Here is a 72,089-nt window from a genome sequence, read left to right as displayed (position 1 = left end):
CTAACCTGTTGGTTTTCTCCTGTCTCAAGCGAGCAGCAAAAAGGTCTTTTTCAGCCATCTCGATTTCCTTATCTCACTAAGGATCCCCACCAACAGCCCTTACACTAGTCACAGTATTGCTCTAAAACCTTTATTTTTAAGATACAATTCTTAACTCCTTATTGCACAGTTCTACGGGTATTCTAAGCACAATTCTTAACAGAAGGTTACCAAATATTCTAGTAGAGAAGGACCTTGCTAAAGAAACTTGGTCTGAAAAGTGAAAGAAAGAAAGCTTGCTCAGGTCTCTGCCTCAGTTTCCCTACTCCACAGCAATTACTCAACAATTACCAAGTGCTGTGGGTCATGTGTTGCCTATGTTTCTTCACCAATTTACCAGACTTGCCTGTTACTTTGGGGTATGCTCATTTATTAGGGTTACTTTTCTGGGAGGAGGGGTTCTGTAATTCTATCACTGTACTGCTTATGTCACTTCTGTGTTCATATGGAACTCTTCTTCTCCCTTCTGCAAGTCCCCTCCCAATGGAGCTATCCTGCAGGACCTAGGTTCCCCAGGGCTGGGTTCCTCCACCCTTAGAACCAGATGAACATGCACACACACATTAATAGAGCAGGTCTGAGCGGACTGGGTCAATTAACACTTTCAAGCTGACCGCTTATATATCCCTGGGCTCAATAGGTTAGGCCTGCAGCACTTTCAAGCAGCAACCCTTATATGCCACAAGTACTGCACCGAAATAGAGTAAGACTGAGCAGGCTGGGTCGAGCAGCACTTCCAGGCTGCCTCCCTTATATGCCCCTGTACTCAGCAGACTGGATCAAGCAGCACTTTCAAGCTGCCACCCTCTTATGTCACAGGTTTAGCTCATCCCTATCCCCACTTTCACATCACGATTGTACTGATAGTAACCCACTGGATGAGCAAACCCCACAGGAATTTGGGTGCTGCAGGGATCTTTAGCTTAGGTAAAAAGCATTTCTGCAGAGTAAATGGGGAAGCTAAAGACCCAAAAGAGTAAAGTTCAGAGAGAGAAGCAACCTGCTTAACCATAAAAGTTATTTATTGAATAATAGTGATAACTATACAAGGATAGCCTTGTAACAGTTACATTATTAAAGCTTAATACCTGAGGTAGAGAAGAAAACAGAGGCAGGGAGGTGGAGGGAATCTTACCCACTCCATGGAGCTTGAACTGGTCAAGATTCCCTGGTGATGGTGGTAGGTTCAGGGTCCTGAGTGCTGGAGACAGGCAGAGGCCCCAGCACGATCAGTCAGGAGAAGATGGAATCCCAGTGGAACCGATGCAGAATTTGGATCCAGGAATCAGATCACTTACTTGGGCATAGGTAGAGGTTTTTGTAGAGAAAATACGGTGGTTCAAGGGAGAACACTAGATTGGTTTACAGGTAAAGTGATGACTCAAGGGTTTTCTGTAGACAATAGGAGCTGATCACTCTTGGCTATGGATGATGTTCCATCCAGGGAGCTCACAATGCAATTAGGCTGCTTCAGTAGTTTGGATATCAATAAAGGATTTATCACTAGAATTGGTCTAATAACTGCTGAGCTGGATGTGTGCAGGCGTAGGTTCATTACCATCTGGAGCAGAGATCCCTCAGGATGCAGTGCTTCCTTGCTTTTCTGGTCCAAGAGTTCAGTGCAGTTCTTGCCTTGGAATCTCTGTTCTCCATTCTGTATGCTAATAGAAATGTCTTAGGGCTGGTCTACACTACGGGGGAAAATCGATCTTAGATACGCAACTTCAGCTACGTGAATAACGTAGCTGAAGTCGAAGTATCTAAGATCGAATTATTCACTGTCCTCACGGCACAGGATCGATGTCCGCGGCTCCCCCTGTCGATTCCGCAACTCCGTTCAGGTTGGTGGAGTTACAGAATCGATATAAGCGTGTTCAGGGATCGATATATCGCATCTAGATGAGACACGATATATCGATCCCCGAGCAATTGATTGCTACCTGCCGATACAGCGGGTAGTGAAGATGTACCCTTAATCTTGTCACACTTGTCAGGAGGGGTCTTCTAACGCCCTTCACTGCTCTCTGCAAGTCTTTTCTCTAATCGGTTTTGGTTCAAGCAGAGACTGGTGGGATGCGGTGTCTTGAGTCAGACAGGCTGGATACTGCGCCCTGGTTTCCCAAGAACAAAGAGCTGACTGATATCACTTGCACAGGGAGGAATCCAGCAAGCCAGTCTACTTAATGCCTAGCACCACTGTGTTGCTTTCTCTCCAGGGGCTACGAACAGGTATCGCTAACACTTATGAGTTACCACACAGCTCTTTTATTTTCAGGGTGAAAGCATTACCAAGGAACAGATCATTAAAAGACAACAAACAGATTTAAAACAAACATCCAACAAACCAGGAGTCACCTAGCAGCCTTATGGGGCTTGAGGGGGGCAAAGTCTTCTTTGCTCCCCTCTCCCCCCCCCCCCCCCGTCATGGACAGATATACTGTTCATTTCTGTGTTTACTAGGGCTGGTCTATACTTAAAACTTGGATCAACTTAGATACATTGCTCAGTGCTGAGGACAGTTTTATCCCTTCTGCGACGTAGTCAAGCTGACCTCCCCGCCACATACACACACAATAGGCACTACTAGGTTGAGGATACAATTCTTCTGTTGACTGAGTGTCACCGTGCCTCCGTAGGTCACAACGGAGAATACCAAATGCAGGACAAACTGCTGAGAAATAGGGCAGACACATCCCAAAACTGGTAGTTATTCTCTCACAAGATATACCAAACCAGCAACAAAATAAACTTCTGTCTCACCACACTGGCTAAGAAGAAGTCAGAAAAGCAGTCTCCTTAGGCTTTCCTGTCCTTCTACCACCACCAAAACACTAGACTTAATGAGAAGGGGTTATTTAAATCAATTGCATCAAACAAAAGAGTTCTTCTGACCCCAAAGGACCAGCCACACACCCAGGTCAAATATAACTCAGATCTTACCCAATAACTATGCTTTTGCCAATCCTTTAGTATCTAAAATTGAAAGGTTTATTTATAAAAAGGAAGGAAGAAAGGTGAGAGTTAAAATTGGTTAAAGGAATCAAATACATACAATAAAGGCAATGTTCTTGGATCAGGCTTGTAGAAGTGATGGAATAAACTGCTGTCTTGTTAAGTCTCTGGCTGCTTCCAAATCATTGGAAGATCCTCAGTCTCTTGGTTAGAATGCTCCCATTAGTACAAGTTCATCATAGTCCAGAGGCTGGAGCAGGAAAGAGGCCAATACTCATAACATCAGATACAAAAATGAGACACATACAAATAACATAATCATATTCAGTAAATCATCACTTTCATATTGACACCTTACTTGACACACTTTGTATAAGATTTGTTGCAATTGTATAACAGAGGCAGTAACAATGATCTACATGGTCATATTTTAATTAGATAACATCACACCGCCAATGAAAATTAATACTGAATGCATCACAGGAACTTCCCATTCTTGGTTCTGTATTACTACAGCTTCAAAACCAATATTAGAAGTATCAGTGTATAACAGAAATAGTTTATCAAAATCATGTTTGAACAAAAGAGACTTTTATCTTTGTAAGCTTCATTATGGAAGTAATAATATTATTTAATCCCTTTATAAACCCAAGGTCAAACTTGGTTAGACCAATTGTGGATTGGATTTGCTATTGCCGCATAATTCCTGTACATCTCATGTAATCTTGCCATAAGCTAATGAAAGTAGCTATTTTATCCGTCCAAGCTCTGGCAAGTGTTTGGAACCCAATTAACATCAAGTCAATGTAGATATTAATGTTCTTCATAGTGTAGGAATTTTGGCATTTAGCCATGAAAGCAATATAGTAGTGTGCCTCAGTTTCCCTTTTCCTAGAGCACATTAGGTGTGTAATATCTTTTCTACAGAGTACAGTTTCAAGACTAGTTACAGGCATTAACTGTGTAACATCAGTCTCACAAGGACTTTTAATGTGAAGTGTGTGGTCATGACATGAAACAGTATAATCCTAAAAGTAGCAAAGAGTCCTGTGGCACTTTATAGATTAACAGACGTATTGGAGCATGAGCTTTCGTGGATGAATACCCACTTCGTCGGATGCATGTAGTGGAAATTTCCTAAAGGCTAAAGGCTTCTAGCACACAGTGAGTTCTTATTTCTCATTCCCAACATGTTCAATGGCTTTTCCAAAAGCTCATGCATATTGTACATTTTTACAGATTTTGGTATTAGCAGCAAACTAGTCACAAGAGTTAACATTAGCATTAATATTACCATCAAATCAATCACAATTGTATATTTACAAGCATTTGGTCATGCCAAGCCTTTTGTTTTGATAGCCCATATTTATTTAGCTTCTTCAATATCCCTTTCGACCCTTTGTAGCTTTTTGTTTATCTCAAGGTTTCCCTTAACATAGGCTTTTGGTTTAAACACATCCTTGAAGCTTTAGTATTTTAGAGATGAGTGAGGAAAGTCTATAAGGGAATTTGGCTTTTCGTGGGTTAACTTGCCTTCCTTCTTTTCCCTTTTTAGAGGGTTGAAATTTGAGATTTCTAGTATGTCATAATCTATGGTCTGTCTGGCTATGGTCTTATTGCTGGCAGCTATGGGCAGTTTTATTCCTCCCTTGTCAGCTAGGTAGTTTGCATGGACACCATGCCTTAAGGAGACACATCCATTTTCTGTCATCATCTCTGAACTACAGCTCTGCTTTTCAACTACCAATTTTGGCATCCACAAGGCATTAGAGCTTACTAAGAAAACATAGTCAAAGCATCTATGGGTTTATCCACAAAGCTGCTTTGTTCTGTATAGCCAGGAATTCAGCCTTCCTTTGAACCTGAGACACTAACTGTTCACTTAAAGAGTCAACATGGAGACATTCATGTCTCAACAATGTTGTCTTCCCAACAAGCTGGTCAAGCATAGCCACTTGTTTACAGGGTTTATAGGCTCCTTGTTACAAGTTTCCACACTGTCAGTAGGTAACAGATTTAAATCACCTTCATATTCTCCTTGTGCTCTGGTCATGCTATCAACCTAATTAAACAGAGTTGTCATAACCTTACTCAGCAACACACTAACAACAGGCAAAATAGAAGCACCAGAATCGCCTGGTCCCTGGGATTTTGTTATGAAAGTAACTGATTGCAACCTAGTTACAATGCCAGTCTCCCTAGCAGACACAAACTTTGGAACATTTCCGTTCTGGGCTTTTGTTAAATCCAGAACCAACTCTGGTACAACTGATAAACTTTCAAGTAGCATAAACTGAGATGCACTTTATGTCTGCCTCACAGACAAAGAGCTAGACACACCCATACACTTTTGCAGCAGACACACTGCTATTCTTAACAGACAAACAATTGGAAGTAACCTTTCCTTTGTCCCAGGATCCATGGCTGATTTCAGATATATACTTAGAAAATGGGTGACAGCTTACTTAACAGGCAAGTTGTCACTCTCAAGAGATAGTGTATCATCTGATTTAGCTGCTTTAAGCAAATCACTTCTACCTTGTTCAGGCTCACTTTCACAAGCTTCACTTGCCAATAATCCATTACCTATCAAAAATCGACCCTTTTCTTCCTCAATTAGAACTTTAACCTGACCATCAATTTTAATCTGCTCTAGAGAAACATGCTCCTGATTAAGAGTTCTCTCTGAGTTTTAGCTAATTCCTGTTTCACATCTTAGATATTAGACAGACATTCAGAAACTTCATTCTCATACAAAGCACTTTTTTGTGCAGACAAACAGCTATTTTCCTCAACACTATCAGTCACAACACTATATTAACAATTATGGGGAGTATTATAAGACTCATTTCTTGATGGAGATTATTATTTATTAATATTTCAGTGGTCCTAGGAGACCTACTTATGGACCAAGACTCATTGCGCTCGGAGCTGTACAAAAACAGAATTTAGTGTGGTAACGTATTGGTAATGTTACTCAGTATTGAAGATGGAAAGTCCTCAGCAATGTTTTTATTCTTATCACTGAGAGTTTTCCATCACCAAAATGCTATACAACATGAACCTCTTATTTCTGTACATTGTCCAGGGAAAAAACTTGGCATCATCTAAAAGGAAATGTGCAGGTGATGGATATGGTGACATTTTCTTCAGTGTCCTCAATGATCTACTTTTAACAAAGATGAGATGAGAGGTTTGTTTACCTTCAAGTTGGCATAGAAGAAGCTGGAATATGTAACTTGACCTCTTCACTTGGTGTTTCAGAAAGCAGGCTACTGGTTCTGCCATCCCCTTCGCCTATTTTAGTTGTCTCAAGGTACCCTGCACACTACTGGAGGAGGCAAGTAACGTCTGTGTAGCTACACACTGCAGAGCAGAGACCTGCATGTTCCTGGCTGGACACCGTAGTTGTGCTGAGACCCTTTGTTTGCTTTGACATGTATCTCTCACCAGAAAATAAATGTGTCTCCTGAGTCTTTGTTTACCCCGCAAACACCGCAGGTGAATTTTCCCTTGAGACTTTGCTAATGGGCACTGGGAAGGAAGAGTGAATAGCATGCTTTGTTTAGATTTTTGAGGTTGACAGTATGTTAATAGACTCAAATGTCTTCCGGCCACTCAGGGAATTGTACAGAGAAGGAAAAGCTTCAGAACTAAAAAGCCTTTATTATTTGAAGCTAGAGACAAGGACTAGGGCCCCTCTGTGCTCGGTGCTGTACAAACAGAGAACAAGGAGATGGTCTCTGCCCCAGGCCTCTTTCACTTCGTCCTGTTGAAGGTGTGTGTGAAATATTTAGATATTCATTGGGCCAAAGAGACAAACTGAGAATTTTGCTGCAGCCCCACTGGTTGGGGCACTTGCATAGGAGCTGGGAGACCATGCTCCAGTTCCCTTGCTGCAATGAATAGTTAGATATTTCATATGCCTCCTTCATGTCCCGTCTGTGCCTTAGAGCTGTTCTTTGTCCTGGCGCCTGAGTGTGCTGCCAAGGCTCAGTAAGCATGTGGGTTATGGCAGGTCAGGTCATTGCTCAAGGAGTGCAGAGTTATGGTAGAATTGGCATGTACCTCCTCATTAGAAAGAAAGTCCAGAGTGCCAGGAGATGGTGGGAGTCCTCATTGGTGAAGTTTACATCTTCCCCTTCTTTTGTCCTTTGGTCAGCCAGCATGGCGATGGCCAACTCTCCTCCCAAAAAGCGACAAAGAGTCCTGTGGCACCTTATAGACTAACAAAAATATTGCAGCATAAGCTTTTGTGGGTTAATACCCACTTCGTCAGACCCATGTGGTCTGACGAAGTGGGGTATTCACCCACAAAAGCTTATGCTCCAATATGTCTGTTAGTCTATAAGGTGCCACAGGACTCTTTGTTGCTTTTTACAGATCAGACTAACATGGCTACCCCTCTGATACTTTCCTCCTAAAGTCTCTTGCTCAGAGAACACCAAAGGGAGTGATGGGGCAATAGCCAGTCCCCTCGCTATCTTTTCATCAATTAGCTCTAATTTCCCCACACATCAGTTTTGGTTCATCGACTTGCGCTCTCATATTGTTCTCATTTACCAGGCATGACCGTAACACCGTCCTTGAGGTCTAGCAAAAAGGGCTTTGTGTTTGGACTAATTCAGTCTCCTGTCTCTTCTTTGCATCTTTTTTCCATCCCCATTTGTTGTTCTTGGTCACAGTGATGCTCTATGAACTTTCATTCAGTGCTCCCAGTTGAGCTCGCACCAAGGGTACTTTTGTAAGTCAATTATCACAGACCCTTTGTGAATCCAGCCCTGGATAGGATTTTTAAAAACATTGAAGTTGCGAACACTCTTTGAAATCAGTGAGTTTGAGGAGCCTCAGTGTTTTGGAAAAACCCACTAGGCACCTAAATACCTTTAAAAATCTGCCTGTAAGTGCCCTTGAGATAACTTAAAAAGCCATCACAAGTAACCGGCATAACTAAAGTGCAGTTCAGCATAACTCGTCACCAGGGACCCTGAAAGCTCCAATCTCTCCCCTCTTCCATCAATTTTAGAAACACGAATCTCTTGGTTAGTCCTCTAGATTCAATATCCTGGCAGTAATGGGCATAATGAACAGATCTCACCAGATGCCAGTCCAACAAACCACTCACATAGCTTGAACTGTAGTGACCTCAGTGGGAATACCGTGGCATTTACAATTAAGCATATTCTTAAATGCTTTGCTGCCAGGGGGCTGGAGATCCATTCTGCTCACATTGATCAAGTGCAGGATTCCCCATTAGGTACAGGTCCCTGACACCAAGACTTTGGACCAATTTGTGCCAGAAGTAGGCCCCAGAACTGAGCTTGATGGGCAGGTGCTTTTGAGTACAGCAGAAGTGATGCCTAAAATAATTTTTTTCCAGTTTCCTCCGGACGCTCATGGAATATCCACACAGAAATGGATATGGAACTACATACACACTTTTGTCCTTCTCTTTAACTGGGTTTCCTTATTCCACAGTAGGGCTCACTATATACAGAGACCCAGCTAGGGGAGCATCTTATGCCAAAATTAACAAAGTTTGAAAATTCCTGTAGATAGCTCCCAAAGGTAAAAACTATATTACTGGTCACAGAATTATCCCATTTTCGTTAAAAATACAAACCAAAAAAGCTGCAAATATTATTTTAGTTGGAAATTTACCCTATTAGGCACAAATAAATTCTGCATGAAATTTGTGAGAAATGTGGTGGTGATTTTCTCATTATTAGAGCTATTCAGGACCAGAATTTTCATTTCATACTGCAGTCAGGGATGAAATCCTATTGCTTAACTCTTCGAAGGATGCATGTCTCATCTGAAACTGGCTAGAATACAGGGACAGACCAGAAACTTCTTGGATTTTGGCTTCAATTTTTTATTCCAAGTTGATTGACTCCATAATTTAAGGAATGTTTTTTAATGGAAATCAGGGGTTTAATAATTATTATTGGCTATTTACCATTCACAATGTACCCCATGGCCACGCATTTACCAAACTTCATCCTCCGCTCTCCCTAGTTAGTGATGCAAATGTGTAATGGAAATTCTTATACCGCTACACCCTCTAGTGCTGACTCAATTTACCAATAGATCGCTTATTCCGCTTCCCACATGGGAATGAACTATCCCGCCAGAAGCACCGTCATATCAGTATCATTGCATCTACCCGGTATAAGAACATAAGAACGGCCATACCAGGTCAGACCAAAGGTCCATCTAGCCCAGTATCTGTCTACCAACAGTGGCGAATGCCAGGTGCCCCAGAGGGAGTGAAGCTAACAGGCAATGATCAAGTGATCTCTCTCCTGCCATCCATCTCCATCCTCTGATGAACAGAGGCTAGGGACACCATTTTAACCCTTCCTGGCTAATATCATGAGTGATGTGGAGAAAGTGGTTTGGCCCTCGGCTCTCCAGTCCAAGGCCTATTAGGGATAGGCAGATATAGGTAACGTGGTGCATCTTCTATGTGAAGAAAAGACTTGAAGCATTTACTCTTCACTCTGGACACGAAGGGGTTGGATAACAGGAGGGCTGACAACAGAGATGACAGAAAGAGAAGACTCAGTTTAGTTCTTTTATTGCATGATGTTCTTGGTGACAGACACACAGCTATTAGGGTCTCATGGAACAAGGTAAAACCTGAGAAGGAATTGGTGTAAAACATCTCCTGGGAAAGGAAGGAATTCTTACGCTAGTGGTTTGGCTGTAAATGTACAGGCTGGGTTTTCCCATAAGAGGCCGATGTTAGGCACTCAAAACCCATGGGTAATGAATGGGAGTTGAGCACCTCACACCCTTCCTCCCATTGTCAATTAGAACTGGATTAGACTGGGACTCTGGAGAGTTGGTTTCCTGCCACTAGCCAGCTCAGTGACTCTGGGCAGGTAATGTCGCCTCGTTCTGCCTGAGATTCCCCAGCTATAACATGAGGTTAATGGTGAGAAGCTAGGACTAGAATGACAAAGCTCCCACTTTGGGCACCCAAATCGCAGAGTCCAGCTCCCGGGATTCACACACCCAGCTCAGCTCCTGGCAAACCCTGCAGGCATCCAAGTGTTTGCCATAAATGGGCTGTAAGTGCCACTGGACATGCCCTCTGCAGCCCCACACCAGCCATCCGGATGCCAAGGCCCCAGAATGATGCACAAACCTGCGGAAGGTGGGCATTCCCCTGCCTGACTCTCTTCCAGGGCTGCATCCCACAGGCCAGGTGCCCACAGGCTTTGGAAAATCACACTGGGCCCCCAAGTATCTGGAAACAACTGGCCCTAAATCATTGCTGAAAAGTAGGCAAAGTTCTGTGCTGGCGTCCTGTGGCCAAGGCCAGAGGGTTTCCTTTGGCTTTTCTCTTCCTTTGAAAAGGAGCCTGGAGATGAAATACACACTAGGAAACAAAATTAATGGTACAATCGCCTAACACTGGCATTCCAGGCGGATGTTGCAAGCCTATGTTTTTATAATGAAGATATCATATATTTTAGTGTATGTGTGTGCATATATGTGTGTGGGTATGTCTGTGTGCTTATGTGTGCATATGGATGAGTGTGGATTTGTGTGCATACATGTGCCTGTGCATATATGTGCATGTGTATGTATGTGTGTTTGCCTGTATGTGTGTATGCATGTGCATATGAGTGTGGTTTTGTATGTGTGCATGTGTGTGGGCATCCATGTGTGAGTGTGTTTGTGCATTTACATATGCATGTGTGTGTATGCATGCACATAGGAGTGTGTGTGTGTGTATGCACGTACATATGTGAGCATCTGCATGTGTGTGCGTATGTGTGTGAATGCATGTGCATATGTGTACGTGTGCATATATGTGTGTATGTATGCCTATGTGTTGGGGGCATATGTGCACATGTGTGTTGTGTATATGTGCTTGCATTTTTGCATGTTGCATGTGTGCCTGTGCATGAGTGCATGTGTGTTTCCATGTGTATGTATGTGTGTATGCACATGCGTATGTGTGTCTGGGTTAGTGTGCATGTGTGCAAGTGTGCATCTCCATATGCATGTGTGCATGTATGAGTACATGTATATGTGTGTACATGTGTATGTGTGTAAGCGTTTGTGTGTGTATGCATATATGTGTGTGTATCAATAATCTCTCACCCCGCAATGAATGCATGTTCAGCATTCCTGCTGAGTCCATTTCACCTGCACCCTCTCACTGAGCACAATCACCCCCATTGTCTGAGCTTTAAGCAGTCACGAGTTCAAGTTTCTCACCAGCCCAGTAGTACTCATCTGTGGAATTGGATACCGGCCCTAACAAGACTGGGGTCCCAGGTTTTCAGAGGTCTCTCCATTTCCACTTTCTCCTAGGGTTGTAAGAGCAGTGATTCTCAGTCTGGGGTATGCGTAGCCTGGGGGTACACAGAGATCCTCCAGGGGGTACATCAACTCATCTAGAGATTTGCCTAGATTTACAACAGGCTACAGAAAAAGCACAAGCAATGTCTATACAAACTAAAATTTCATACAGACATTGACTTGTGTATACTGTGCCATAGACTATACAAGGAAATGTAAGTACAATATTTACATTCTATTTGGTTTATTTCATAATTATATGGTAAACATGAGAAAATCAGCAGTTTTTCAGTAGTTGTGCGCTGTGATAGCTTTGTATTTTTATGTCTGATTTTGTAAGCACAGCATTTTTAAGTGAAGTGAGGGTACACAAGACAAATCAGACTCTGGAAAGGGATACGGTAGTCTGGAAAGGTTGAGAGATGCTGTGTAAGAACAGGAAATGACGTCCAGAGGAGCTCATGGAAACATGACCTGGAACTACACCAAGATTCATTTCAGGCCCTGCCCCAGCCCACGTTACAGCTATTTTAAAACAAGGAAATTAACCAATTAGCATGGTCCAAACTTGAATTTCCAGCAAGCTTTTCTCAGGGCCCCCTGGACCTCTTTGTTTCTCAGGCTGTAGATGAAGGAATTGACCAAGGGAGTCAGGACTGCGTAGACAATAGAGAGAATTTTCTTGAAGTCGCTCAGGATGTCGGTGGTAGGGAACATATAGACAATCAGCAGAGTTGAATAATAAATGCTCATCAAAATGAGGTGGGAGAAGCAGGTGGAAAAGGCCTTTTGCCTCCCGGTGGTGGACGGGATTCTCAGGATGGTGGTGATTATGAAGACATAGGATATCAAGATAAGTAGGAATGGGACCAGTGAGAAAAGCAACATGAGTATGACAGCCAATGTTTCCATCAGGTGTAGGTCATTGAAGGAGAGTTTTACAAGTGGGATAAAATCGCAAAAGAAATGATCAATAACGTTGAGGCCACAGAATGTTAACTGAGATATTGACAATGTTGTTATGCCACAACATAGGAAGCCACCTATTCAAGAGCCACCTGCAAGCTAGAGGCAGGCCCAACCACTCATATGGGCTGCATAGTTCAGCGGACTGCATATAGCTAAATAAAGATCATAAGATATCACCGACAGGACCCTGGGCAGAATCGTGGAGGAGCAGCAGGTCTCCAAGAGGACAAGTTCCCCAGGAAGAAGTACATGGGGGTGTGAAGGTGCTGATCAGCCACAACTAGCGCAAAGATCAGGATGTTCCCGGCCATGGTTGCAATGTAGATGACAAGAAATAGCAGAAAGAGAAGAGTCTGTAGCTCAGGGAGATTTCCAAATCCTCACAGGATGAATTCCGTGAAAACCATTTGATTCACTTGCTCTGGGTTCACTAGGAACTCCAACTAGGGGAAAGAAACCCAAATTTACAATAGAATCTGAAGAAGATATATTTACATCATGCTTTAGCATCATAAATGTTAAATAAAGTTTAGCATCATAAATCATAAATAAAGTTCCATAAATATTGCATAAAGCTCCTCATCCTGTGGGGTCAGTGAAGAACCAAGACTCTGGAGGCAAATTTCCTGTTTAGATCTTTGAAATTCCAGTATCACCCCCCTCTGTTCAGTGAAGAGATCGATGAAGGCAGAAAACCACACAAACTGCCGTGCATATTTATGTCAAAATTGGCAAAGCCATTTTGAATTAGTCGTTTTTAATTTCGACAAGTGGTCCCCATGGCTCACCAGGGTGGACTGTGACTTCTTGCACTGCAAGCATATTATCAGTTCAGCTAACAGCTAGGAGGCTATAGTGGACTCAGCCAAGAGCAGGAACAGAGATCAGCATGCTGTCAAAGCAGCTTACATTAGTCTCCATGAGACAAAGTCCAGCCCTTTCCCGCTTTTATTCTTTTTCCATTTTTTCACAGTCATCCTAGACCTCTCCAGAGAGAGAGAGAGAGAGAGAGAGAGACATCACTGAGCTGTTGCATTTCAAACTGATGCCAAATCTACGCTTCAGTCTCCTTAAAGTATCCTTTGAAGCATCACAACCACAGCGGTGTTTTGGTCACTTTTCCTCAGAAACACTCACCAATTGAATCTCATTTTGTTTCTGTCTGCAATTGAATAGTTCCTCAGTCCTGCTGTGAGTTTGCTTCCACTCCCAGCTGGTGTTGTCTGCCAATGGGATTAACTTCACGTTCTTGGTGAAGGGGGATTATGAACTCACACAGGTCCCACAATCCAATGAGCTCGCTCCCCAACCTGGCTGCCTCCCACTCTCTGATTGCTCTGTTTTCATGCTATTTTATCCAACATGCCGGTCCCCAGCTCTTAACTTCGCTCTCTGTTATAGAATCCCACTGGTTTTGGAAACGGAGCCACTCAGCCAGCCACATGGCAGTGCCAGTAGCCAGGGCCGGCGCTTCCATTTACGAGGCCTAGGTAATCGCCTAGGGCACCAGGATTATTGAGGGGCAGCATTTTGCCAGCGGGGGGCAGCAGGCGGCTCGATGGACCTGCCGCAGTCGTGCCTGCGGAGGGTCCCCTCGTCCCGCGGCTCTGGTGGAGCTGCCGCAGGCATGGCTGCGGCATCTCCACCGGAGCTGCAGACCCTCTCCGCAGGAATGCCTGCTGCAGCTTGACCGGAGCCGCAGACCAGCGTGCGGGGAGGCAAAATGGCCGTGCGCCTAGGGCGCTAAAAACACTAGCGCCGGTCCTGTCAGTAGCAAAGGCAGTTGGATATTTTCAAACAGTGTCCTTGTAACACCCAAACATATCACATCAGTGGAACCCTATCAGCCACTGTATAATTCCACTGATAATAATGGCACGTGTGTGAAAAGATTTATTTTTGCAGCTGCTCATTCCTCTTTGTGGTTCATTTTCCCCAGGCCTTCTAGGCAGTTATCAATTTCTCTCATAATAATCAAACAGTAATAATAAAATAGGCATTGTTAGAAAAACAATGGAATGTGTAGAATTATTATCCTGATTTCAGGGTAACAGGACCTGTTTTCTCCCTCCATGGTCCACACTAGGAGTTCCCAGTCATGTCTCCAGCCATTACCTTTCTCTTGGCAGGGTCCTTTCTCCCAGTCCCATCTGTCAGGGGATTTTAAGACTGCACAGCTCCCTGCCTTGCATAGGGAGGCTTCCAGCAAGCCAGTCTGTCTAAGGCCTAGAGGCACTGTGTTGCTTTCTCTCCAAGGGCTAGGAACATGTATTGCTAACACTTACATGTTACCACACGGAACATTTTTTTTCAAGGTGAAAGCATTAAAAGACAACAAACAAATTAAAAATAATCACTCAACACAGCAAGAGGGAGGCATAGCTTAGTGGTATGAGCATTAGCCTGCTAAACTCAGGGTTGTGAGTTCAATCCTTATGGGGGCCATTTAGGGATTGGGGCAAAAATTTGTCAGGGGGTTGGACTAGGTGACTTACTGAGGTCCCTCCCAACCCTGGTATTCTAGGAGTCACCTAGTAGCCTGAGTGGGGAAAAGTCTTCTTTACCCTCCTGTCATGGACAGAGATCCTGTTCATTTCTGTTTCCTTAGGCTGGTCTATGCTTAAATTTTAGATCAACTTGGCTACATCCAGGGCCGGCTCCAGGCCCCAGCACGCCAAGCACCTGCTTGGGGTGGCATGCCACAGCGGGTGCTCTGCCAGTTGCTGGGAGGGCAACAGGCGGCTCTGGTGGAGTATCTGCAGGCACGCCTGTGGGAGGTCCACCGGAGCCATGGGACTGGCGGACCCTCCACAGGGATGACTGTGGGAGCTCCACTGGAGCCGCGGGACCGGCGAGCGGCAGAGCACCCCCGCGGCGAGCCACCATGCTTGGGGCGGTGAAATGGCTAGAGCTGGCCCTGACTACATCACTCAAGGCTGAGGACAATTTTACACCTTCTTTGACGCAGTTAAGTTGACCTCCCCAACCCAACAGTATACACCAGTAGGTTGAGTGCCACCGTGCCTGTGTGGGTCACAACTGAGAATACCAAATGCAGGATAAACTGCTGAGAATAAGGGCAGACACATCCCAAAATTAGTTATTCTCCCATAAGGTATATCAAACCAAGATAAACTTCTGTCTCACCACACTGGCTAATAAGAAGTCAGAAGAGAAGTCTTCTTAGTCATTCCAGTCCTTGTATCACAACCAAAACACTAGACTTAATGAGGAGGGGTATTTAAAACCAATTTTAAATAATTGCATAAAACCTCCACACCCTGGTCAATATGTAACTCAGATCTTACCAATAATCATGCTGTTGCCAATACTTTAGTATATTAAATCTAAAGGTTTGTTTATAAAAAGAAAGGAGGAAAGGTGAAAGTTAAAATTGGTTAAAGGAATCAGATACATACAATAAATGCAAAGTTCTTGGATCAGACTTCTAGCAGTGATGGAATAAGATGCCGGCTTGTTAAGTCTCTGGTTGCTTCCAAATCATTGGAAGGTCCTCAGTTTCTAGGTTAGAATGCTCGCATTAGTACAAGTTCATCATAGTCCAGAGGTTGGAGTAGGAAAGAGGCCAATACTCATGATTTCAGTTACAAAAATGAGACGCATACAAATAAAGCAATCATATTCAGCAAATCATCACTTTCATGTTGACAACTTACTTGACACACATTGTATATGATTCATTCCAACTGTACAACAGTGGTAGCAACAATGATCTACATGGTTATATTTTAATCAGATAATGTCACACTGAGCTATCGCCTCTTGGGAAGGAGGATTTACTACAGAGATAGGAAAACCCGTTTAGTCGCTGGGGTAAGTGTCTACACGACAGTGGCATTACTGCAGTTGTGCCCCAGATCTCTTTGTAGTTGTAGAAGTAGAGAAAGAACTGACAGGGATTTGTAGGGGATCTTAATGCAAGACGTTCTCTGTTAGCAAGAGTCAGGCTAGCTGTAACCCTAATAACGCGAGATTTGTAGAAGCGAGGATTGTGTGAGGCGAGTGGAAAAGAACTGTGTGAGAAGTTGGTTTGACCTTGTATAGATAATGTGTAGATAATATGAAATGTAGACTGGCGTCTAAATAGAAGTGAGAAAAATAAGATATCAGGATGGCCTATGTATAAACAAAATGCAGCTGTTGCTTATTATTGTATGTAACAAAAAGTATAAATGCTTGCTATAATTATTTACCTGTGGACAGACCTGGCTAGGACTGGGGCAACCCTGTGTCCTAGGGCACTCCCTCCCTCTATACAATTGTAAAGAGAAAATAAAGTATCTGATTCTGCTTCACCCAATCAAAAAATGAGAACTAAGTTTTTCTCTGACATAGTGTAGACATGCCACCAGTCTCTGGAAAAGCCAGCCTGAACCAGTACATGCAAACCATCCCTGGGAGGGTGCAACTTCTCTGGAGGTGCGTAGTCTCAGTAACTTGCCTTCATTACCCACCGCTCCGGTTTTTGGTTCCTGATGGAGCTGTGGTGACCCTCCTTCTCGGAGCTTCATACAAGCCCCAACGCATATTGATCCATGACCTTAGTACAGTGAGGTCCCCAACAGTATCAGTCGCAACACTATATTAGTGATAGGTGAATTATTAAAAGACTCAATTCTTGATGGAGATTATTATTGATTATTAATGTTGCAATGGTCCTTAGGAGACCTACTTATGGACCAAGACCCATTGCGCTCAGAGCTGTACAAACCCAGAATGTTCTTGTGGTAAAGTATAGTAACGTTGCTCAGTACTGAAGATAGAAAGTCCTAAGCAGTGTTCTCATTCTCATTACTGAGAGATTTCCATCACCAAAATGCTTTACAACATGAACCTATTAATTCTGTCCATAGCCTGAGGAAAAAACTTGGCATCATCTAAAAAAAACGTGCAGGTGATGGATATGGTGACATTTTCTTCCCTGTCCTCAATGATCTATCTTTAACAAAGATGAGCTGAAAGATTTGTTTACCTTAAAGTTGGCATAGAAGAAGCTGGAATCTGTTGCATGATCTCTTCACTTGGCATTTCAGAAAGCAGGATATTGGTTCTATCGTCCATCTCCGATCTGCAACCCCTTCACCTATTTAATTGTCTCAATGTATGTCTACCCTGCACACTAATGGTGTGTAGTGTCTGTGTAGCTACACACCAAAGAGCAGAGCAGTAACGAGACCTGCATGTTTCTTCCTGGACACCCTAGTTGTGCTGAGACCCTTGGTTTGCTTTACCTTGTATCTTTCACCAGAAAATAAATGTCTCTCCTGAGTCACTGTTTACCCTGTAAACTCCACAGGTGAATTTTTCTTGAGACTTTGCTAATGGGCATGTTAAATTACCAGGAAGGAAAAGTGAATAGCATGTTTTGTTTAGGTTTTTGAGGTAGACAGTATGTGAAAAGACTCAAACTTCTGGCCACTCAGGGATTGGAATAGAGAAGGAAAAGCTTCAGAACTAAAAAGTCTTTATTATTTGAAGCCCGAGACATGGACCAGGGCCCCACTGTGTTTGGTGCTGTACAAACAAAGAAGAAAGAGATGGTCCCAGGTCCTAGGCCTGTCGAAGGTGTGTGTGAAATACTTAGATATTCATTGGGCCAAGGAGACAGACTGAGAATTACACTCCAGCCCACTAGTTGGGGCACTTGCGGAGGAGCAGGGAGACCCAAGCTCGAGTCCTCTTGCTGCAAAGAATAGTTATGTCATACGCCTCCTCCACATCTGGTCTGTGCCCTAGAGCTGTCCTGTGCCTTGGTGCCTGAGCACGCTGTCAGGGCAGAGTGAGCACATTTGTTTTGGGTTGGGTCATTGCTCACAGAGCAGAGAGTTATGGTAGCATTGGCATGTAGCTTTACCCCACACCTCCTCATTAGGAAGAAAGTCCAGGGTGCCAGGAGAGGGTGGGGGTGGGAGTCTAGGCTGGTGAAGTTTGCACCTTCCCCTTCTCTTATCCTTTGGTCAGCCAGCGTGGCAATGGCCAGCTTTCCTCATTCTCTTTCTCTCAGAACCCCAAAGGGAGTGATGGGGCAATAGTGTTATGCCTGAACAAAGCACATGAGTTTTTTTATAGGGGAAAAGGCAACATGCCACATTTATTGAGAATACAGCAATTAACATGTGCTTTTCAGTCACACACACGCACTATGCACACACTCCTGGCCCTCAATGTTTATAATTACCAGTCTAGAGTCTGGATCAGTCTAGAGGCCAGCCAGCTTGGTTGCAGAGGGGAGCCGGGCTCTGTTAGTAGCGATCCGATGCTCCTGGACTTGTTGGCAAGATGAACCCAAATCCCCAAGGCAAAGCACCCTGTTCTTATAATCCTTTTTCTCCATTTAAGTCTATGGATTTTGCTGTGTCAATTTATGACTGGTCATTCCTCAGTGGGTGTAATCTTTTGATGGCCCAAAACACCTGTGGGAGGGTCATCCTGTCTGGTTTTGATTTAATCAATTACCTTGTGTTTTAAGAGTGCCAGCCTTCACCTCAGGGTCGTCAGTCTGCCTCTCCTCAACCATGGATGCGCTTTGATGGTTCTGCGGCATCTCTGAGCCTCTTCAGTCTCTTCACTCCTCCTTCCTTGGCCATTTGACTTCAGGGATGGCCTTCAGATCATATCTTTTCCTCATGCATGCACTCCTCATTCACACAAACAGTTCTTTACAGAGACCTTCAAAAGGTAACAAATAGCCGTGTTTTATGTTGAACAAAACAGACATCGTCATAGGCCTTCTAAATCTTGCAACGATATTTTCCTACATTGGGGCCTCAGCCTTCAAAATTCCTCTAATCTAATTAACATAGACACAGACAAGATACTGTCTGTTACTTGAAAGGCATGAATAAAAAGGAAATGGCTAATACTAGTAGCCACTATCCTATTCATTTATTCTAATACCTTAATTCTTACTATAAAACATACACTGTGCATAAACAAAACATAAACAATTATATAGAACAGTACCCATGATACGACAATAGCCCATCCCCTGACTATCTCATCCATCAATTAGCATTAATTTCCCACACACCAGTTTTGGTTCATTGACTTCTGCTTTCACGCTGTTCTCGTTTACCAGGCACGACCATAACAACAGACTTGAGTTCTAGCAAAAGGGCTTTTTGTTTGATTCATAGCCCTCGTCCAGACTAACCCGCGGCATCGGCGGGTTAAAATCGATTGCTCGGGGATCGATATATCGCGTATAGTCTGGACGCGGTGTATCGATCCCCGAGCGCGCTTACATCGATTCCGGAACTCCATCAATCCGAACGGAGTTCCGGAATCGACACGGAGAGCCGCGGACATCGATGGAGCCCCGTCCAGACTGGTGAGTACCTCGATTTTAGAAATTCGACTTCAGCTACGTTATTCTCGTAGCTGAAGTTGCGTATCTAAAATCGATTTTAATTCCTAGTCTGGACGTGGCCATAGATTCGTAGATTCATAGACTTTAGGGTCAGAAGGGACCAATGTGATCATCTAGTCTGACCTCCTGCACAAAGCAGGCCACAGAACCCTACCCATCCACTTCTATAACAAACCTCTAACCTATGTCCGAGTTATTGAAGTCTTCAAATTGTGGTTTGAAGACCTCAAGCTGCAGAGAATCCACCAGCAAGTGACTCGTGTCCCATGCTGCAGAGGAAGGCGAAAAACCTCCAGGGCCTCTGCCAATCTGCCCTGGAGGAAATTTCCTTCCCAACCCCACATATGGCGATCAGCTAAAACCTGAGCATGTGGGCAAGACTCACCAGCCAGCACTCAGGAAAGAATTCTCTGCAGTAACTCAGATCCCATCCCATCCAACATCCCATCACCAACCACTGGGCATAGTTATCTGCTGAAAATCAAAGATCAATTGCCAAAATTAAGCTATCCCATCATACCTTCCTTTCCATAAACTTATCAAGCTTAGTCTTAAAGCCAGATATGTCTTTTGCCCCCACTACTCTCCTTGGATTAATTCAGTCTTTTGTCTCTTCTTTGCATCCTGTTCTTGGTCACCGTGATGCTCTATGAACTCTCACTCACTTCTCCCAGTTGAGCTCGCACTGAGGATACATTTGTAGGCCTATTATCACAGACCCTTTGTTAATCCAGCCCTGTTTGGGACTTTTGAAAGCACTGAAGTTGCAAACACCCTTTGAAATTAGTGAGTTTGAGGAGTCTCAGTGCTTTGGAAAAACCCACTAGGCAGCTAAATACCTTTAAATAACTGTCTGTAAGTGCCCTTGAGATAACTTAAAAACCCATCACAAGTAACTGGCATAACTAAAGTGCCAATCTCTCCCGTCTTCCATCAGTGTTAAAAACACTAATCCATTGTGTTAGTCCACTGGATTCAATATTCTGGCAGTAACGGGCGTAATGAACAGATCTACCCTAGACGCCAGTCCAGCAAACCACTCACACGGCTTGAACTATAGTGACCTCAGTAAGAATACCTTGACGTTTACAATGAAGCATATTCTTAAATGCTTTGCTGCCTTGGGGCTGGAGCACTCTGTGCTGCATAGGATCCAGTCTGCTCACATTGATCAAGTGTAGGATCCCCAGTCAGGTCCAGGTCCCTGGCACCAACACTGTGGACCAAATTGTGCCAGAGGTAGGTCCCAGAACTGAGCTCAATGGGCAGGTGCTCTTGAGGGAGAGATGAGTACAGCAGAACTGGTGTCTAAAATCACTGTTGTCCAGTTTCCTCTGGACGCTCATGGCATAACCACAGGGAAATGGGTACAGCACTACATACACACTTCTGTCCTTCTCTTTAACCGTGTTTCCTTATTCCGCAGTAGGGATCACTACATACAGAGACCCAGCCAGTGGAGCTTCTTATGCCAAAAGTAACAAAGTTTGAAAATCGCTGTGGATAGCTCCCAGGGGTGGAAAGGGTATTACTGGTCACACAATTATCCTGTCTTCATTCAAAACTAAAACTAAAAAAAGCTGCAAATATTATTTTAGTTGGAAATTTACTTGGGAAGAATAAATTCTGTATCAAATTTGTAAGAAATGTGAAGGTGATTTTCTCATTAGAGCTATTCAGGACAAGAATTTTCATTTCATGAGAAATTCCACGAGTTCAAACTTTTGTTTTCATTCCAATTCTGACTTTCTATTTTAAATTTTATTTTGAGATTTTGTTTAAATTTTTTATTACATTTTATGTCATTTCTCTTATTTTCTATTCTATTCTACTGTTTTCTTTTTATATTATATTTCATTTTGAGTTATTTTATAAAATTATTGTTCATTTCCCCTACACAAAATTTTGTAGAAATTTCTCATGAAACATTTGGATCTTGAGAATTTGGCATTTATGATGGTAAAAACATTCCATCAGCAAAGTATCGATCTTCATTAGCAGATATTAGAGAATCTTGTACCAGAACTATAGGCCTCTTGTTGGTCTATTGGATTGCATGATAACCATCAGAACGTGTGTTCCAGCAGTTACAGAACACAAATATCCACTTATTTCTGAATGCAAAACAAAGTAGACAATTGCTATTCCCAGTCATCTCTTAGCATAATTTGCTCCCTAATCATGCAGTAAGGTCTCACCCAATTTATCATTAGGGTAAATAATTTTCTGTCACCAAATATTTGTGACTCTCACAACTGTATTTTGGAAAAAGAGGATTTTTAAAAAATAATCAATGGCAAAAATATTGCAGACAGGCAGGAAATCCCATTGCTTAACTCTTTGAAGGATGCACGTCTAATCTGAAACTTGCTAGAATACACAGACCAACAGAAATCTTGTCTTAAATTTTAAATTCCAAGTTGATTATCCCCATAACTTAAGGGATATTTTTTAACTGAAATCAGGTGCTTAATGATTATTACTGGCTATTTACCTTCACTGTGATTAGCTGCCGTGTAGAGATCAATAGAGATCAATAGGAAGGATATAGAAAACATTGTCCATATGACCCTTGTTGCTAATGCCCATTGTACACCAGGGCCTCTCCTTTACCAAACTTCACCCTCTGCTCTCCCTAGTCTCCATGATACAGTATGACTGCCCCTTTCCCATCTCTGCAGCTCCCAGTGCTCCTTGCCCCTGGGTACATTCCCATCTCTGCAGCTCCCAGTGCTCCTTGCCCCTGGGTACATTCTTGCTTGTGCAGCTGGCCCAGAAGTTGATACTGCTGTTTCTATTTTTAGTGAGCTAGCTAGAGTACAGCTAGAAGGGCTAAGGATATTCCATTCATACCCCTGCCTGCAGTGTAGATGCACCCAACGTATGTAAACTGAATTATTCAGTCAGGCCTCTTTCCGTCAGTCGGCTGTTTTTGACTTGGCAAATCAGCATAAATTCTCAGCATGCCATTTTAATGCAGAAGACAGACAGTTTCCTTGGATTCCTGGAGATCTTTTCAAAGCCACAAATGTATTGATGTAGTTTCACAGGGACTCACTTATGCTAGGTCTCCACACAGATTTTGCACCAGGATCACTTTTCAGGTTTGTGGTGTGACTTTGTTTTGGAAATCGTTCTACCAGTACAACCTCTAGCGCAGACACAGCGAGCCAATATCGAGGTCCCTTGGACTGGTGTAGCTTCTTCCCCTTCAGAATGAACGATCCTGATACAAGCAGCTTTACATCAGTGTAGGTGTAGCCAGTCAGATTAGATGAGTGTCCCCCTCACAGCACTCACTGGAGGCCTAAGGCAGCCCAAAATGCAGCCCCTCACCTAAGTTTCCCGTCTTTGTTCCCCAAATCACAACAGCCCCCAATTTAGGTTTCATTTATTAACTTAAAGTTCAAAACTAAAATGCAGATGACACCTTCCCTCCAGTTACCTACACCTCAAACTCCCCCCGTCCGGCCTGAGTTCCCGCCTTAGCAGGCCAATCCCAGCTCTTCCTAGCTGGAGCAATTCCCCCAGTCTCAGGTTTTCCCTCTTTCACTCTCTGAACTTTCACTTCAGCCTCCTAAGTTTGCCCCTTCTCCCATCCCCATTTTGCCCTTTATTGAATATGGCCTGAGTCCCCTCAGGTGGGGACCCTTTTCTAACCAGGGCTGGCTTGGCCCTGGCTCTCCAGCCATGGGCACACGACTCTGTCTCAGGCAGGGATAGGCCAATATAATTTAAATGGTGCCATTTCTATGTGTAGGCAAGCCTTGACGCATTTATTCCTCACACCAGACACAAAGGGGAGAGATAAGGGGAGGTCTCACAAGAGGGATGACAGAAAGAGAAAACTTAGGTTAGTTCTTCTATTGCACAATGCTTTTTGTGACAGAGACATCGTTAGTAGGGTCACTGAGAAAATGGAGAAAAAAGAGAAGGAACTGGTGGAAAACAGCCTCTGGAAGTGAAGCTATTTTCTGGACAGATGTTTGGCTGTAAACGTACAGGCTAGGTTTTCCCATAAAAAGTCGATGCTGGGCACCGAAATCCTATGGGCAGTGTATCGCTGAGCACAATCTCCCTCATTCTCTGAACAGTGAGCAGCCACAAGTTCAAATCTCCCACCAGCCCAGTGATACTCACCTGTGCCATCTTATATAGATCCTAAAAACAACAAGGTCATAGGTTTTAAGAGGTCTCTCCATCTCCACTTTGTCCAAGGGCTGTGGCTGTGTAAGAGTCTGCCTTGGAGACTTTCATGGTATAATTCCCCACTCTGAACCTTTGCGTCCAAAAGATGGGGTACCAGCGTGAATTCCTCTAAGCTTAATTACCAATTTAGAACCTGTAGCGCTGCCACCAACCAGGGATTCCAGTGCCTGGTACACTCTGATCCCCCCAAAACCTTGCCCGGGGAACCCCAAGACCCAGACTCTCTGGATCTTAACACAAGGAAAGTAAACCCTTTCCCTCACCGTTTCATCTCCCAGGCTTCCCCTCCCTGGGTTACCCTGGAAGATCACTATGATTCAAACTCCTTGAATCTTAAAACAGAGAGGAAAATTCACCTTCCCCGCTCCTTCTCAATCCTCCTCCCAGACTCTCCCTGAGAGATATAGTAATCCTAACACAGAGAGAAATCAGCCTCTCTCTCCCCCTTCCCTCCCTTCTCCCCATCAATTCCCTGGTGAATCCAGACCCCGTCCCCTGGGGTCTCACACCAGAATAAAAAAACAATCAGATTCTTAAACAAGAAACTTTTAATTAAAGAGAAAAAAACAGTAAAAATTATCTTTGTAGATTTAAGATGGAGTATATTACAGGGTCTTTCAGCTATAGACACCGGGAATACCCTCCCAGCCTAAGTATACAAGTACAAATTAAAATCCTTTGAGCAAAATACAAATTTGAATTCCTTCCAGCCAAATACAAATTTGAACTCCTCCCAGCCAAATACACATTTGAACTCCTTCCAGCCAAATACACATTTGCAAATAAAGAAAACAAACATAACCTAACTCGCCTTATCTACCTAGTACTCACTATTCTGAACTTATAAGAGCCTGTATCGGAGAGATTGGAGAGAAACCTGGTTGCACATCTGGTCCCTCTGAGCCCCCAGAGTGAACAACAACCAAAACTAACAGCACACACAAACTTCCCTCCCTCAAGATATGAAAGTATCCTGTCCCGTGATTGGTCCTCTAGTCAGGTGACAGCCTGGCTCACTGATCTTGTTAACCCTTTCCAGGCAAAAGAGATATGAAGTACTTCTGTTCCATTAACTCTTAACTATCGTTTTATGACAAAGACTAATGAAGCTCAGGGAAACACAACCTGGGACTACATCAGGCTTTCGTTCAGGACCTACCCCAGCCCATGTTACATTTATTTTAACCCAAGGAAACTGATCAGTTAGCATGGTCCAAACATGAGTTTCCTGAAGCTTTCCTGAGGGCCTCCTGGACCTCTTTGTTTCTCAGGCTGTAGATGAGGGGATTGACCAGGGAAGTGAGGGCTGTTAGGAGACAGACAGAACTTTCTTGAATTCGGTCAGAATGTCAGTAAATGGCATTGGGGTCACACAACATTAACTGCGATATCGACAACATTGTTATGCTACCATCCAGGAAGCCACCTATCCAAGAGCCACCTGTGACCTGCAGGTAAGACCTGTCACTCATATGGGCAGCATAGTTCATTGGATTGCATATGGCTAAATATCGATTGTAAGACATCACCGAGAGGGGAAGGCATTCTCTAGCAACCAGAGAACAAAAGAAATAATATTGTGTGAGACACCCATTGAATGAAATCATCTTGTCCCCAGTCAGGAGAGCAGCCAGTAGCTTGGGCAGGATGCTGGATGTGTAGCAGGTGTCCAAGCAGGACAAGTCCCCCAGGAAGAAGTACATGGGGGTGTGGAGGTGCTTATCAGTCACAACTAGTGCAATGATAAGGATGTTCCCTGCCACGATCGCAATGTAGATCACTAGAAACAGCATGAAGGGAAGGATCTGCATTTCTGGGAGATCCCCGAATCCCAGCAGGATGAATTTTGTTGTTCTCTGGGCTGCAGGGATGGAGCAGTAATGCTGTGTAAGGCTTGAACCAGGTACACCTGTTTTCCCAGCCTAACTCTGATGAGAAGCCAAGGCCCTTGGAGCAGGATAAAAGCCCAGCTACAGTGTCTGCAAAAATATAGGACTAGGTGGCTCAATGTAAGCCATATGCTTATGTTATATCCACCAATGTAATATATGCCATCATATGCCAGCAATGCCCCTCTGCTATGTATATCGGCCAAACTGGACAGTCTCTACGGAAAAGGATAAATGGACACAAATCAGATATTAGGAATGACAATATACAAAAACCTGTAGGAGAACACTTCAACCTCCCTGGCCACACTATAGCAGACCTTAAGGTGGCCATCCTGCAGCAAAAAAACTTCAGGACCAGACTTCAAAGAGAAACTGCTGAGCTTCAGTTCATCTGCAAATTTGACACCATCAGCTCAGGATTGAACAAAGACTGTGAATGGCTTGCCAACTACAGAATCAGTTTCTCCTCTCTTGGTTTTCACACCTCAACTGCTAGAACAGGGCCTCATCCTCCCTGATTGAACTGACCTCGTTATCTCTAGCTTGCTTGCTAGCATATATATACCTGCACCTGGAAATTTCCACTACATGCATCTGAGGAAGTGGGTATTCACCCACGAAAGCTCATGCTCCAAAACTTCTGTTAGTCTATAAGGTGCCACAGGACTCTTTGCTGCTTTTTCTGTGATGGATGTTTGGTTTCCCTGCTCTGGGTTTCCTATGGGGTTTGTCGATGGGAAAGAAATTAACTCTGCCATATAAATGAAGAACATTCACTCAATAAAATGTCAGTACTGTTTTCATTGTCCCCCTCTGCTGGCTGCTGGAATGATAGGTGAGTGGAGAATGGAGGCCAGGGGAGGGGAAATGCCATCTCGTGATCCCTGGTGCAGATTTTACATCCAAGCAGGCTGCCGGTTGAACAAAACAGTAATCTCTCTAGAAACTCATGTTGTAGCTTCACAGGTGGTACCAAACACTCAAATATTAAGGTGGTGAGGCTTAAGTACAACAGTACAAAAACGTGTTGGTTCAAATAGTCACGTTTCACTACCTGATGTGTCAGAGCAGAACAATGTCCTTTGTTGATTGGAGAGCTATGGGCCAAACAGGCAAGAATTGGATATTTTTGAGGAAGCCACAACAGAAAAACAAACCAAACAACTGAAACCTGGATTTGCAGCATGTGGGCAGCCAACTCCAAGTGATGTTCAGTAGAAATGGGCCGCCTAACTGTAGTAGTGTAATTTGAAAGTTTTTATCATCATACAAATGCCTCTCCTTCCCTGGACAATATGTCATTGTCTTGTAGTCGGACATTACATATAGAGATGCCATCTTCATTAAAAACAAAAACCAAAAAAAAACTTGTGCTAGAAACCACCACGTTAGCTGGAAATTGATCCTCTGTTTCAAGAAAAAATTCTGGATAGAATTTGAAATTTGTAAGAAATGTGCAATTTTCATATTATGAGAGTGGTCTAGAACCCAAATATCCATTTCATTGTCAATTCCATGATTTCAAATATTGGATTTCATTCCAATTTTAATTTTTAAAATGTATTTACCCATTTTTAATTTTATTTCTAGGATATTTTTATTTTATATTACACTGTGTTTTAATTATTAACATTTATTTCTATTTATTTTTATCTTATTTTATCTCATAAAGCTCTATAACTCTTTTCCTAAACAAAACTGTATTGAAATTGATATTTTTCCCTGGAACATTTTGTCATCAAAAATGCCAATCAGAAATTTTTATCGGCTCTACATTTTCTTCTTTATCTTTGGTTAAAAGTAAGATTAATCCTCTCTCTCTCCCTCTTCCCTCTCTCTCTTTCTAGTCTGCCATTACTGTCTTTCTCCCCATTACTGATCCTTATAGAGAGAGTGTGGGTGATGTCAAGGCTGATTCCCCACTCTGGCACTTTGAGTGCAGAAGGTGGGGGCTGCAAGGACTCTAAAAGTTAATATTGGCCACTCCAGGCTTGTATTAATCTCTCAGGTTACAGCTTTTCTCTGACCTTGTATTGGTAGTGCAGAACCACTTTGAGAGTCCAGGAAGGCACACTTGGGATTTTCTTCCTGTGGGGTACTCTCAAGCCCTCCCCACTTGACCCCACTCAGGGGAAGAGCTGAGAAAGAGATCAAGAGAGAGAAAAAAGAAAGATAAATACATCTGGGGAAGTCAGGCTATTGCTAGATTTTAAAAGAGCAACTACAAGGATTAAGGACCAAGAATAGATTTCTTGAGGTCCATCTTAAAGGTTACGAGCAGCACAAAAGCACCTGGGATTAGCACAGAGGAATCTACAAGCCAAAAAGAAATAAAAGGGATAAACATAATTGCATCTTCCTAGACATTTTCTGATCTACTTACATATTTGGGATTTCACATGAGTAGTTTCTAGGTATGATACTGCTGATTTTTCATACCCGGCCCAAGTTTCTTATAGCATAGCTCTGTCCTGTCTGTCTCCAGCTGGGAGAACAAGAACAGACAGACAAAAGGGGAATGTTTTGTCAATTTTAAAAAGTTCTAGCCTTCCCACTGGCTCTTTTGCCCAGGTGCCCACACACTTCCTTTTACCTATGCATAGTAGTGAGACTTTTTAACCCTTTACAGGTAAAGCAAGTGGAGAAGAGCTACTAGGAGGGATTTTATAGCTAACTGACTGGCTGGGTGTCCATAAAAGGGTACTATCCCGCTTTATTTATCACATGCCCCTCAAATCACAGATGGTGTTGGCCAGCCTGGTTCAGGTGGGGTCCACACCAGCTGAGATTTCTTCCTGGAGGTTTTGAAAAACAGTTAATAAGATACATGCACTTCTAATTTTACTAGTAATTACATGAAGAAATAAACAGTATTTTCCACATTTAAAGGACTACAGTGGCTTAGAATACAGGGACATTTCCACCCAGCTGATTCTGGGAATCCTTCTTGGGAGAGTGCATCAGTCACTTTGTTAGAGGCTCCTGAAGTGTGTTCAGTCTCAAAATCAAAGTCTTGAAGAGCTAAACTCCAAAGAAGAAGTGTTTTGTTAGTCTCTTTGACTGTGTGAAGCCACTTCAGTGCAGCATGGTCAGTCTGCAGGTGGAAATGCCGTCCCCAAATGTATGGGCGTAGCTTCTTCAGAGCATACACAATGGCCTAACAGTCTTTTTCTGAGACTGATGAGTGGCTTTCTCTCTCATACAGTTTTTTGCTGAGAAACACAACAGGATGTAATTGTTGATCTGGTCCTTCTGCATTAAAACTGCTCCTACACCACGCTCGGACGCATCTGTAGTTACGATGAAAGGCTGGTTGAAGTTTAGGGCCCTTAGTACAGGGTCAGACATAAGGGCTGCTATCAGGGTCTCCCTCCCCCACACACACTCTGAACTCTGGGGTAGAGAAGTGGGGACCTGCATGAAAGACTCCCTAAGCTTATATTCTGCCAGTTTAGGTTAAAAACTTCCCCAAGGCACAAATTCCTTCCCTTGTCCTTTGACGGTATTGCTGCTACTACCAGGTGATTTGCACAAAAATTCAGGGGAGGGTCACTTAGAATCCCTTTCCCCCCAAAATATCCCCCAAGCCCCTTCATCCCCTTTTTTGGGGGAGGCATGAGAATAATATACCAACAAATTGCCTTAGCAATGTGAGTACAGACCAGACCCTTTATCTTGAGGACACTAAAATCAATTAGGTTCTTAAAAGAAGAACTTTATTATAAAGAAAAAAGTAAAAGAATCACACCTGCAAAATCAGGATGGAAGGTAACTTTACAGGGTAATAAAAAGATTTTAAACACAGAGGACTCCCCTCTGGACTCAGCTTCACAGTTACAAAAACAGGAATAAAACTACCTTTGTAGCATAGAAGAATTCACAAGCTAAAACAAAAGATAACCTAATGCATTTCCTTGCCTACTTACAATTTCTGTGATTTTAGATGGATCATTCCAGGTATATTTTTAGGAGATGTTATATCTGCCTGGTCTCTCCCTCTGTCTGGAGAGGGAACAAAAAAAAGAGAGTCACAAACAAATTCTCTCTCTCCCCCTGTCATAAACAGATAGCTAAGGATTAATGTTCTTTTACCTGGAAAGGAGTAACCTGAAACACCTGACCAGAGGACCAATCAGGAAACAAGACTTTTTCAAATCTGTGGGAAGGGAAGTTTGTATGTGAGTCCTTTGTTCTTGGTCTTCTGCCTGTACTCTCTCGGCTATGAGAGGATTTTTCTGCCTCCTGCTTTTCTAATCTTCTGTTTTCCAGTTGTAAGTACAAAAGATAAGATAGTGATTTATATGGTTTTTATTTTGTATTTACATGTGTGTAGTTGCTGGAGTGTTTTGAATTGTGTTCTTTTGAATAAGGCTGTTTATTCATATTTCTTTTAAGCAATTGACCCTGTATTTGTCACCTTAATACAGAGAGACCATTTTTATGTATTTTTCTTTCTTTTTACATAAAGCTTTCTTTTTAAGACCTATTGGAGTTTTTCTTTAGTGGGGAACTCCAGGGAATTGAGTCTGTGCTCACCAGGGAATTGGTGGGAGGAAGAAGTCAGGGGGAAATCCATGTGTGTTAGATTTACTAGCCTGACTTTGCATTCCCTCTGGGTGAGGGGGGAAGAGAGATTAGCTCTCGGTACTTCTGTTTTCCAGGACTGGAAACGGGGAGGGTGGAGTTCCTCTGTTTAGATTCACGGAGCTTTCTTCTGTGTATCTCTCCAGGAACCCAGGGAGGGAACACCTGGAAGGGAGAAGGGGGGGGAAATGGTTTATTCCCCTTTGTTATAAGACTCAAGGAATTTGGGCCTTAGGGTCCCCAGGGAAGGTTGTTGGGGGGACCAGAGTGCCCCAAAACACTCTAATTTTTTGGGTGGTGGCAGCTTTACCAGGTCCAAGCTGGTAACTAAGCTTGGAGGTTTTCATGCTAACACCCATATTTTGGACGCTAAGGTCCAAATCTGGGAATATGTTATGACACCTCCCTGCCCGGATTTAATATCATTTTCTTTCCTCATTGGTCTTTCTGGTCAGGTGAGGTGCCAACTAGGTGTTCTGAGCTATTTAACCCCTTACAGGTAAAGTGATTCAATACAGCTGCCAAGGAGGGATTTTATGCTACCCTTTTCTTTATATTTATGACAGCTGCCTTAAGATGATTAAAGGCTTTCAGACACTTCTCAGTCCACTGAACTGAATTTTACTATTTTTCCTGGTTAGGTCTGTTAGTTGGGTGGCAATTTGGCTGCACAAAGTGTGGTACAAATCGTCGGTAATACCCGGCCAAGCCCAGGAAGGATTGGACCTGCTTTTTTGACTTAGGGACAGGCCAATTTTGGATAGCATTTACTTTAGCCTGTAGGGAGTTGATAGTTCCTTGACCCATCTGGTGTCCAAGGTACATTACCATGTTTAAGCCTATTGGACATTTTTTGGCCTTAATGGTTAATCCTGCCTCCCTTATGCACTAGAAGACATTTTGGAGGTGTTCCGGGTGTTCTGCCCATGAATCTGAGAATATGGCCACATCATCAAGGTGGGCGACTGCAAATTCCCCAAATCCAGCCAGAAGGTTATCTTCCAGTCTCTGGAAGGTGGTGGGTGCATTTTGAAGTCTGAAAGGGAGTACATGAAATTCATACAGCCTTACATGGGTGAAGAAGGCTGACCTTTCATTGGTTGGGTCATCTAGCGACACGTGCCAGTACCCCTTAATTAAGTCAAGGTGGAGATGAACTGGGCACGTCCCAGTTTTTCCAATAGCTTATCTGTGCATGGCATTGGATAGTTCTCTGGGCGAGTTACAGCATTAAGCTTACGGTAGTCCATGCAAAAGTGAACTTCCCCATCTGGTTTGGGAACCAGAACCATTGGAGAGGCCCATGCACTCTCAGAGGGGCTGATTACACCCATCTGTAACATGTCCTTGATCTCCCTTATCAGGGTTTTGGCTTGAGGAGCCCTCTGTTAAGGTTAGGCTCTAATTAGGCGAGCATCACCTGTGATAATGGAGTGGTATGCCTGTTCTGTCCATCCTGGGGTGGCTGAAAACATTGGCATGAAGCTGGTGCACAGCTCTTGGATTTGCTGTCACTGCTTACGCCCAAGGGTTATGGAAAGGCTCACCTTTTCTATGCCACCATTGCTTTCCCCTTCATAGTAGACTCCTTCAGGCCACTCGGCGTCTTCTCTCTCCTGGGCTGTAAACTGGAGAACCTTGATTTTTTGGCAATAAAAGGGCTTTAGAGAATTAACATGGTATACTTTAGGTTTTAGGGTAGGATCTGGGAATGCTATGAGGTAATTAACAGCTCCCAGGTGCTCTCAGACCATAAATGGCCCCTTAAATGATACTTCCATCTTATTAGCCTGGAGCGCTTTCAGGACCTTGACTTGGTCATCTGCTCTGAAGGAACGCTCTCTGGCATGTTTATTATACCAGGCCTTTTGCTCTTGTTGAGCATCCTGTAGGTTTTTCTGAGAAAGGGCTAGAAAGTCTTTGAGGATGTTTTGGCCATTGGTTATAAAGTCCAAAATGGTAGTTCCTGGAGAAGATATAACCCTCTCCCATTGCTGCTTCACCAACTGTAATGGTCCTTAACTTCGTGGCCATAAATGAGTTCAAAGGCTGAAAACCCCAAACTGGGATGTGGTAGAGCCCTATATGCAAAGAGCAACGGCTGCAACACTAGGTCCCAGTCACTGGAGTGCTTATTCATGAATTTACGTATCATAGCCCCCAAAGTCCCATTAAACTTCTCCACTAGGCCATTAATTTGATGGTGGTAAGGGGTGGCAACTAGGTGGTTCACTCCATGAGCTTCTCAAAGACTTTTCATGGTCCTGCCAGAAAGTTAGTTCCCAAATCTGTAAGGACATCGGAGGACCAAACTACTCTGGGAAAAATGTTTGCCAGTGCCTGGTTCATGCTTTTAGCCCTGGTACTGCTTAGAGCTACTGCTTCCAGCCATTAGGTGGCAAAATCCATGAAAATCAGTATGTACAGCTTTCCTTTGGGTGCCTTCTTAGTGAAAGGACTCAGAATATCCACAGCTACATGCTGAAATGGAACCTCAATTATGGGGAGTGGCTGGAGAGGGACCTTGACCTGGTCTTGGGGCTTTTCCACCCTCTGGCACACCTTATAAGATCAGACATATGTAGAAATGTCCTTGTCCATTCCCTCTCACTGGAATTACTTCCCCAAACGATCTTTGGCCCTATTCATCCCAGCATGGCCACTAGGGAGATTGTGGGCTAAGCTCAAAAGCTTTTTCCTATACTTAGTTGGAACTACCAACTGTCTGAGGATGCCAGTCCTCCTTGAGCCCACTAGAAAGTAACTCCTTGTATAAGAGTCCTTCTTCTACAACAAACCTGGACCTATTAGAAGAGCTGAGAGGTAGTGGGTCTCTCCGTGCTTCCATCCAAGCTCCCTTGAGGCTTTCATCTACTTCCTGCTCTGCCTGGAACTGTTTCCTTCATGCTGGAGACATTAGTTCCTCGCTGGGTTGTGGATTCAGGCTTGGTCACACTGGAAGCGATGCAAGTGATGGGGGTGTCTCCGTCAAATGTGAACCACTCTCTGCTGGTGCACTAGGTTGTATTTCCAGCTCTGGTTGAGCTTCTTGTGCCAGTTTAGCTGTTGCTGCAGGTGAAGGCTCTGTGGTGCCCTTTGGTGCTGGGTCACCTGATTTTGGTGGGGTTGCAAGCATAGGCTCTGGTGCTGACTACTCCGCCATTTCTGATCCTGGTTCTGATTCTGGCTGGGTTCCAGGAACTGGATCTATAACTACTGCCATAGACCCTGGTTTGGGGACTGGTTCCACCACCTCTGGCTGGGTCTCTGAAGAAGGCTCAGGAATGGAGATAGGTGTGGAGGCCTGTTTAGCCTGGCTGCGGGTGACCATCCCCACCCTTGTTGTTAGCCTCACATGCTTGGCTAAGTCTTCTCCCAGCAGTATGGGAATGGGATAATCATCATTGACTGCAAAAGTCCATATTCCTGACCAGCCTTTGTACTGGCCAGGCAACTTGGCTACAGGCAAGTTAAAAGAGTTGGCCTTAAAGAGTTGTACCATCACTTGGGCCTCTGCATCGATTAATTTGGGGTCCACCAGGGATTGGTGGACAGCTGACACTGTGGTCCAGTGTCCCTCCACGCAGTAATCTTCCTCCTGCCCACACTCACAGTTTTCCTTCACTCTGGGGGTATTTGTGAGGTATCTGGGCCTGAAGACTTTCAATGGGATCCTGGGGTGATGAGTTGCAGTTGGCTGGCACTCTTGGGGTAATTGGCATTCACATGCCCCAGCTCATTACATTTAAAGCATCACCCAGGGCTGGGGAAGGTGGGTGGATGGAGAGTAAGGGGAGTGGGACAAGAGGGCATCTGGGGTCTCCATGGCTGAGTGGAGGGCTCCTCCTTGTGAGGTGGGGCCTTGGGCTGACCCCAATGGTAGGGTGTCGTCTCAGGTTGCCCCTTCTGGTATCCCCACCAACTGTTACTAGCTTTCTTCTTCTCCACCACCTCCAACCATTTGGTTCTGATCTCCCCCGCCTTCATTACAGTTTGGGCTTCCCATCTAGGATGTACCTTTCTATTTCCTCAGGAACACCCTCTAAGAACTGCTCCATTTGTATTAGAGAGCAGATCTTCCGGAGACTTAACATTAACTCCTGATATCCAGGCATCCTAATATTTTGCAATGTGGTAGGCATGTTGGGAAAATGCCATGTCTGGTTTCCATCTTAGGGCTCTGAACAACCAACGGGCATGCTCCGGGGTTAGCTCAATTCTAATTCTGTCTTTTTGTTTAAAAAGTTAGTACTCATTCATGTGTTCTTTAGGCATTTGATCTGCCACCTCTTCTAAGGATCCACTGAGTTGTGGCCTCAGCTCCACCATACACTGGTCTGTAGGGATGTTGTGCCCAAGGCAGGTCCTTTCAAAATTTTCTAAGAAGGTCTCAGTATCATTGTCTACCTTGTATGTGGGGAATTTCTTGGAATGAGGAGTGGTACCTGGAGAAGGACTGTTAGGGCTACCTGATTGACCCAGCTTAGCCCTTTCCAGTTCTAAGTGCTTCAGCTCTGTCTCCGCTTCAAAGCACTTCACCTACATTTCCTCCTCCAAGTGCTTTGCCTCTCTCCTCCATTTCCAAGTGCTTCTCTCTGGTTTTTAGGACACTGAAGATCAATCAGGTTCTTAAAAGAAGAGTTTTATTTAAAAAAAAAGTAAAAGAAGCACCTCTGCCAAATCAGGATGGAAGATAACTTTAAAGAGTAAATAAAAAAGATTTAAAACACAGAGGATTCCCCTCTAGGCTCAACTTAAAAGTTACAAAAACAGGAATAAACCTCCCTCTTAGCACAGGAAAAATTCACAAGCTAAAACGAAAGATAATCTAATGCATTTCCTTGCTATTACTTACAAATTGTGTAATTTTTAGTGTATCAGTTCAGGATCTTTTAAGGAGCTGGGTTACCTGCTTGGTCTCTCTCTTTGTCCTGAGAGGGAATCAACAAAGAGAGTACAAACAAAACCAACCCCTACCCCCCCACCAGATTTGAATGTATCTTCTTTCCCCATTGGTCCTTCTGGTCAGGTGCAACTGATTAACCTCTTACAGATAAGTGATTCTGTACCTCTGGCCAGGAAGGATTTATGTTACTGCATACATAAAGGTTGTTACTCTTCCCTTTATATTTATCACATGCCCTCGAAATCACAGATAGTGTTGGACAGTATTCAACACTGGCTGTGATTTCTTCCTGGAGCTCTAGGAGAAAACAGAATTAGTAAGACACGTGGAACTCTAGATATACTACTGATTATATAAAAACTAACAATATTGCCCGCATTTCAAGGATGATTTTAACCATTTGTTCTGGGAAACTTTCATGGGAGAGTGCATCAGCCACTTTGCTAGAAGCTCCTGAAATGTGTTGTCATTCAAAATCAAAATCTTGGAGAGATAAACTCCACCGAAGAAGTTTTTTTGTTATTTTACTTGACGGAATGAAGCCACTTCAGCACAGCATGGTTGGTCTGCAGGTGGAAACGCCATCCCAAAAGGTATGGGTATAGCTTTTCCAGAGCGTACACCATGGTGTAACATTCCTTTTTAGTGACTGACCAGTGGCTTTCCTTCTCAGACAGTTTTTTACTGAGAAACACGACAGGATGGAATTCTTGATCTGGTCCTTTCTGCATTAAAACTGTTCTCACACCACATTCGGATGCATCTGTGGTTATTAGGAAAGATTTGTCAAAGTCTGGGGCCCTTAGCATAGGGTCAGACATGAGTGTCGCTTTAAGCTGGTTAAAGGCCCTCTGACACTCTTCAGTCCACTGAACTGCATTTGGCTGTTTCTTTTTGGTTAGGTTTGTCAGTGGGGCTGTGATTTGGCTGTAGTGTGGTACAAATTGCCTGTAATATCCCGCCAAACCTAAGAAGGATTGGACCTGTTTCTTTGACTTTGGGACAGGCCACTTTTGGGTAGCATTCACTTTGGCCTGTAGGGGGCTGATAGATCCTTGACCCACCTAGTGTCCAGGGGAAGTCACTCCATTTAGGCCTATTTGACACTTTTTAGCCTTAGCAGTTAGTCCTGCCACCCTTATGCATTCGAAGACTTTTTGTAGATGCTGAAGGTGTTCTCATAGACTCATAGACTTTAAGGTCAGAAGGGATCATTATGATCATCTAGTCTGACCTCCTGCACAATGCAAGCCACACAATCTCACCCACCCACTAATGTAATAAACTCCTAACCTATGTCTGAGATATTGAAGTCCTCAAATTGTGGTTTGAAGACCTCAAGCTGCAGAGAATCCTCCAGCAAGTGACTCGTGCCCCATGCTGCAGAGGAAGGCGAAAAACCTCCAGGGCCTCTGCCAATCTGTCCTGGAGGAAAATTCCTTTCTGATCCCAAATATGACGATCAGTTAAACCCTGAGCATGTGGGCAAGACTCACCAGCCAGCACCCAGGAAAGAATTCTCTGTAGTAACACAGATCCCACCCCATCTAACATCCCATCACAGACCACTGGGCATACTTACCTGCTGATAATCAAAGATCAATTGCCAAATTAATTGCCAAAATTAGGCTATTCCATCATATCATCCCTTCCATAAACTTATCAAGCTTAGTCTTAAAGCCAGATATGTCCTTTGTCCCCACTACTCCCCTTGGAAGGCTGTTCCAGAACTTCACTCCTCTAATGGTTAGAAACTTTCGTCTAATTTCAAGTCTAAACTTCCTAGTGTCCAGTTTATATCCATTTGTTCTGCCCATGAATCAGAGAAGATGGTCACATCATCAAGGTAGGTGACTGAAGATTCTCCCAATCCCACTAGGAGACTATCTCCAAGGTTTTGGAAGGTGGCGGGTGCATTTCGCAGCCCGAAAGGGAGCACATTAAATTCATACAGCCCTACGTGGGTGATGAAGGCTGACCTTTCCTTGGCAGATTCATCTAGCGGTACATGCCAATACCCCTTGGTTAAGTCTAAGGTAGAGATGAACTGAGCACGTCCCAGTTTTTCCAATAGCTTATCTATGCATGGCATTGGAGAGTTATCTGGGTGAGTTACAGCATTTAGCTTAACAGTAATCCATGCAAAAGCTTATTTCCTCATCTGGTTTGGGAACTAGAACCACTGGAGATGCCCATGCACTTTTAGAGGAGTGGATTACCCCCATACGTAGCATGTCCTGGCTCTCCTGTTCTATGTCAGTTTCTACTTGAGAAGCCACCCAATAAGGTGGCTAGCATTACCTGTGTCAATGGAGTGGTATGCCCGTTCGGTCCATCCTGGAGTGGCTGAGAACATCAGTGCGAAGCAAGTGCACAGCTCCTTGATCTGCTGTCACTGCATACATCCGAGGGTTATTGAGAGGTTCACCTCTTCCACCCTGCCATCACTTTTTCTTCATAGTAGACACCTTCAGGCCACTCAGCATCATCTCCTCCCTGGGCTGTAAACTGACAAACTTTTAATTGTCTGGAATAAAAGGGCTTTAGAAAATTAACATGGTACACTTTAGGCTTGAGGTGAGAGATGCTATGAGATAATTAACAGCTCCCTGGAACTCTTGGAATGTAAATGGCCCGTCCCACGATGCTTCCATCTTATGGGCCTGGAGCGCCTTCAAGACCATGACCTGGTCTTGAAGGAATACTCTCTGGGATGTTTGTCATACCAAGCCTTTTGCTCTTCCTGAGCATCTTTTAGGTTTTATCTAGCAAGGGCTAAAGAGTTTCGGAGGGTGTTTTGTAGGTTATTTACAAAGTCCAGAATGTTAGTTCCTGGAGAAGGCGTAAACCCCTCCCATTGCTGCTTCACCAACTGTAATGGCCCCTTAACGTCATGGCCATACACAAGTTCAAATGGTGAAAATCCTAAACTGGGATGTTGTACAGCCATGTAGGCAAAGAGCAACTGCTGCAACAGGTGCCAAATGGAGTGCTCATTTTCAAATTTACATATCATGGCCCCAAAGTTCCATTAAACTTCTCCACCAGACCATTTGTTTGATGGTGGTAAGGGGTGGCAACCAAGTGGTTCACCCCATAAGTGTTTCAAAGGCTTTTCATGATCCTTGACAGGAAATGAGTTCCTGAATCCATAAGGATGTCACAGGGGCAACCTACCCTGGCAAAAATGTCTTTTAATGCCTGCCACACACTTTTAGCCCTGGTGTTGCTTAGAGCTACTGCTTCCAGCCATCGGGTGGCAAAATACATGAAAGTCGGTATGTACTGACTTCCTCTGGGTGTCTTTTTCGGGAAAGGACCCAGAATAGTCACAGCTACTTGCTGAAATGGAACCTCAATAAGGGGGAGTGGGTGGAGAGGGGCTTTGACCTGCTCTTTGGGGTTTCCCACTTTTTGGCACACCTCACAAGTAGAAACATCTTTGTCCATTCCCTCCCATTGGAATGACCTCCCAAAATGGTCTTTGGTACTGTTCACCCCAGCATGGCCACTAGGATGATCATGGGCTAAGCTCAATTGACTTACCCGGTACTTAGTTGGAATTACCAACTGTCTTTGAGGATGCCAGAAAGTCCTCTTTCTACAACAATCCCGGATTGATTAGAAGAGCTGAGAGGTGGTGGGTTGCTCTGTTCTGCCGTCCAAGCTCCCTGGAGACTTTGATGTGCTTCCTGCTGGGCATGGAACTGTTCTCTTGATGCTGGAGACATCAGTTCCTCATTGGATGGTGGATTTGGGCTTGGTTTTTCTGGAAGCAATGTAGGTGATGGAGCTGTTTCCATTGAGTGTGAACCATTTTCTGCTGCTGCCCTCTGTTGTATTTCAGGCTCTGGCTGAGCCTCTTGCATAGGTTTATCTGCTGCTTCCAGGACAGACTTGGTGGTGCCCTCTCTGGTTGGAGTTGCAGATGGGGTTGCAAGCATTGGATTCAGTGTTGGCAATGGTTCTGGTGCTGGTTGCTCCACCAATTCCAGTTCTGAGACTGGCTCTGGCTGGGTTTCTGTGGCTGGATCCACTATTGCTGTCGCAGGCGTTGGCATGGAGTCCAGTTCCACCATCTCAGTCTGGGTCTCTGGTAATACAGATGGAGATCGTGTAGAAGGCTCAGGAACAGGGTTAGGTGTGAAGGTTTGCTTAGCCTGGCTGCTGATGAACATTCCCATCTTCTTGACTAGCTTCACATGACTGGCCAAGTCTTCCCCCAGCAGCATGAGAATGGGATAATCATCATAGACTGCAAAAGTCCACATTCCTGACCAGCCTTTGTACTGGATAGGCAACTTGGTTGCAGGCAAGTCAAAAAAATTTGACTTGAAGGGTTGAATCATCACTTGGGTCTCTGGGTTGATGAATTTGGCATCCACTAAGGATTGGTGGATAGCTGACACCTGTGCTCCAGTGTCCCTCCACTTGATAACCTTCTTCTCACCCATATTCACAGTTTCCCTTCACTCTGAGGGTATCTGTGAGGCATCTGGGCCTGAGGAGCTTTGGTGTGACCCCAGTGCAATGAACTGTAATCTGTTGGGGTTCTTGGGACAGTTGACCTTTACATGCCCCAGCTCATTACATTTAAAACATCATCCAGCTGACTGGTCACTGAGCCGAGGTGGGTTGCTGGAGAATAGTGTGGTGGCACAATAAGGTGCCTGGGGTTAACCTTGGGGTGTAGGTGGCGCCTTTGGAAAAAGACATGTATACAGTGGCCCCTAGTGGTAAGGTGTGGTCTTGGGGTGTCCTTTCTGGTATCCGCCCAAACTGCAACCAAGGTTATTCCTGTCTGCTACCTCCATCCGCTTTATTCTGATTTGCCCCACTTCTCTGATGATCTGGGACTGCTCGTATTGATCAGCATAAAAAGCAAGACTTTCTGCTGAGTCCATTTTCTTATCCCATAAACACTGTTTTACATCATCATTGGTCATAATCAGGAACTGCTCCTGTACAACCAAATCACACATACAGAGGCCCCACAAAATCCGGGTCCACAAGAAAGTTAATCCGGCCCTGGTTCTGGAACAAGTTGTGTTTGAGCCTGAAATTTTTCTGGGAATGAGAAGAAATTATTTATACTTTAGAATCTCAGGTCTCTGGCTTCCATGGTATGGGCCTTTCCAAGAAGAATAAGGGAGTTAGGTGCAAAATTCTTATAGCAATCTCATGGGAGTCGGGTTTTTATTGTGTACATTGCCCATTTTTGAAGATCTTCACCTAAATGTGTAAAGCATCCTGTTGCACCTGCATTTTAACTGAGCAGCAGGCTGCACTGCCTCCTTTCAGAAATGACTGACCGAGAAGCGTTGAGCTAAGGGTAACATTTTCAAAAACACTTAAGCAAAATTCAAAAGTGACATATGAGGCTAAGTGCCGTTGCCTTTCAGTGAGATTTAGGTGGCTAAGCCTCAGCAAATGAGAAGCTTTTGAAAATGTGACTTAGGCTTCTAAATCACTTAGACTCTTTTAAAAATGTTACCTGAACTAATTGAGTGAGCTCATTGGATGTGGACTGGGTACATGTGCGCTTGCTGCGGAGGGCAACAGGGGGGTGGTTGGAGAAAATGTAAGATGAGCTAACTCTGCTGACATTTTCAAATCTTTCTAAGGGAATTGGGTGGGAACTCAGTGTCTAAATCACTGAGGCAGATGTAAAATCTAGAATTAGTGCATTATTTCTTGATGGTCAACAGAGCGTTCATGCAGTAGAGAGAGATTTGTTTCAAGATTAGAAGTTTCTTCCCTCTTCAGGACTCTCCCTTTGAGATTAGAAGTTTGACTCTGGTTTAGTTTTAGAAAATGTCAGTAAATATCAACTTCCCCTTGCCTGTTGCTTTCCCCACAGCAGAAATACCTCAGGAGACTGCCTGTCCCTGCAGAAGGATATACAATGAATCAGAAAAGATGTTCCACATTTGGCAGAGGGTGTGAGGCACACGGTCACAGTACCAGATATGGAATGCAGCCTCGGTAGCTTTTCTAGGTTGTTGTTCCAGTTACTGGGCACCTGGAAGTAGGGGAATGTAGTGGGGAGAGAAAATGGACTTGATAACCTGGGTCCTGATCCTTGAAATGCTGCGTGAGGAGGTGACAACAGAGACTCCTCCCGCCTTAGAGGTTAATCAACCGTTTCCTCCCTGCTTCTTGAATCTTGAGAAGTTTGAAGCAGTGTAGGTTGGTAACTAATCCCATGGGAAACCAAGGGGAACTGGACATTGATCTCTCTCAAACTCCAAACCGAAAGCAAAATGGAATAGGAAAGACCTGTCAGGTCACGTCCATCCTAGCTCCTTAGTTGGCCTCCATCACCCTGATATCTGGGCACCTCACTGCTTTGAATGTATTTATCCTTCCACCACCCCATATGACACTGTTATCCCTGCTTTACAGATGGACCTGGCGCTCAGAGGGGCATATTTATGGAGGTTATTTGGCACCTCAATACTTGGACCCCAAAGTAGGACTGGAAATCTATTGGTGTTAGGTACGGCCCTGTCATAAACATACAGCTAAGGGTAGCATAAAATCCCTCCTTCACCTGTAAGGGGTTAATAAGCTCAAATAACCTGCTTGGCACCTGACCAAAAGCACCAATGAGGAAAGAAGATACTTTCCAAACTGGTAGGGGGGGGGGGCTGGGGAGTGTTTGTGCTCTTTTTGTTTATTTTCCTCTTGGACAGAGAGAGGGATTGGAGCAGGAAAAAACATCACCTAAAAACACCTGAAATGAGCATCTGAGATTATAAAAATTGTACCTAAGCAAGGAAACGCATTAGATTGTCTTTTGTTTTAGCTTGCCTTTTTCCCTGCCCCCTTCTGCCCTTTCTGGCCTGATTCCCCGCAGGTTGAGACCCTTCTCTGAGCCGAGCTGGACTGACTCCTGGCTCTCCAGCCCAAGGGCACATGGCCCTGTCACAGGCAGGGATAGGCAGATATAGTTAAAATGGTGCAACTTGTATGTGTAGACCAACTTTGCACATTTATTCCACACACTGGATATAAAGGGGACAGATAACGGGAGGTCTGACAACAGAAATAACAGAAAGAGAAGATGCAGTCTGGTTCTTTTATTGTATGATGTTCTTGGTGAGAGACTTGCCTGCTGAGTGACTCTGGGCAGGTAATGTCACCTTGTTCTGCCTGAATTTCCCCAGCTATAACATGAGGACAAGGGTGTGGAGCTAGGGCTAGAATCACAAAGCTCTCACTTTAGGCACCTGAATCCCAGAGTCCAGCCCCTGGGATTCACAAACCCAGCTCAGCTGCTGGCAAACCCTGCAGGCACCCAAGTGTTTGCAGTAAATGGGCTGTAGGTGCCACTGGACGTGCCCTCTGCAGCCCCACACCAGCCATCCAGATGCCGAGGCCCCAGAGCAATGCACAAACCTGGGGAAGGTGGGAGTTCCCCTGCCTGACTCCTCCAGGGCCCCAGCCCGAAGGTCAGGTGCCCAGAGGCTTTAGAAAATTGCATTGGGCCCCCAAGTATCTGGAAACAACTGGCCATAAATCATTGCTAAAAAGTTGGCAAATATGACTTCGGTGCTGGTGTTTTGTGGCTAAGGCCAGAGGTTTCCTTTGGCTTTTCTCTTCCTTTGGAAAGTAGCCTGGAGATGAAATATATACTAGGAAACCAACGTTAATGGTACAATCGCCAAATGCTGGACTTCCAGGCAGATGTTGCAAGCCTATGTTTTTATAATGTAGGTATCACATATTTTTGTGTGTGTGTGCATATGTGTGTGGGTATTTGTGCATATGAGTATGTGTGGATATGTGTGCTTGTGCATATGGGTACGTGTGCCTGTGTGTGCATGTACATGTGTGCATGTTTGTATGCGTGCATGCGTGTGTATGTGCATGTGTATGTGTGTCTTGGTGTGTGTGCCTATGCATACATATGAATATGTAAGTGTGTGTGCATGCATCTGCGTATGGAAGGATGTGTGTGGATGTACGTAGGTGTGCATTTTCTTGTGTGTCCATATGTGTGTATGTGCATGCATATGTGTGTGAGTGTGCATGCATATGTGCATGTGTGTGTATGTGTGCATATGTGTGTGTGTCTGTATGGCTGCTTGCATTTTCGTATGTGTGCCTGTGCGTATGTGTGAGTGTTTGCATGTGCGTATGTGAGTATGGGTAAGTGTGTGTGTGCATATGTGTGTGTGCGCATAGGCATGTATGAATGTATTCACACATGTATATGTGCATGTGTGTGCATATGTGTGCATACGTGTATGTGTGTGTGTCTGCATGTGTGTGGATATGTGTATGCAGGTGTGAATGTGCATATGCATGCATGTGAATATGTGTATATGCATATGTGTGCATGTGTGTATCTAGAAGTCTCTCACCTACAATGAACAGATGCTCAGCATTTTTGCTGAGTCCATTTCACCTGCACCCTCTCAGTGAGCACAATCGCCCCCATTGTCTGAACTTTGAGCAGCCACAAGTTCAAGTCTCCCACCAGCCCACTGATACCCATCAGTGGAATCGGATAGTGGCCCTAACAAGACTGGGGTCCCAGGTTTTGAGTGTCTCTATCTCCACTTTCTCTAAGGGCTGTAAAAACAGTGGTATTCAACCAGGGGCACCTGCAGACTGGGGGTACACGGAGGTCTTTCTGGGGTACATCAGCTCATCTAGAGATTCGCCTAGATTTACAAGAGGCTATAGAAAAAGCATTAGCAGAGTCTAAAATTTCATACGACTTGTATATTCTGCTGCATAGACTATACACTGAAATCTTTATATTCTAATTCATTTATTTCATAATTATATGGCTTTGAAAGTTTATAAATGAGGTGAAACTTGGAGATATACAAGACAAATCAGACTCCTGAAAGGGGTACAGTAGTCTAGAAAGGTTGAGAGACACTGTGTAAGAGCATCAGAGGGGTAGCCGTGTTAGTCTGGATCTTTAAAAGCAGCAAAGAATCCTGTGGCACCTTATAGACTAACAGACGTTTTGGAGCATGAGCTTTTGTGGGTGAATACTCACTTCGTCAGATGCATGTAGTGGAAATTTCCAGGGGCAGGTATATATATGCAGGCAAGCTAGAGATAATGAGGTAGTTCAATCAGGGAGGAAGGCAAGCTAGAGATAATGAGGTAGTTCAATCAGGGAGGATGAGGCCCTGTTCTAGCAGTTGAGGTGTGAAAACCAAGGGAGGAGAAACTGGTTTTGTAATTGGCAAGCCATTCAGATTCAAGAGTAAGAGCAGGACATGAAGCCCAGGGAAGCTCAGGGAAACACGACTGGGGACTACAGCAGGCTTCAGTTCAGGCCCTCCCTCAGCCCATGTTATATCTATTTTAACCCAAGAAAATTCACTGGTTAGCATGATCCAAACTTGCATTTCCTGCAAGCTTTCTTCAGGGCCTCCTGAACCTCTTTGTTTCTCAGGCTGTAGATGAGGGGATTGACCAGGGGAGTCAGGACGGTGTAGATGACAGACAGAACTTTCTTGAAGTTGCTCAGGATGTTGGTGGTTGGGAACATATAGACAGTCAGCAGAGTTGCATAATAAATGCTCACCACAATGAGGTGGGAGGAGCAGGTGGAAAAGGCCTTTTGCCTCCCAGTGGCGGACGGGATTCTCAGGATGGTGGCAATGATACAGATGTAGGACATCAAGATAAGTAGGAACGGGACCAATGAGAAAAGCAAGATAAGTGTGACAGACAAAGTTTCCATCAGGTGTGGATCATTGCAGGAAATTTTTAGAAGGGGGATGAGATCACAAAAGAAATGATCAATAACGTTGGGGCCACAGAATGTTAACTGAGATATTGACAATGCTGATATGCCACTACCTATGATGCCACCTATCCAAGAACCACCTGCAAGCTGGAGGCAGGCCCTGCCACTCATACGGGCTGCATAGTGCAGTGGATTGCAAATCGCTAAATACCGATCATAAGACATCACCAACAGGAGAAGGCATTCTGTACCAATTATAGAACAAAAGAAATAATATTGTGTGATGCAGCCAGCAAATGAAATAGTCCTGTCCCCTGTCAGGATACCAGCCAGCATCCTGGACAGGATGGTGGAGGAGCAGCAAATCTCCAAGCAGGACAAGTTCCCCAGGAAGATGTACATGGGGGTGTGAAGGTGCTGATCAGCCACAACTAGCGCAAAGATCAGGACGTTCCCGGCCACGGTTGAGATGTAGATGATGAGAAACAGCAGGAAAAGAAGAGTCTGTAGCTCAGGGAGATTCCCAAATCCTAGTAGGATGAATTCTGTGAGAACCGTTTGATTCATTTGTTCTGGGTTCGCCATGCAGTCCAACTAGGGGAAAGAAACCAACATTTACAATGGAATCTGAGTGGATACATTTTTATCATGTGTTAGTATCAATTTACTTTCATAAATATTTCATAAGGCCCCTCATCCAGTGGGGTCATAGATGAACCAAGACTCTGGAGGCAAATTTCTTATTTAGATCTTTGAGATTCCATATTCAACCCCTTCTGGTCAGTGAAGAGATTGATGCAGGCAGAAAACCACACACACTGTTGTGTATATTGATGTCAAAACTGGCAAAGCCATTTTATATTAGTCTTTTGTAACTTCGACAAGTGGTCCCCTGGCTCACCAGAATGGACTGTGACTTCTTGCACTGCAAACATAATATTGGTTCAGCTAACAGCTAGGAGGCTCTAGTGGTCTCAGCCAAGAGTGGGGACAGTAATCAACATGGTATCAAAGAAGGTTATGTTAGTCTCCATCGGACAAGGTCGAGCCCTTTCCTGCTTTTATTCTTTTTCCCTTTTTTGACATTCATCCTGGACCTCTCCAGAGAGAGAGGGAGAAAGACACATCACTAAGCTCTTGCATCACAAACTGATACCAAATTTACACTTCACTATCCTTATGATTTCCTTTGCCAGCATCACAACCACCTTGGTGTTTCGGTTCCTTTCCCTCAGGGACACTCGCCAACTGAATCTCGTTTTGTTTCTGTCTGCAATTGACTGGTTCCTCCATCCTGCTGTGAGTTTGCTTCCACTCCCAGCTGGTGTTGTCTGCCAACGCGATTAACTTCACATTCTGAGTAAAGGGGGATTATGAACTCACACAGGACCAACAACCCAATGAGCTCACTCCCCAAACTTGCTTCCCCCCACTCTCTGATTGCTCTGTTTTAATGCTATTTTATCCAACACACCGGTCCCCTAGCTCATGGCTTCACTCTCTGTTACTGAATCCCACTGTTTTTGGAAACTGATCCACACAGCCAGCCACAAGTTAGTGCCAGGAGCAAAAGCAATCAGATATTTTCCACCACTGTATAATTCCACTGACAATAATGGCATGTGTGTGATAAGATTTATTTTTACCGCCACTCAGTCCTCTGTGTGCATCATTTTCCCCAGATCTTCTAGAGAGTTGTCAATTTCTCTCTTAATAATCAAACAACAATAATAAAATAGGCATTGTTAGGAAAAAAATGGAACAATGTGTAGAATTAGGGGAATTATTGTCACGATTTCAGGGTAACGGCACATGTTTTCCCCCTCCATGGTCTACTTTGGGAGTTCCCAGTCAAGTCTCCAGCCATCATCTGTCTGTAGGCAGGGACTCTTCTCCCAGGCCCATCTGGCAGGGGATTTCAAGACTGCACAGCTCACCGGCCTTGCTCAGGGAGGTCCCCAGCAAGCCAATCTACCTAATGCCCAGCACCATGGTGTTTCCTTCTCTCCAAGGGCTAGGAACAATTATTGTTAACACTTACGTGTTAACACACATCAAATTTATTTTCAAGGTGAAAGGATTACCGAGGAAAAGATGATTAAAAGACAACAAACAGATTAAAAACTAACATCAAACACATCAGGAGTCACCCAGCAGTCTTATGGGCCCAAGCTGGGCCAAGCCTTCCTTGTCCTCGCATCTTGGACAGAGATCCTGTTCATTTCTGTGTTTGCTAGGGCTGGTTTACACTTAACGCTTAGATCAACTTAGCTACATCGCTCAGGTCAGAGGATAATTTTACACCTTCTGCGACATTGTCAAGTTGACCTCTCATCCACAAACAGTAGACACCACTAGGTTGAGGATACAATTCTTCTGTTGATTGAGTGTCACCGTGCCTCCATGGGCCACAACTGAGAATACCAAATGAAGGACAAACTGCTGAGAAATAGGGCAGACACACCCCAAACCTGGTGATTCTTCTCCCATAAGATATACCAAACCAGCAACAAAATAAACTTCTGTCTCACCACACTGGTTAATAAAAAGTCAGAAAAACAGTCTCCTTAGGCATTCTAGGCCTTGTACCACACACTAGACTTAATGAGGAGGGGCTATGTAAACCAATTTCATCAAAGAAAAGGGTTCTTCTGACCCCAAAGGGCCAGTCACACCCAGGTCAATATGTAATTCAGATCTTACCAAATAAGCACATTGTTGCCAATCCTTTAGTATCCTTTAGGAATTAAATGCATACAATAAATATAAAGTTCTTGGATCAGGCTTGTAGCTTTAATGGAATGGCTTGTTAAGTCTCTGGTAGCTTCCGAATCATTGGAAAGTCCTCAGTTCTTAGGTTAGAATGCTCCCATTAATACAAGTTCATCGTAGTCCAGAAGTTGGAGCAGGAAAGAGGCCAAAACACATAACTTCAGATACACAAATGATACACGCATACAAATAACACAATCATATTCTGCAATTCATAACTTCCTTATTGACACCTTACTTGACACACTTTGTATAAGTTTTGTTGCAATAGTATGACAGTGGTAACAACAATGATCTACATGGTCATATTTGAATAAGATAACATCACACCAAGCTATTGCCTCTCGGGGAGGAGGATTTACTACAGAGAGAGGAAAAACCCATTCAGTGGCTGGAGTAAGTGTCTACATGGCAGTGGTGTAGCTGTCATGTATCTCTTGCAGTGTAGACATGCCACCAGTCTCTAGAAAAGCCACCCTGAAGCAGTACATGCAAACCATCCCTGGGAGGGTGAAACTTCTCTGGAGTTGTGTAGTCTTAGTAACTTGCCTTCATCACCTCCTGCCCCCAAGTTTTTAGTTCCTGACAGAGCTGTGGTTACCCTCCCCCTTGGAGCTGTATACAAGCCAGGACTCTCAGTGATCCATGACCTTAAAACAGTGGAGTCCACAACAGTAACAGTCAGAACACTATATTATTATCAATAAAATAATAATAATGATAATGATAACAACAACAACAACAACAACAATAATAATAATAACTCAATTCTTGATGGAGATTTTTATTGACTATTAATATTTAAATGGATCTTAGGAGACTTACTTATGGACCATGACCCATTGAACGCGTAGCTGCACTAACCCAGAATGTTTGTGTGATAAAGTATCAGTAACATTGCTCAGTACTGAAGATGGAAAGTCCTCAGTAATGTTCTCATTCCTATCACTGAGTATTTTCCATCACCAAAACACCATACAACATGAACACATTAATTCTGTCCACGGCCCAAGGAAAAGACTTGTCATCATCGAAAAGGAAATGATGTCTTTGTGCAGGTGATGGATGCGGTGACATATTCTTCCTTGTCCCGAATGATCTATTTTTAACAAAGATGAGCATGAAAGTTTTGTTTACCTTAAAGTTGGCATAGAGGAAGCTGGAAGCTGTAACTTGACCTCTTCACTTGGTGTTTCAGGGAGCAGGATACTGGTTCAGCCGCCCGTCTCTGATCTGTACCCCCTTCACCTATTTTAGTTGTCTCAAGGTACATCTACCCTGCACACTACTGGCAGAGGTGTGTAGAGTCTGTGTGGGTACACAGTGCAGTGAAGAGCAGTAATGAGATCTGCATGTTTCTGGTTGGACACCGTAGTTGTGCTGATACCCTTGGTTTGCTTTGCCTTGTATCTCTCACCAGAAAATATATGTCTCTCCTGAGTCACTGTTTACCCTGCAGGTGAATTTCCCCTTGAGACTTTGCTAATAGGCATATTAAATTTCTGGAAAGGAAAAGTCAATCACATGTTTTGTTTAGGTTTTTGAGGTAGACAGGATGTTAATAGAGTCAAATTTCTTCTGGCCACTCAGGGAATAGAACAGAAAAGGAAAAGCTTCAGAACTACAAAGTCTTTATCATTTGAAGCCTGAGACATGGACCAGGGCCCCAATATGCTTGGTGCTGTTCAAACAAAGAACAAAGAGATGGTCCCTGTCCCAGGCCCTCTCTCACCCTCTCTCCCTTTCCTGTTGAAACTGTGTGTGAAATACTTAGATATTCATTTGGCCAAAGAGATGGATTGAGAATTGCACTCCAGCTCACTGGTTGGGGCACTCGCATAGGAGTTGGGAGACCCAAGCTCCAGTCCCCTTGCTGCAATGAATAGTTAGTTATTTCATACGCCTCCTCAGCGTCCCATCTGTGCCCTAGAGCTGTCCTGTGCCCTGACACCTGAGCACACTGCCAAGGCAGAGTGAGCATGTGTGGCTTATGGCGGGTCGGGTCATTGCTCAAGGAGCACAGAGTTATAGAAGCATTGGAATGAAGTTTTACTCCACACTTTCTCATTAGGAAGAATGTCCAGGGTGCCAGGAGATGGTGGGGGTGAGAGCCCACGCTGGTGAAGTTTGCATCTTCTTCTTCTCTTGTCTTTTGGACAGCCAGCGTGGTGATGGCCAACTTTCCTCCCAAAGTTTCTTTCTCTGAGAACCCCAAAGAGAGTGATGGGGCAATAGCCCATCCCCTCACTATCTTGTAGCTCAGCTAGCTTGCATTTTCCACACACCAGTTTTGGTTCATTGACTTGTGCTCTCACGCTGTTCTAGTTTACCAGGCTTGGCCTCAGGGCCAACTTTAGCCAGTGTGGGGCCCGATTCGTGGGGCATGTACTCTTCTGGCGGCACTTTGGATTTCCGCTTTCCAGTGGTGGTAGCGGGGCTGTGGGCTTGAGGGCAATGGCGGCTCCAGGCCCCAGCACGCCAAGCGTGTGCTTGGGGCGGCATACCACGGGGGTTGCTTCAGTGGAGCTGTGGGCAGAGCGCCTCCCACGGCATGCCGCCGTGCTTGGGGCTGCGAAATGTCTAGAGCACCCCTGGTTGCAGGGCTCCAGCTGCGGGAGGGGGCAGCCACACTTCCCACTCTGGGGCCAGAAGAGCTGGACCGAGGGATTGAGGGGCACTGGCTGCGGTAGCGGGGCCACGGGACTTGCTCCGCGTGGCCGGGGGACTGGGACTGTGGGGTTGCGGGGCTCTGGCTGGGGTTGCGGGGTTCCAGGGCTCCAGCAGGGAGAGCAGGGCTGCGGGGATGCAGGGCTCTGGCTGGGGTAGCGGAGCTGCGGGTTTGCGGGGCTCCGTCTGGGGTAGCAGGGCTGCGGGGTTGTGGGTCTCCTCCCTGGGAAGCGGGACTGCAGGGTTGTGGATCTCTGGCTGGGGTGGCAGTGCCGTGGGGCTCCAGCCTAGAGATTGGGGCTGCGGGGCTCCGGCCTGGGTAGCAGGACCACAGGGTTGCGGGGCTCCTGCCGGGAGAGAAGGCCATGGAGTTGCGGGGCTCCAGCAGGGGTAGCGGGGCTGCGAGTTTCTGGGGCTCCGGCCAGGGGAATGGGACCGTGAGTTTGCGGGGCTCTGGCCGGGAGAGCGGGACCACAGGGTTGCAGGACTCCAGCTGGGGGAGTGGGACCGTGGGGTTACGGGGCTTCAGCCGGGAGAGCAGGGCTGCGGGGTGGCGGGGCTCCGTCCGGGAGAACGGGACAGCGGGGTTTCAGGGCTCCGGCCGGGAGGGCAGGGCTGTGGGTTTGCGGGGCTCCGGCTGAAGGAGTGGGACCGTGGGGTTGTGGGGCTCTGGTCGGGGTATCTGGGCTGCGGGGTTGCGGGGCTCTGGCCGGGGGAGTGGGACTGCGGAGTTTTCAGGCTCCAGCCGAGGTAGCGGGGCCACGGGACTTGGCCCGCTCAGCCGGGGGAGCGGACCGCGGGGTTGAGAGCCTCCAGCCGGGAGAGCAGGACTGCGGGGTTGCGTGGCTCCTGCCAGGGGAGCGGAGCCACGGGACTTGGCGGGCTCCAGCCCGGAGAGCGGGACCCCCGGGTTGCTGGGTTCTGGCCGGGAGTGCTGGACTGTAGGGTTTCAGGGCTCTGGCCGGGGGAACGGGGCTGCAGGACTTGCTGCCCTCCATCTGGAAGAGCGGGACTGTGGGGTTGCAGGGCTTTGGCCGGGAGAGCAGGCTGCTCCGGCTCCAGGAGCGGGGCTGATAGGCTCTGGCTGCTGCAGCTGGGCCACAGGACTTGCCGCTATCGGCCGGGTGAGCGGGACTGGAGGGTTGCGGGGCTCCAGCTGGGAGAGTGGGACTGTGGAGCTCCAGCCGGGAGAGTGGGGCCGTGGGGTTGCGTGGCTCCGGCTGGGGGAGCGGGACCGTGGTGTTGCAGGGCTCCAGCCAGGAGAGTGGGGCTGCGGGGCTTTGGCAATGGGGTTGCGGGGTCACGGGACTTGCCGGGCTCCGGCCTTGGGAGCGGGACTGCGGGGTCGCGGGGCTCTGCCCGGGGTAGTGGGGCCGCGGGACTTGGGGGATTTGGGCTGCGGGGTTGCAGGGCTCCGGCGGGGGAGCAGGACTGTGGCGTTGTGGGACTCTGGCCGGGAGAGAGGGGTTGCGGGGTTGCGGGGTTCCAGCCGGGGGAGCGGGGCCACGGGATTTGCCGGCCTCTGGCCTGGTGAGTGGGACCGTGGGATTGCGGGGCTCTGGCCAGGGGAGCTGGGCCAAAAGGCAAAAGCTGACATTAACATTGTTTCAGTCTGTGTGTTACTTGACATTGTGTATTCATTGTCACCATAGAAAGGAAGGACTCTGCATATATGGAACTTTGCTTGGGCATCAGTAGAAAATGTTAAGTAAAATTTGCTTTAAAAATTAAACCTGGCACTTTGTAATCTTGTCATCATTTTTATTTCTTAGCTTTCAGCTGTTTAAGTGAACTCTAAAAGTTTCATACTGACTGTTTCCTATCAGACGTTTTATCTCTCTAATCTCCTTCATAACCATCATTGACTTTTTTCCATTTTAATACTATCCCATAGTATCAGAGACAGCGAGAAAAATAGCAAATAAAGGTACATTACTATCTTTCTATCTCTATAGAGAATGAGAGATATACATGCCTCTGTCTCACATAGAGAGATGTGATGTGTTCCCTGCCGCCAGAGCCAGCTTTAGAAAGTGTGGGGCCCAATTTGAACAGTTTTGATGGCCCCCCGGCAGGGATGACTGAAAAAAAAACATTTAAAAAAACATGTGGGGCTTCTACTCACTGGACAGTGCTCCGAGTCTTCGGCGGCACTTCAGCGATGGGTCCTTCACTTGCTCCAGGTCCTCGGCGACACTGAAGGACCTGCCCGAAGACCCAGAGGAAGCAAAGGACCCACCGCCGAAGTGCTGTCGAAGACCCAGAGGGAGTGAAGAATCCGCCATCGAAGTGCCACCGAAGACCCAGAGCACCGCCGGGTGAGTTAAAATTAAGAAGGCGCCTCTATCCAGGGAAGGGATTCTCACTGGGCCTGGGGCCCTCTTAGGCACGGGGCCTGATTCAGGGTAATTGATGGAATAGGCCTAAAGCCGGCCCTGCATGGCCGTAACACAGTCCTTGAGTTCTAGCAAAAGGTATTTTTGTTTGGACTAATTCAGTCTTTTGTCTTTTCTTTGCATTTTTTTCCTTCCCCATTTGTTGTTCTTGTTCACCGTGACACTCTATGAACTTTCCCTCACTTCTCCCAGTTGAGCTCCCACTGAGGGTATGTTTGTAGGCCAATTATCACAGATTCTTTGTGAATCCAGCCCTGGGTTGGACTTTTAAAACCATCCAAGTTGCAAACACCCTCTGAAATCAATGAGTTTGAGAAGCCTGGGTGCTTGGAAAAACCCAGTAGACACCTAAATACCTTTAAAAATCTGTCTGTAAGTGCCCTTGAGATAACTTAAAAACCCATCACAAGTAATTGGCATAACTAAAATGCAGTGCAACATAACTCATCATCAGTGACCCTGAAAGCGCCAATCTCTCCCCTCTTCCATCAGTGTTAGAAAGATGAATCCCTTGTTTTAGTCCACTGGATTCAATATCTTGGCAGTAACAGGGATAATGAACAGATCTCCCCAGATGCCAGTCCAGCAACCCACTCAGACACCTTGAACTGTAGTGACCTCAGTGGGAATACCCTGGAGTTTACAATGAAGCATATTCTTAAATGCTTTGCTGCCTGGGGGCAGGAGCACTCAGTGCTGGTAGGATCCAGTCTGATCACATTGATCAGGTGCAGGACCATCAGGTCCAGGTCCCTGGCACCAACACTATGGAACAAATTGTTCCAGAGGTTGGTCCAGAACTGAGCTCAACGGGAAGGTTTGGGGCAGATACTGTGTGAGGGAGAAACAAGTTAGTATGGCAGAACTGACACTTAAAATCATTCTTATCTTGTTTCCTCCCCTGACACTCACGGCATATGCATAGAGGAGTGGGCACGGCCCTACATACACACTTGTGTCCTTCTCTTTAACCGAGTTTCCTTATTCCATATTAGGGCTCACTACATACAGAGACCCAGCCAGGGTCTTATGCCAAAAATAACAAAGTTTGAAAATCCCTGTGGTTAGCTCCCAGGGGTAGAAACATTATTACCGATCACAGAACTATCCCGTAATATTATTTTAGCTGGAAATTTACCCTCTTAGGGACGAATAAATTCTGTATGAAATTTGTAAGAAATGTGATGGTGCTTTTCTCATTATTAGAGCTATTCAGGACCAGAATTTTCATTTCATGGGAAATTCAACGAGATAAAATTTTTCTTTTCATTCCAATTCTGACTTTTAATTTTAAATTTTATTCTGAGATTTTATTTAATGTTTTATTTCTTTTTATGTCATTTATTCTATTTTCAATTCTACTGTTTTCTTTTCATATTATATTTCAATTTATAGTATTTTACACAATTCTTCCCCCTACACAAAATTTTGTAGAAATTTCCCATGGAACATTTTGATCTTGACAATTTGGCATTTTCTGATGGTAAAAAGATTCCATCAGAAAATTATCAGTCTTCATTAACACATATTAGAGAATCTTGTACCAGAACTATAGGCCCTTTGGTGGTCTATTGGAGTGAATGATGACCACCAGAACACGTGTTCCAGCAGTTACAGAAGAACACAAATATCCACTTATTTCTGAATGCAAATAAAAAAACAAAACTAGAGGATTGTTATTCCCAGTCCTCTCCTAGCATAATTTGCTTCCTAATCATGCAGTAACATCTCATACAATTTACCACCAGTGTGAATAATTTTGTGTCACCAAAGCTTTGTGGCTCATAATACCCAAATGTTAAATATTTGTGGCTCACACAACTGTATTTTGGAAAAAGAGGTTTTTAAAAAATTAATCTATGGAAAAAATATTGCAGACAGGGATGAAATCCCATTGCTTAACTCTTCGAAGGATGCACGTTTAATATGAAAGTGGCTAGAATACAGATACAGACCAGAATCTTCTCAGACAGTGGCTTAAATTTCAAATTCCAAGTTGATTGACTACATAATTTAAGGAATATTTTTAACTGAAATCAGGGGTTTAATCATTAATACTGGTTATTTACCATTCACGGTGTCGTATAGAGATCAGTTGGAAGAATACAGAAAAAATTGGCTTCCTCTTAATGCCCATTGTACACCATGGCCATATCCTTACCAAACTTTACCCTCTGCTCTCCCTAGTCTCTATAATACAGTACGACTGCCCCTTTCCCAACTCTGCAGCCCCCAGTGCCCCTTGGCCCTGGGTACGTTCTTGCTTGTGCAGCCAGTGCTGAAGCTGGTACCGTGGTTTCTATATTTAGTGAGTGAGCTAGAGTACAGCTAGAGTGGCTACAGGAGATTCCATTCACACCCCTGGCTGCAGTGTAGATGCACCCAACGTATGTAAACTGAATTATTCAGTCAGGCCTCTTTCCGTCAGTCGGCTGTTTTTGACTTGGCAAATCAGCTTAAATTCTCAGCATATCATTTTAATGCAGAAGATAAACAGGTTCCTTGGTTTCCTGAAGTTCTTTTCAAAGCCACGAACATACTGATGTAGTTTCACTGGGACTTACTTACTCGAGGTCGCCACATGGATTTTGCATCAGGGTCACTATTCGGGTTACTGGTGTGACTTTGTTTTGGAAATTGTTTTACCAGTACAACCTTTAGCACGGACATAGCAAACCAATATCAAGGTCCCTTGGACTGGCATAGCTTCTTCACCTTCAGAATGAACGATCCAGAATCAAGCAGCTTTACAACAGTGTAGTTGCATCCAGTCAGATTAAATGAGTGGCCACCTCACGGCACCCACTGGAGGCCTCAGGGCAGCCCAGAACACAGCCCCTCACCTCAGTTTCCCTTCTTCATTCACCAAATAAATTCCACATGGTTTTTTTCCAGTCCAATAGCAACAGCCCCCAATTTAGGTTTCATTTATTAACTTGACATTCAAAACTAAAATGCAGATGACACCTTCCCACCTACACCCCAAACTCCCCCCGTCCAGTCTGAGTTCAGCCCGCCTTAGCAGGCCACTCCCAGCTCTTCCTAGCTGGAGCAATTCCCCGGTCGCAGGGTTTTCCCTCATTCACTTTCTGAACTTTCACTTCAGCCTCTTGACTTTGCCTCTTCCCTATCATGCTTCTGCTCTCTATTGGAAAAGGCCTGATTCCGCTCAGGTGGGGAGTCTTCTCTTCCCAGGGCTGGCTTGGGTCTCGGCTCTTCAGCCAAAGGGCACATGGCCCTGTCACTGGCAGGGATAGGCAGATATAGTTAAAGTGGTGCAACTTGTATGTGTAGACAAGCCTTGCACATTTATTCCACACACTTGATATGAAGGGGACTGTTGCAAGGCTGAGGAAGAAACCTCTTGGATGTCCTGCCAAAGGGGTAGCTCCTCCCCTGCTTCTCAGCAGAACGGCCAAGTGCAGGGGCCCAGACCCTCAGGAAAGAGCTCAGCTGCAGGCTCTGACAAGGGCAGGCTCAGAAGAATCAGCTGAGCTGAGTGGTGCCAGCTGGGCTGCGGGCTAGGAGGAGGTATAAGCCCAGGGAACTCACTGGGGGAAAGGCTAGCCCAGGGGAAGACAGAGGAACTGCAGCTCTGTCTCTACCGGCTGCAGAAAGCCTCAGGGGCCGGTAGATCCAGGGAAGATCAGTCTGGGGATTGGTGCTGTGGGCATCGTGACTCTGTAATAAGCACTGTAAATAAAAAGACATGGGAGAACCAGCTGAAGAAGGCGTTGGGACCCTTTCTTGGACCAGCCGAAGCACAGAGCACAGGGATGAGAGGACAGAGACCTGTGTGGACTCTGTGTCAGGGACAGATAGTGGGAGGTCTGACAACAGTGATTAGGGATTCAGCATCTCACACCCTTCGGTCCCATTGTCAAATACAATTGGATGTGGTGAAGCAGACAGGGCACTGGACCTCGACTTTTGATAGTTAATTTCCTGCTACGAGCAAACTGAGTTATTCCAGCCCTCTGGGATTCACAATCTCATCTTGGCTGACGGCAAACCCTACAGGCACCCAAGTATTTGCAGTAAATGGGTTGTAGGTTCCACTGGCCATGCCCTGCGGAGCCCCACACCATGTATTTGAATGCCAAGGCCCAAGAACAACACACAAACCTGGGAAAGGTGCGTGTTCCCCTGCCTGATTCTCCTCCAGGGCCCCATCCAGCAGGTCAGGTGCCCAGAGGCTTTGAAAAATCCCACTCGGATCCCAAGTATCTGGAAACAACTGGCCGTAAACTGTTGCTGAAAATGAGGCAATAAGAGGCCTGTGCTGGTGTCCTATGTTCTGGTGCCTAGGCCAGAGGGTTTCCTTTGGCTTTTCTTTTCCTTAGTATGAAGCCTGGGGATGAAATACACTGTATGAAAATAAAGTTAATTATTCATTTTTCTAACATTGGAGTTACATGCTGACATTGCAACCTGATATTTTTAGAATGGAGGCATCTGATTTTTCAGGGATGTGTGTGTATATCTAGAAGTCTCGCACTCTACACAGAATAGATGCCCAGTGTTCCAACTGAAACCTCTCACTGAGCACAATCTCCCCTCATTCTCTGAACTTTGAGCAGCCACAAGTTCTAGTCTCCCACCAGCCCAGTAGTATCCACCTGTGGCATCTTATATAGGTCCTAAAAAGGCTAGGGTCACAGGTTTTCAGAGGTCTCTTCATCTTCACTTTCTCCCACAGTTTTGACCCTGTAAAACCATGACTCAAATACCAGTGAAACTCAGGGAAACATGGGCTGGGACTACAGCAGTCTTTGGTTCAGTTTCCTACCCTAGTCCATATTATATCTATTTTAACCCAAGAAAACTGATGGGTTAAAATGGTCCAAACATGAATTTCTTGCAAGGTTTCCTCAAGGCTTCCTGGACCTCTTTGTGTCTTAGGCTGTAGATGAGGGGATTGACCAGGGAAGTCAAGACTCTGTAGATGACACACAGAACTTTCTTAAAATTGCTCAAGATTAGCATAAAGCCGTTCTGTGGTTACATTTCTGTCTTAAAACATGTAGAATATAGTTAAGTTAATTCAAAATAGCCTACTTCTTGCTTTGGAACTGCTGTTATACTAGTTTCTTTCTGGGAGGGAGTTTGGGAGCAGGAGAGGGCTCCAGGCTCGGGCAGAGTGTTGGGATGTAGGAGAGGGTGAAGGGTGTGGGCTGTGGGAGGGAGTTTGATGCGGGAGGGGATTCTAACCTGGGTCAGGGGGTTGGGGTTGGGGTGCAGGAGGGGGTGTGGGATATGTTAGGGAGTTTGGGTCAAGGACAGGATTCTGACCGGGGGCGGTTCGTGGCCAATTGGAGCTGCGGAGATGGTGCTGGGAGTGGGGGAAATGCGCGGAACTTTCCCCTTCCACACCAGGGGCTGTAGTGATGTGCCAGCAGCTGGTCACTTCTGGGAGCAGTGTGGGCCCACATTTTGCAGGCAGCCAGCCTGAGCCCTGCTGCGCTGCTGGACTTTTAGTGGCCCATAGATGGAAATCGACTGGCCGATGCTCCAGGATCAACCAGCTGATCATAATCGACAGGTTGGTGACACTGAATTGTATATAATTATGGATTTATTTTTGTGGGTCCCCCCTTAGCCCGAGGCCCAGGGTTGCAGCCCCTAAAGCCCTGCATTAATCCCACCCTGTCCAGAACTGTAGGTCTGTACCTGGTTTGTTAGAGTTTGAGAACCAAAGAACAGCACTGACTCCATACACAGTGTTCTACATTCACACTAGCCCAATCATGAGCCAGTTTGGGCGCAGTCAATACAACCATGTCAGTTGTCTGTATTGCAATATATTCTACAACACACTGTCCTTTTTCGACATGAAGTTTTTGACCTACTGTCACCTCTTGCCTTCTTCCAGCATTTACAGAAGGACACAAATATCCACTTATTTCTGAATGCAAAAGCAACCAGGAGATAGTAATCATTCCCAGTTCTCTCCTACCATAATTTGATCTCTATCCTTGCCATAAGGTCTAAACCCAAGTGTGAATAATTTTGTGTCACCAAAGCTTTGTTGTTCATAATGCCAAATGTTGAACATTTGTGGCTTGAATAATTGTATTTTTGAAAAAGGAGTTTCTTTGTTTTTTTAAATTGATCTCTGGTAAAAACATTGTTATTAGGCCTGAGTGGCGCATATCATAGGCTAGGGAAAGCTAAGCCTCCCCAAACAACCCAGCATGGCCCTGCCTGCGCTTTGCCCCGAAGCCCCTTCCTGCTTGCCGCTTTATCCTTGCCTCCTACCATCTCTGGCAGGCTGCTTCTTCTGGGAAGTGTACCAGGGCTGGGGCTGGGGCTGGGGCTAGGTATACAGCCTCATCCAGAACTTGAGAGCTCTGAGGCTGCCTAGTCCTGGGGCCCCCCGGGCAGTGGGGCTACACTGCCCAGTGCTTGGGAGGGTTGAGGGTACTGGGCTGGGGCATCCCACTGCTGGGGCAATGGGGCCAGCAGCTGCATGGAGAAGAGAGGGGCTCGGAGCTCTGATAGGGTGGGGGGGCATAAGGTGCAGAGGAAGGGGCAGGGGGGCCTCAGGCAGAAGGGACGGGGCTGGGGGCTTGGACCCCCCCAAGGAGCATCTCACGCACTGCCCATGCCAACAGGGATGAAATCCCATTGCTTAACTCTTTAAGGGAAACACGTCTAATCTGCTTATTGGCTAGACTACAAGGAGAGAGCTGAATCTTCTCATACTGCAGCTTAAAATTTTAATTCCAAGTTGATTGACTCCCCATCAGTTAAAGGAATATTAAACCTGTGATTTCAGTTAAAATAATTATTTTATTTTCCATTCCCTGTGATCAGCTACCATGTAGAGATCATTAGAAAAGCTACATAAAACATTGGGCACATTGACCTTTGCTTCTCCTGATGCCCACTACACAGTATAGCTCCCCCCTCCCCGTTTCCCAGCCTTCCTCTTCTGCTATCTCTAGTGCCCCCATGCTAAAGTAGAGCTGCCCCTTTCCCATTCCAGACCCTCTGCTGCCTCCAATTCCCCTTTGCCCCAGGTACATACTTGCATGTGCAGCTGGCACTGTACAAAAACAGTAGGTACAACAGTACATGATTGGAAACAAGCAACCAAACCCAAACACCATTCTGGGATCTATTAACAGGAGTTTTGTAAGCAAGGTATGACAAGCAATTTTTTCACTAGATACCATGCTGATATGGCCTCAACTGAAGTATTGTGTCCTGTTCAGGAAAGACGAAGGGTGCGAGGAAAGATGGGGACAAATTGGAAAAAGTCCAGAGAAGAGCAATAGAAATGATTAAAGGTCCAAAAAACATGACCTACGAGGGAAGATTGAAAAAACTAGGTTTCTTTAGTCTGGAGAAGAGAAGACTAAGAGGGCAAATGATAAAAGTTTTCAAGCACATAAAAGGTTGTTACAAAAGCAGGGAGAAAAGTTATTCTCCTTAACCTCTTAGGCTAGGACGAAAAGCAATGGTCTTAAAATGCATCAAGGGCACTGTAGACTGGACATTAGGAATACAATTGTGGGACCTGCATCACTGGAAGTTTTTAAAAACAGCTCAAACACCTGTGAGGAATGGCATAGTGCTGCCTTGAGTTTAGAGGACTGTACTATATCATAGAATCATAGAAGATTAGGGTTGGAAGAGACCTCAGGAGGTCATCTAGTCCAACCCCCTGCTCAAAGCAGGACCAACACCAACTAAATTATCCCAGACAGGGCTTTGTCAAGCTGGGCCTTAAAAACCTTTAAGGATGGAGATTCCACCACATTCCTAGGTAACCCATTCCAGTGCTTCACTACCCTCCTAGTGAAATAGTGTTTCCTAATATCCAATATAGACCTCCCTCATTGCAACTTGAGACCATTGCTCCTGTTCTGTCATCTGCCACCACTGAGAAGAGCCAAGCTCTATCCTCTTTGGAGCCCCCTTTCAGGTAATTGAAGGCTGCTCCCCATTCTTATCTTCCGCAGACTAAACAAGCCGAGTTCCCTCAGCCTCTCCTCATAAGTCATGTGCCCCAGTCCCCTAATCATTTTTGTTGTCCTCCACTGGACTGTATCCAATTTGACCACATCCCTTCTGGAGTGGATACAAAACTGGATTCAATACTCCAGATGTGGCCTCACCAGTGATGAATAGAGGGGAATAATCAAGTCCCTCAATCTGCTGGCAATGCTCCTACTAATGCAGCCCAATATGCTGTTAGCCTTCTTGGTAACAAGGGCACACTGCTGACTCATATGCAGCTTCTCATCCACTGTAATCCCCAAGTCCTTTTCTGCAAAACTGCCGCTTAGCCAGTCGGTCCCCAGCTGGTAGCGCTGCATGGGATTCTTCCTTCCTAAGTGCAGGACTCTGCACTTGTCCTTGTTGAATCTCATCACATTTCTTTTGGCCTAATCCTCCAATTTGTCTAGGTCACTCTGGATCCTATCCCTATCCTCCAGCATATCTACCTCTCCCCCTAGCTTAGTGTCATCCACGAACTTGCTGAGGGTGAAATCTATCCCATCATCCAGATCATTAATAAAGATGTTGAACAAAATTGGCCCCAGGACAGACCCTCGGGGCACTTTGCATAATACTGGCTGCCAGCTAGACATCAAGTCGTTGATCACTACCCATTGAGCCAGACAATCTAGCCAGCTTTCTATCCATCTTATAGACATTCATCCAATCCATACTTTTTTAAACCCAATGAAGCTCAGAGAAACACAACCAGGGACTACAGAAGGCTTTGGTTCAGTCTCTACCCCAGTCCACGTTATATCTCTTTTAACCCAAGGAAATTGATCCATTAGCATGGTCCAAACATGAATTTCCTGCAAGCTTTCCTTATGGCCTCCTGTACCTCTTGGTTTCTCAGACTATAGATGAGGGGATTGATCAGGGGAGTCAGGACTGTGTAGATAACAGACAGAACTTTTTTGAAGTCGCTCAGGATGTTGGCGGTTGGGAACATATAGACAATCAGCAGAGTTCCATAATAAATGTTCACCACAATGAGGTGGGAGGAGCAGGTGGAAAAGGCCTTTTGCCTCCCATTGGTGGATGGGATTTTTAGGATGGTGGCAATAATGCAGATGTAGGACATCAAGGTTAGCATGAATGGGACCAGTGAGAAAAGCAAGGTGAGTGTTAAAGCCAATGTTTCCATCAGGTGAGGGTCGTTGCAGGAGAGCTTTACAAGTGGGATAAAATCACAAAAGAAATTATCAATAACGTTAGGGCCACAGAAAGTTAACTGAGATATTGACAATGTTGTTATGCCACTACATAGGAAGCCACCTATCCAAGATCCACCTGCAAGCTGGAGGCAGGTTCTGCCACACATACGGGCTGCATAGTGCAGCGGATTGCATATCGCTAAATACCGATCATAAGACATCACTGACAGGAGAAGGCATTCTGCAGCAATCAGAGAACCAAAGAAATAATATTGCGTGAGGCAGCCACTAAATGAAATAGTCCTGTCCCCAGTCAGGGGACCAGCCAGCATCCTGGGCAGGATGGTGGAGCTGTACCAGGTCTCCAGACAGGACAAGTTCCCAAGGAAGAAGTACATGGGGGTGTGAAGGTGTTGATCAGCCACAACTAGCATAATGATGAGGACGTTCCCAGCCATGGTTGCGATGTAGCTCACTAGGAACAGCAGAAAGAGAGGGATCTGTAGTTCAGGGAGGTCCCCAAATCCCAGGAGGATGAATTCTGTGATGGATGTTTGGTTTCCCTGATCTGGTTTTCCTATGAGATTTGTCTATGGGAAAGAAATGAACTTTGACATATAAACGAAGAAAATTCACTTAATAAAACATCAGCACCGTTTTCATTGCCCCTCTCTGCTGGCTACTGAAACAATGGGTGAGTGTAGAATGAAGGTCAGGGGAGGGGAAATGCCATCTCGTGATCCCTGGGGCAAATTTCATATCTGAGCAGACTGCAGGTTCATCAAAATGTTAATCTCTCTGGAAACTCATGTAATAACTTGACAGATGGCACTAAGCCCTCCAATATTAAGACGATGGGGCTTAGGTAAAACAGTACAAAATGTGTTGCTTCAAATAGTCACATTTTTCACTACCTGGTGTATTTAAGCAGGGCAATGTTCTTTATACATTGGAGATCCATGGGCAAAATGAGCCAGGATTTTATATTTTAGAGGAAGCCACAACAGAGAAACAAACCAAACAATTGAGGCTGGGATTTGCAGTGTGTGGGCAGCCAACTCCAAGTGAATTGCAGTGGAAATGAGCCGTCAAACTGTATTAGAGCCATCTGAAAGTTTTTATCATCAGGCAAATGGCTGTCCTTCCCTAGGACAATACTTCATTGTCCTGCAGTCGTACACGCTACACATAGAGAAGTGATCTTCATTAAAAACCAAAACTAAAACAATTCCCGCTAGAAACCACCATGTTAGCTGGAAATAGATCCACTCTTGCCAGATAAAAATCTTGATAACATTTGAAATTTGTAAAAAATGTGCAATTTTCATATTATGATAGTTGTGTAGAACCTGAATTTCCATTTCTTTGGCAATTCCCTGATTTCAAATGTTGGATTTCATTCCAATTTTACTTTTAAAATGTATTTACCAATTTTTAATTTTATTACTAGTATATTTTTTCATTTTATATTTCATTGTGTTTTATAGTTATTTACACTTATTTCTATTCAGTTTTATGTTATTTTATTTCATAAAGTTCTATGCAATAACTCTTTTCCTCAACAAAATTGCGTAGAAATTGATTTGTTCCCCTCTAACATTTTGATCTCTATCAACAAAAGACATTTTCATAAAAAATGCCAATCAGATATTTTTATTAGCTCTCTATTTTCTTCTTTATCTTTGTTAAAGGTAACACTAAATCTCTCTCTTGCTCTAGTCTGCCACTACTCTCTCTCTCTCTCTCCCCGTTACTGATCCTTAAAGAGAGAGGGTGAGTGAGGTCATATCTTTCCCTGGATGGATTTACTAAGCTGTATTACCCACTCAGTAAAGCCCTGATCCTGCACAGAATTATGCACGAGGTTAATTTTAAACCCAGGGAATAATTCTGCTCTGTCCCATATTTCTCCGCTTACACCTCAGATAAAAGTTCTACTGACTTCAAGGATGGGCCCCTTTGATTCCTGTGGGATTTGGACAGCAAACACCTTGAGCTTTCTTTAAACATACAGTTCGTCTGGATTCAATTTCCATCGACAGACATTGGTAAAGGTCAATATCAGCTGATGCAACCAGACCAATCAACATAAACTATCAGAAACAGTGGGCATTAGTGCAGCCCCTCCCTGCGTTTTGCACCTGTAGGTATGGTGTGACTGGCCTCATGGCTAGGCAGGGAGGCCTCTGCATCCAGCTGTCCCGGGAATGAATGAGTGGGGCTGGGACAGCAGAGCTGCAGAGGGCTCCCTGCATGGCCACGTGGCTGGTGACACCCATCCCTGCAGGCGCAAGATGCGGGGAAGTCTGCAGTCCTGGCAGGCTCGGGCTGTGAGGAGAAGGGTGAGTCCCTGGCTGTGGGGGATGCCACGCTGCTGCCAAATGGTTACTGCCCATCGATGGAGCAGTTCAACAATGAGGTGAACACTCCTCGCCATCCTCCGCCTCCTGCTCCCAGCCCTGGCCATGGATCTCTGCTCCACTGGGCCAGAGCAGCCACCTTCCCTGCCCCTTGTGCCCTGGTGTCTTGGATCCCTCAGCAGGTCGGAAACCCCCCAACACCCCGCTGGCAGCGCTGTCCTCGCCCTGATCCACAACTTAACTCCCGCTGAGCTACTGGAAAATTCAATAGTTAAAAAGTGTGTGTGTGGGAAAAATCTTAAAGATAAAATAATCCCAATGGTAACTCTCTAAGTGGAGAAACAAAACTGATTTGTGTCAAGTTCACTTATAGCCAGTGTCTGTCTCCCGAGCACTGAGTGCAGCACCCAACAGCAGCTCTGCTTATTCAATGCCCTGTGAGAGGGGAGCTTCCAGTGAGAGGCACAACCCTGTAGGGTCAGAAGGGGAGATTAGAGAGGAACGAAGCCTGCTCCCGTGTTTGAGGTGCTGGTTCCCTTGTTTGAAGAGTCGGCAGATGTTGGTTAATTGCCCTGCTTTATCATTGGCTCCTTGTGTGACTTTCAGGGCAAATATCCAAAGGCTGGTAGGTACTTAACAATGCACATGGGTGCCTGAATAGGGGCCGTACCTAACACCCATCGATTTCCAATCCCACTGGGGAGTCTGCATTTTGAGGTGCCAAACTACCTCCATAAATCTGCCCCTCTGTGAGCCAGATCCCACCTGTAAATCAGTGGTAATTTCATCACATGGGGTGGTGGGAGAATAAATACATTCAATGCTGCGAGGTGCCCAGATATCAGGGTAATGGAGGTCAGTTAAAGAACTAGGATAGACGTGACTTCACAGGTCTTTCCTATTCCTAAATTCAGTCATTTTGCTTTGGGTTTTGGAGTTTGAGAGAGATCAGTTCCCCATGGATTCCCATGGGATTAGTTACCGAACAGACCTATATGGCTTCAAACTCCTCAAGATTCAAGGATCAGAGAGGAAAAGGTTGACTTACCTTTAAGCTGGATCTGTGAGCAGCTGGAGTCTCCGTTGTCACCTCCTCATGCAACATTTCGAAGACCAGGATCCAGATTATATAGTCCATTTTCTCTCTGCACTGCATTCACCTACTTCCAGACGCTCAGTAACAGGAATGGAAACTTAGAAAAGCTACCGAAGCTCCATTCCAAATATGGAATTGTGACTCTGTGGCTCATATCCACTGTCAAATGGGGAACGTCTTTTCTGGTTCATTAAATATTCTTCTGTGGGAAAAGGCAGTCTCCTGAGGCATGTCTGCTGTGGGGAATGCAACAGGCAAGGGGAAGTTGGTATTTACTGAGATTTTCTAAAACTAGACCAGAGTCAAACTTCTAATCTCAGAGGAAGAGTCCTGGAGAGGGAAGAAACTTCTAATCCTGAAACAAATCTCTCTCTTTATTGCATGAATGCTATGGTGATTGTTGAGAAATAACAGACTAATTCTAGATTTTAGAGCTGCCTCAGTGATTTAGACACCTAGTTCCTATCCAATTCCTTTAGAAAAAATTGAAAATGTCAGCAGAGTTAGCTCATCTTACATTTTCTCTAATGTTGCCCTCCATAGCAAGTGCACATTTACCCAGTCCCCATGCAATGAGCTCACTCAATTAGTTCAGGTAAATTTTTTTAAAGAGTCTAGGTGATTCAGAATCCTAAATCCCATTTTCGAAAGTTTCTCAGTTGCTAAGGCTTAGCAACCTAAATCTCATTGAAAGGCAACGAGATTTAGCCTCCTATTTCAGTTTTGAAGTTTACTTAAGTGTTTTTGAAAATGTTACCCATAGCTCAGTGCCTGCTGGTCTTTTCTGAAACAAGGAAGTGCAGCCTGCTGCTCAGATAAAATGCAGGTGCGACAGGGTGCTTTACACATTTAAGTTGGGATCTTCAAAGAGGGGTAATGTATGCAATAAAGACCCAACTCCCATGATATTGCTATGAGAATTTTGCACCTAACTCCCTCAGGCTTCTTGGAAAGGCATATACCAAGGAAGCATGGAAGTAAGAGAGCTGACATTATAATGTACAAAGAATTTCTTCCCACATCCCAGAAAAGTTTCAGGGTCTCACGCTTCTTCAGTGCTACAGCAATTATACAAAAATGTAATCTTGTTCCAGAATTGTAGGTGTCTAGTTGATCTGTTAGAGATATTGTGAACCAAAGAATAGCACTGATTCCATCCTGTAAAGGACAGTGTTCTCCATTCACACTAGCTGACTCATGGGCCATTTTGGGTACAGTCAATATAATCATTTCAGGTTTTTGTATTGCAATATATTCTACAACTTGACTCCAACACTGTCCTTTTTCAGCATGAAGTTTTTGATCTACTGTCACTTCTTGCCCTGAAGGGAAGGTTTCTTCCACCCATTTACCGAAGGTTACAAAAATCCACTTATATTTGAATGCAACTAGGAGACTGCAACTAGGAGACTGCAACCAACTAGGAGACTGTTATAATTCTCAGGCTTCTCCTACAATAATTTGCTCCCTATCTATGCAGAAAGGTCTCATTCCAATTTATCCCCAGTGTGAAAAATGTTGTGTCAAAACTTTGTTGTTCATAATGTCTAAATGTTGAACATTTGTGGCTCGAATAATTGTATTTTGGAAAAAGGGGGTAGTTTCTTTCTTTGTTTTTTTATTGATCTGTGGAAAAAAACCCACTGCTGTCAGGCCTGGGTGACATGTATCATAGGCTAGGGGAGGCTAAGCCTCCCCAAACAGCCCAGTATGGCCCTGCCCATGCTCCGCCCGAGACCCCCTCCTGGCTGATGCTTTCCCCTTGGCCCCAGCCTTGGCAGGCTACTCCTTTTCCAGGAAGGGGGCTGTGGCTAGAGCCTGTGGCCGGGACTTGAGCCACCTGGAGCTGCCCAGCTCTGGGGGCCCCCAGGCACTGGGGCCACACTGCCTGGCCCTACAGGACTGTGGGTGCTGGGGCTACAATGCCTGGTGCTCGGGTGAGGAGGGGACGCTGTGGCACTAGGGCAGGTCAGCCCAGGGCTGTGGTCACGGGGCCAGCACCTCTGAGGGGGAGGAAGGGGCTCAGGACTCCGGCAAGGTGGGAGTGGGCTGGAAGTGGTTGGGTAAGAGGTGGAGGGGAGGCAGGGCCTCAGGCAGAGGTAGGCAAGGTCTCAGGAGAGGGGGCAGGGCTGGAGGCTAGCCTCCCCCAAGGAGCGGCTCCCACATAGTCCATGCTGGCAGGGATGAAATCCCATTGCTTAACTCTCCAAGAGAAACACGTCTAATCAGCATATTGGCTAGAACACAAGGAGAGAGCTGAATCTTCTCAGACTGCAGCTTAAATGTTTAATTCCAAGTTGACTGACTCTTCATCACTTTAAGGAATATTAAACCTGTGATTTCATCTAAAAATAATAAGTTGCCATTCCCTGTGATCAGCTACCGTGTAGAGATCATTAGGGAGGATACATAAAACATTAACCTTCGCTGCCCCTAACACCAAATACACAGTATAGCCACCCCTTTCCCAGCCTTCATTTTCTGCCATCCCTAGTGCTCCCATGCTAGAATAGAGCTGACCCTTTCCCATTCCTCACTCTTTGCTGTCCCCAGTGCCCCTTTGCCCCAGGTACATTCTTGCATGTGCAGCTGGCACTGTACCTAAACAGAACGTACAACAGTACACTGAAGGAAACAAACGAAGAAACTGTGAATATCATTCTGGGATATATTAGCAGAAGTGTTGTAAGCAATGCATGAGAAGCATTTCTTTCATTCGATACCAGGCTGATAAGGACTCAGCTCGACCTTCCATGATAGATGCTTGTCTAACCATTTCTGAAAACCTCCTATGATGAGGATTCCATGACTTCTCTTGGTATTCTGTTCCAGTGCACCCTCTCACAGACTACAATCTCCCCTCATTGTCTGAACTTTGAACAGCCACAAGTTCAAGTCTCCCACCAGCCGAGGGGTACCCACATGTGGACTCTGATACAGGTCCTAATAACAATGGGGTCACAGGTTTTAAGAGGTCCGTCTCCACTTACACCCACAGCTATGACTCTGTAAGAGCAGGATATGAAGCCAAGCAAAGCTTAGGGACACAATCTGGGACTTCTCTTCAGGCCCTACACCAGCTCATGTTATATCTACTTTATTTTAACCCAAGGAAATTGACCATTTAGAATCATCCAACATGAATTTCCTGCAAGCTTTCCTCAGGGCCTCCTTGACCTCTTTGTTTCTTAGGCTGTAGATGAGGGGATTGACCAGAGAAGTCAGGACTATATAGATGACAGAGACAACTTTTCTGAAGTCACTCAGGATGTCGGTGGTTGGGAACATATAGACAATCAGTGGGTGGAGTTCCATAATAAATGCTCACCACAATGAGGTGGGAGGAGCAGGTGGAAAAGGCCTTTTGCCTCCCATTGGTGGACAGGATTCTCAGGATGGTGCTGTTGATGCAGATCCAGAACATCAAGGTAAGCAGGAATAGGACCAGTAAGAAAATCAAGCTTAGTGTGAAAATCTACATTTCCATCAAATTAGGGTCATTGCAGGAGAGTTTTAGAAGAGGGATGAGATCACAAAAAAGATGGTCAATACCATTGGGGCAACAGAATGCTAACTGTGATATTGAGAATGTTGTTATGCTACTAAGTAGGAACCCACCTATCCAGGAGGCACATGCAAGCTGTAAGCAAGACCTGTCACTCATATGGGCTGCATAGTGCAGCGGATTACATATTGCTAAATACCGATCATAAGACATCACTGACAGGAGAAGGCATTCTGTACAGGGCTGGCTCCAGGCACCAGTGAAGGGACCAGGTGCCTGGGATGGCCAATAGAAAGGGATGGCAGTCTGTCTGTCGTTGGGACTGCACATCCGGGTCTTCGCCGGCAATTTGGCGGCGGGTCCTTCAGTGTCTCGCTTCCTCTTTGGCGGCACTTCGGCTGCAGCTCAAACTGGGTTTTGTTTTTTTCTTCACCGCTTGGGGAAAAAACGCTGGAGCTGGCCCTGATTCTGTAGCAGCCATAGAAGCAAATAAATAACATTGTGTGACACGCCCATTGAATGAAATAGTCCTGTCTCCAGTCAGAAGACTGGGCAGCACCCTTGGTAGGATAGTGGAGGTGTAGCAGGTCTCCAAGAAGGACAAGTTCCCTGGGAAGAAGTATGTGGGAGTGTGCAGATGCTGATCAGCCACAACTAGCATCATGATGAGGATGTTCCTGGCCATGGCGCAATGTAGATCACTAGAAACAGCAGGAAGAGAAGGAGCTGCAGTTCTGGGAGATCCCCAAATCCCAAGAGGACGAATTTTGTGTTAGATGTTTGATTTCCCTGTTCTGGATTCACCATGGGGTTTGCCTACGGGAAATAAATTAACTTCAGCATAAATGAAAAACAATGTTAACTCAATAAAACATCACACAGTTTTCATTATCCATCTCTGCTGGCTACTGGAATGATGGTTGAGTGGAGAATGTAGGCCAGGGGAGGGGAAATGCCATCTCATGATCCCTGAGGCAGATTTCATATCTGAGCAGGCTGCAGGTTTAACAAAACATTAATCTCTCTGGAAATGTGTAGTAAGTTGACAGATGGCACTAAGCACTCTAACACCAAGGTGATGGGGCTTAGGTAGAACAGTACAAAAAAGTGTTGTGTCAAATAGTCACATTTCACTACTTCACATATGAAAGCAGAACAGTGTCATTTGTAGATTGGAGATCCATAGGCCAAACAGGTCAAGATTTGATATTTTAGAGGAAGCTGCAACAGAGAAACAAACCAAAAGATTAAGGCTGGGGTTTGCAGTGTGTGGGCAGTCAACTGGAAGTGAATTGCAGTAGAAATGGGCCTCCTAACTCTATCAGAGCCATTTGAAAGTTTTTATCATCAGACAAATGCCTCTTTTTCCCTGGGCCAAGATTTCATTGTCCTGCAGTAGCACAATCTACTTTTAGAAACACGACCTTCATTAAAAGGGAACAAAGAAAACAACTGTATCAGGAAACCACCACGTTACCTAGAAATTGATTCTCTCTTGCAAGAAAGAAATTCTGTATAAAGTTTGAAATTTATAAGAAATGTGCTATTTTCATATTGTGAGAGGGATATAGAGCCCAAAATTCCATTTAATCTTCAATTCTGTGATTTCAAATGTTGGTATTCATTCAAATTTTCACTTTTTAAAATTTATTTATCTATTTTTAATTGTATTTCTAAGGTATTTTTTTATTTTATATTATATTGTATTTTATAGTTATTTAAATTTATTTCTATTACATTATTTTTATATTATTTTATTTCATTTTATATTATTTCATAAAGCTATATACCATTGGTTCCCAAACTGGGGGGCACACCTCCCCTGGGGGGGCATGAAGAAATTCCAAGGGGGACACGAGGCTGTCAGGATCTTGAGCTCCCTCCCCTCCTGTCCCCACTCCCCTGCAGCCACACTGCCATGCAGGCAGCGCCCCCCCCCCAGGCTTTCCAATAAACCAGTCCTGCCACTCTAAGTGGCCTGGAAAAGGGGCAGACAGCGGGGGGAGGGCGGGTTGAATAAGGGGTAGGAGGTCCCAGGGGGCAGTCAGGGGACAAGAAGCTGTTAGATGGGGTGTAGGTTCTGGGGGGGCAGTCAGAAGACAGGAAGCAGGGGGGTTGGATAGATGTGGGAGTCCTGGGGGGCCTGTATGGGGGTGAGGGTGTGGATAGGAGCCATGGCAGTCAGGAGACAGGGAGAAGGGGAGCTTGTATGGAGGTGTAGTCCCGGGAGCGGGTGGTCAGGGGACAAGGAGCTTAGGGGGTTGGATAGGGCATGGGGTCCAGTGAGGAAGAGGTCAGGGGGCAAGGAGCGGGGGGCTACATAGTGGGTGGGGTCCTGGGGGGGTGATTAGGGGCAGGGGGTCCCAGGAGGAGGCAGTCAAGGGACTAGGATCATGAGGGGTTGGATGATGGTAAAGGAGAGGTGGGGGGCGTGAGGGTTTCTCGAAAATTAAAAAGGGTGAGTGATGCTGAAAAGTTTGAGAACCACTTCTCTATACAATAACTTCCTGAACAACATTTTCTAGAAAATGATATGTTCCCAGGGAACATTTTGATCTTGAATGACACATTTTCCATCAAAAATGCCAATCAGAAGTTTTTATCAGCTCTGCATTTTCTTCATCTTTGATTTAAAAAATATTAATTCTTTCTCTGTTGATGGCTGTCTAGTCTGCCTGACTGTCTCTCTGTCATTGCTGAGCCTCAGAGAGACAAGGTGGATGAGGTCATATCCTTTACTAGACCGATTTACTAATCCTTATTAACTGCTCAGTAGGGCCCTGATCCTGCACAGAATTATGCACAAGGTTATTTTTACACCCCAGGAATAATTCTGTTCTGTCCAAGCCTTCTCCCACTGAAGTCAGAGATCAAATTTCCACTGACTTCAAGGATGGGGCCCTATAATTCCAATGGGATTTGGAGAGTTAATGCCTCTAGCCTTCTTTGAAACGTATAGCTCAGCTTGACAGGATTGGATTTCCATTGACAGACGTTGGTAAATGTCGATATCAGCTGATACCCTGAAACCAACAACAAACAATATCAGCAACAGTTGGCATTAGTGCAGCCTTCCCCACAACTTGCGCCTGCAGGGATGGTGTTATCGGCTCAGTGACTGTGCATGGAGCCTTCTGCACCGAGTTGT

At 45.1% G+C, this 72,089-nt stretch overlaps 1 protein-coding gene and 1 long non-coding RNA gene across 2 annotated transcripts; both read right to left on the bottom strand.

Moving 5' to 3' along the window:
- Window positions 1-18,737: 18,737 nt before the first annotated feature.
- LOC115638241 lies at window positions 18,738-38,841 on the bottom strand. Its single transcript, XR_003997407.1, has 3 exons — window positions 38,832-38,841; window positions 33,608-33,613; window positions 18,738-18,835 (listed from the first exon to the last, which is right to left on the bottom strand). It is a non-coding gene; the product is annotated as an uncharacterized LOC115638241 (long non-coding RNA).
- A 22,769-nt stretch (window positions 38,842-61,610) lies between these two features.
- LOC115638174 (olfactory receptor 6P1-like) lies at window positions 61,611-62,387 on the bottom strand (the record flags this gene model as incomplete). Its single annotated transcript, XM_030539741.1, has 1 exon — window positions 61,611-62,387. A coding segment is annotated over one exon (777 nt), but the record flags the coding sequence as incomplete, so codon positions are not given.
- Window positions 62,388-72,089: the final 9,702 nt, after the last annotated feature.

This window comes from Gopherus evgoodei, chromosome 21 (assembly GCF_007399415.2).
Source record: "Gopherus evgoodei ecotype Sinaloan lineage chromosome 21, rGopEvg1_v1.p, whole genome shotgun sequence".
Classification (NCBI taxonomy): Eukaryota; Metazoa; Chordata; order Testudines; family Testudinidae; genus Gopherus; species Gopherus evgoodei.
This window is presented reverse-complemented; position numbering and strand designations above follow the sequence as displayed.